Here is a 71,658-nt window from a genome sequence, read left to right as displayed (position 1 = left end):
GGTGACTGCCCAAGAAGGAACACAACTGCTTGTTGTCACCAAAGATAAAAGCTGCAGCTGGGTCCCCCACCCCCATCCTACCCCTAATCCAATGTAGATCCCCACTATAAGGAAGGTGGAGGCTTTGACTCCTCTTGGTCTCATTAATTGCCGATAAATGCAGACCCACAAAACAAGACCGACAAAAGGAAATTGGCAGAGAGCAACACTGTAGTTTCCTTTTGGAGAATGCTCTCCGACCACCCCACCCTCTTAATTTTATCCCATTTGCTTGGTGATGAGTTGTCCTTGCCCTTTACCTCAATGCAAATGAATTTAAGCAGATAGTATTAGTCCTCAAACAGACTCCAGAGTCTCTGCTCCAGTAATTCCCAAAGTGCACCTATCCCCTGGAATCCTCCTAATACCATGGGTGTAAATAGGTATCATGTGGGAAAAAAGCAGAGAGGCTCCTTAATAAAAAGACTGTTGAGAAATGCTACATTTAAACAATGTTGAACAGATTTTCTTTACTGCAAGACTCCCCAGCACTTGTAACATTGCTCAAGAGCAAGTAGGAGATATTGTGTCTATCTCCCATGTTTGGATCACCCAACCTATTTTCATGGGAAGCCCGGGGGGGGGGGGGGGTGGAGATTCCAAGAATTACCCACTGTCAAAACTAAAACCAGGAGCCAAATAACTTGACCTTGCAAACTCTTTTCATTGCAGCTGCATCTCCAATTCTATCCCTAGTCTGGGAAATTCCATATGCTGCACGTATGGCCCTAAAAAGCAAAATTGGGGGGAGGGGGCAGTGAGGAAGAAAAATGTGGCCTTGGGATTATCTTGGTACAAAAATGCTTGGGTGGCCATATTTGAAAATTTATTTCTCCCATCAATAGATGGTGAGGGACAGGGCTTGGTGTAGGGCTGTATTTTAGATTTTCTCAGACTTCTTTGGCCACTGGAAACACAAAAATAGCCAGCCACTCCAAGGGTTGCAAATATAAGCGTCTACAGAGGCCAGGTAGATAATGTACATGCAGTAAGTGTAATATAGGAGAAGTGGGGCCTATGTAGCACTAGGGAGCAAATGCCATGTTCAAAGGACGGCTGCAGCTACTCAGCTCCAGCTGAATGTTAGCAATGGGAGTGCAGGGTTGCTTCTGATTTTTCAAGAGAAGCTAGAAACAAGGGTGCTTTTGCATGTGAAATGATCTAATTTTTAAAAATTTATTTTATTTATTTATTTAGGGCCACAGCTGCAGCATATTATAGAAGTTCCTAGGCTAGGGGTCAAATTGGAGCTGTAGCCACCAGCCTACTCCACAGCCACAGCAACACCAAATCCAAGCCATGTCTGTGACCTCTACCACAGCTCACAGCTTAACCCACTGAGCTGGGCCAGGGATCAAACCCGTATCTTCATGGATACTAGTCAGGTTCATTTCCACCGAGGCCACAACAGGAAATTCTATTCAAATTTTTAATTGTTGGAAATTAAAATTTAAAGCAGCACGTGAGACAATATTGTGCTGCCAAACTGAACACATCCTGAGGCTGGAGGCAACTCATGGGCCACCGCTTTGCACCCCCCCTGCTACTAACGCCGCTGTGAATTTCTTGAGCAAAGGAAATGTGTCTTCTCCATCTCCTCTGGGGAAAGGCCAAGTGTTTGGGATCTGCCTGGAGCAGGGACTGTGAAGGCAATAGGCAGAGAGAGGCTCATGGCAAAGCTGAGGACAACCCCTGGAGAAAAGTGGGAGAGGTGCCAGGGTCTCTGGTATGGACTGGGGAGCTGGAAAGGCTGACTGGCTGTGGGCGGCAGTGTCCAGTAGTTAGAGGTTCCTATGGCCAGGCTGTCTGGTGTCAGAGGCTCATTTAAAGGGCCAGGCATGTACCTAACTTCTAAGACTTAGGGATGTGTGACACTGTGGTGCTCAAGACACATTAAAACAGTTTCTGTCTTCACATTCTGGAATCTCTTTCCCCAAAATGACTCAGGCTCTTTCTTTTTTTTTTTTTTTTTTTTGTCTTTTTGTCTTTTTGCCATTTCTTGGGCGGCTCTTGCAGCACATGGAGGTTCCACGCTAGGGGTCTAATCGGAGCTATAGCCACCGGCCTATGCCAGAGCCACAGCAGTGCAGGATCCGGGCCGAGTCTGCAACCTACACCACAGCTCATGGCAACGCCGGATCCTTAACCCACTGAGCAAGGGCAGGGATTGAACCCGCAACCTCATGGTTCCTAGTTGAATTCGTTAACCACTAGGCCACGATGGGAACTCCTCAGGCTCTTTCTTATGCCCTCAATCTATGGTGTCTTCCTGTTCTAAACAAAGACTAGGAAACAAGGCCTTTTTTTTTTTTTTTTTTAACTCTAGAATTTGTTTATATGAAAAGCATTTCAGTGTATAGACATTGCAATGTATTTCACTCTTTATATTTATCAATCTTTATTCTTTATATAAAAGAACAAAATTAAATATGATAAAACTCATAGAACTGTACAACACAAGAAATGAACCCTAAAGCATAACTTTTAGTTAATAATAATCAATCAACATTGACTCATCAATTATAACAAAGATACTGCACCAGAACAGGGTGTTAATAACAGGGGAAACTATGAACAGGGTAAGGGCCTCTATGGGGACTGTATACTATCTGTTCAATTTTCCGTAAACCTAAAATTATTCTAAAAATAAAGGATAATAAGTTTTAGAAGAAAAAAACTTGACTGCTGTGTTGAAAAAAAAATCCAAAGAGAACTTTTTCTTTCAATGAATCATAATTTGTTTGGAAAGTTAAAACACGTATTTTATAATTTAATGCAATATTTGCTTTCTCAGTTTTATCATTTATCTAGTAATTATGCTAACAGAAAATTATTTTCTTTGCATTTTTAAAAGAACTCAGCTTGTTCAATAATTGTGTGTTTTGCCTAATTTTCTCAAATATCTCTAAGTCTCTGAGTTCTAATTAGAATTATTAAGAGAGAGTCTGCAAGTTTGATGTTCACTGAAGATGTTTCATAATCTCCAAAACTGTTATTTACTGAAATTCGCCCTTCCATCATGGTGTGCCCAGTAAAGGGGATGAATTTGCACTTTTCAAATAAGACTGAAATGCTAATTACACCCAGGACAAAAAAACCCTTCCAGAGTATTCAGTTGTTTCTCATTTGTAGATACTTTCTCTTTGCCCATTAGGCTAGTAAGTTCTCATTAAACCATGATTTAAGGACATGGTGTTCATGAAAAGGACCATCGCATGAAGGAACAGCAATTTGAAAGGGATTTATGGCTCCTCTTGGTTTTATTTATAACTTCCCCCAGCCAAATCTAGCCTTAATGATAGACCATATTTAAACTTCCTTCTCGCAAAGTTTTGTGATTTAAACAGTTTATGTATAACTCATCTGTGAGCAGCAGATCAGATCTAAAGCAGAGCAAAAGTCACTGCTGGTGATATTCTTTCACAATTCTCTCAGTTTGAAATGAAAGTGAAAACTTAGAATTATTTAATGACTTTTGCATATTGCTAGAAAAATCTTCCGTGACGGTATGTTTTGCCCTTCTTTTAGAAAAAAGTCACATAAAATAGTGGAAACAATTTTCTTAAAAACTAGAACCAAGGTTTTGAATTAGAATCTTTAATTTTTATTTATTTATTTATTTTTTGCTGTTCTGAAAGTCATGAACTATTTGGAACACTTTTAGTCTCATATATCTTGGATTTAATACATCACTATTAGCATTGTACTTTGACTAAATCATCAAATTATTGTAGTGACTATCCATATCACATGAATATGTAAAATATTTTTACAAGAACAACTTTCCTTAAAAACTGGAAAATCGTTTGATGTGTTATTATTCATAGAGTTGATATGAATGTACTGCTAGAATCAATCCTCATCAATGTTTTGATGAAGTTAGTCATCAGTTTCTAGAAGAAAAGCCTTTGAACTGGTAGGATTTTCCATCTCTGAAGTTAATATTAATGTTATCATTTGACATGCTAATCATTTGTCAACCAACATCCTACCCTCAGAGCAGAGAAAGTATAATCATTTAATTGGTCACTTGTTGCACCTGGCAGGACCCCAAGTTCAAGAACTTTTACGTTATCTCCAGGAATTTCATTAAAATAACTTACTAATATGGGAACAACTTTTTGATTTTTGTGGTTAGCTGAAGCTGTCATATTGCTGAGACAAAAAGGTTTTACCCAGTTCTTGATGTTAAATCTTTTGAGGTACTGGAGCGATTTTTTTTTTCTTCTACATTATACCTTTGGTTTGTGCTGATGGAAATTTCAGTTCAAATACCATGGAACTCAGCTCAGAGGTGCAGTGTAAAGATCTGAAGCCCTGATTGTGTGCTGTGGCATTATATGGAATTACCACTTCTTTTTCTGAGATATTTCATCATTGAATCATGGAATCTTCAGATCTGACATAATGGCTGTTCCCTTAAATCGAAAGTGCAAAAAGATAGCAGACGTGGCCTCAACATTTATCTCTCTGCCACATAAGAAGATAATTCTACATGTGGATTGACACCTCTTTTTATACAAGAGCACGCCTTTGGCAAACCTCCTTAAATGTTTTCTTTCCTTCCTGACCCCCTCCTTTACAATCATTTTGATACTAAAATAAAACAGATGAAACAATTTTAAGCACACCTTAAATTGCTCTGAACTATAGGCAACAGTAGAAGTAGCCAGTGTCATTTTCATCCCATGTCACAAGAATCTGCTTTGCCTGATAACCACTCCACACTTATAAATATGTCTATAGCTTCAGATTTACATAACATGGACTAAAATCTGCCTTAGTGTTCACAGGAGCCAGCTTCTCCCTCCTGGCTTCTCTTTCTCCCTCAACATCCTAAATGCTGTTTTTGTTTCCTTAGAGGCAGTTGGTCCCTTGCCCCTCCCCTACCCCAGGGTGCCCATGCACCCAACAATAAACCCTTATAAGATGTTCTACCCAAACATTTACAAGTTACTGTAGTACATTATTCAGTGTAGGCTGCTTCAAGTTTTGTAGTTCTTGGACTTAAGTTTCTTCATCCTTTAAAATGAACATCATTGACTAATTTTTTCTCTAAGATCTTGGAAATTCTGGAACATTTTTATATTTCTGCAAAAGAAAGGGAACAAAGTATTTGAAATAAATGTTTTAACCAAAAGGCCTGTGTAGTCTGGCTCAAGTGGGTCCCCCTCTACCCCACCCCCATCCCTGTCATTCTATCCCGTTATCCTGTAATATGTCCTTCATTGCACTATTATAGAAATGTATCTTAAAAATATATATCTTTGTATGTGTGTGTTTGGGGAACATGATTCTTCTCCCTTTGGAAGCTGGGGCTTTATTTTGCTCATAGCTCTTCCCAGATGACTGGAACAGTGCCAGCACAAGCTCAGTACAGATTGGTTGAAAGAGAGAAATAAACCTGACAAGCTGTTGGTAGTTGCAAACTATTACATTTGGAATGAATAAGCAATGAGGTCCTACTGTACAGCATAGGGAACTACGTCGAGGGTCTATTTCTTGGGATAGACCATGATGGAAGATGATATGAGAAAAAAAAGGTGAATATATATGTATATGACTGGGTCACTATGCTGTACAGCAGAAACTGGCACAGCACTGTAAATCACTATACTGTAATAATAATGATAATAATAAAACCTGACAAGATGTGATGGTCATTCCCCATTTTCAGAACTAGGCCATTCACGGAGGACCCTTGCTTTGAAGTTATCAAGATTTCTTAGAATCTCTAAGCGTTCCACTACCTCTGGGTACTAACAGGTTTTGGAAAGACTTGCCTCCTGACTCCCACAGCAAAATAGGAAGCTTTGGCAGGTAAATGACATCTTTTTACAGATGATGAAAAGAAGCTCCACAGCAGTCAGATACGGTAACTGAGGTCATTTAGAGATCAAGGACCAAGCAGAGGATTCACCATAAAGGAGAACTGAATAATTTTTAGTTATCAATGTGTTGCATAAACAGGGCTGCCTAAGATAACATTTTTTAAAACAAAGAAGTGATGAACAGTAATAGTTGGCTTTTCTTAGAAAATTTTTAAGCTTTGAATTATGTTACAAAGGCATGGATTTCTAATTCCTCAAAGTGCTTCAAGAAGTATTTTATAGCAGCTGCTATATCCTGGTTTAGGGAGACTTTCTGCCTCTGGAACTCTAAAATATAAGTATGTGAGTATTATTTAATCTGAAATCACAGCATCATTGAGTGTTATGCAGAGAGGGAACACAGAGGCTGTCTAATAACCAACCCACTTATTTTTACCAATAAAAATTATGAAAATGCAAGGGTAAGGAGACTCATCTAAAGGGACTGAACCAAGTCCTGTGCTTTATTTCTATATATCTTTACTTGCCCCTCAAGAGTCACTGTGCCTCATTTTCCACCTTGCTCTGTGAACTCCCTCTTGCCTGTTGGCTTTCCCTCATGGTCACAGGGGGGAGGCAGGGACAGGAGGTCAGAGGATGAGAGGAGGCAGGGCTATGGCATTTATTCCTCAACAACCTTCCTACCAGGCTGTGTTGGCTGGGGTTGCATTCTTTGACGACAGGCCTTGCAGAAGCTCTTGCTGGCTGCCTTCTGTTCGATTCTAGTAACCATTTCCTTCCCTTGTCACTTCAGACCCAGGGATGATAAGGTTTCCAGTTGTTGGAACCTCAGAGTGCTCTCTCAAACTTCCATGGCTCCCCTAACCCTGCCTATGTCTTTGCCACAAAGACCCTTTTTAAAAAAAATTTTATTTATTTATTTATTTATTTATTTATTTATTTATTTTACCATTTCTAGGGCCGCCCCCGTGGCATATGGAAGTTCCCAGGCTAGGGGTCTAATTGGAGCTGTAGCCACCAGCCTACACCAGAGCCACAGCAATGCCGGATTCGAACTGATTCTGCCACCTACACCACAGCTCACGGCAATGCTGGATCCTTAACCCACTGAGCAAGGCCAGAGATTGAATCCACAACCTCATGGTTCCTAGTTGGATTCGTTAACCACTGAGCCTTGACAGGAACTCCAAATTATTTTATTTTTTTATTAAAGTGTTAATTTATAATGTTGTACAGCAAGGTGACTCAGTTTTATATATATAATATATATATATACACACACACATATTTCTTTATATACATATAAATAAAGAGGAATGAGCGTATATATATGCATACACATACATATACACACACACACACACACATATATATTCTTTCCTTTTCTTTAGTAGTCAGTAAATACATCCTGGGTTTCTTTCTTTCTTTCTTTCTTTCTTTCTTTAACTGATGCACCTGCAGCACATGGAAGTTCCCAGGCTAGGGGTCAAATTGGAGCTGCATCTGCAACCTACGCTGTAGCTTACAGCAACACTAGATCCTTAACCCACTGAGCAAGGCCAGGGATCCATCTGCATCCTCAAGGACACTATGTTTGGTTCCTAACCCACCTAGCCACAACAGGAACACCCATCCTAGGTTTCTCACTTGGACTTTGGCCACACACATTGGAATCCAGGTCTTCTGAGTTCTGTATAGTGTGCTTTCCTTTATACTCCCCAATTCATAAGCTGCTTTGGAAATCCATATGATTCCTATGTGCTCAGACTATATGGAAATATTTTAAAATACTTTGATGAAGAAGTACTAGAAACAGAATCTAAAAGTATGAGTAATGAGGACCACAGAAAGGGGAAAGGCTGACTCTACAGAGGTTCTGCAGGAAATCTTGCAAAGGTGAAATTTGACTGAGGCAAAGAGTGGAACTGCCTAGAGAAGCAGGAGGGCAGCATAGTTCCTGTGTGGTTAGGAGAAGTGGGGTTGCAACTTTCAGTCCTGCAGCAGCTGAAGTCATCCTTGCCTGGTGTGATTTTTATGAGATAGATATTTTTCATCCAGCACAGCCCCTAGATGTAAGGAAAGTAATTTATCTGTGCTCCACTGAAAAAGCATCACATCTTTCCAACATTAGACGGAAAAACTGACTGGGTTGTACGTATTGAGAGGGAGTCTGCTCTTCTGGAGGGTGGGTGTCTCAGTGACATATTTTCATGGGTAAAGTTGACCAAAGTAGTTTTCACCTTACATTCTGACTCCACTGGAATAGCTTCTTTACCTACTGGTATTTTATCTTCATTCACTCCCACTTACTTCTTTTTCCCCATGGAAATGGAGTATGAATAAATTCATGTAAAAGGAAGTTTCCAGAATGGAGCCACTCCTTAGAAGTGAAAATAACTTTGTTCTAGTATTGACTCTGTCATGACTTTTGTGTGACCTCATTCATGACTCTGGGACTCAGGTTCCTCAGAGTAAAATGAAAACACCAGTTAGAGTGATGCTAGAGGTCACTTCTACTTTTCAGATTCTGTGATGCTTTTAAGAACTAGACTCAGCTACAGCAGCTTCCACCTTGAGCTTTCTGCTTGTTTGACAAAAGAGTTCAGGCACTCAAGGCCCCTTCATTCTGGGTCTTGGGGTCTGTTTCACAGAGAAATAAATAAGGTCCCAGTACCTCCAGGTTTCCTGGATATCTACAACTGATGTCAGCTCCAGAGACCACACTTTGCTAGAGTTCATCCGCCTTCTGCCATGTCTCTCTGGAGATGTCTCATATGGAAAATGAAAGGCAGGAGGTGGAATGTTCCCCTATTTGATTGTACCGTTTGTTGGGAGGGCCAAGAGAATCATTCTGAGTTTGAGAATCATTCTGGATAAACATGATTATCCAGATCATGTTTCCATTCTTCTTGGCTCCAAGTGTCAACATGTGTGGAAAAAAAAAAAAATCAGTCTGACCCCTTTCCTTTTCGATCTGCCCAAAGTTAAATAATCATTTTGGCTAACTTCTCCCCTCATTAATCGTTTGTTTTGTTTTGATGCCACATGGATTCAGCCTATGGAAAATTCAATTTCAATAGTCGCTTTCTGCAAAGGCCACTTAAATCCAATGTCTTTCATTTCTTTGCCTGGCAAATTTTGCCTCATAACCTGAAAGCATAGTTCAAATAGCACCTCCAATGGGAAGCATATGTTGCTGACATTCCTTCAGCAGAATTAATTCATGTCCTTTTCCTCCACTGGGCTTTCAGGCGCTGTGCACCCGCCTCTTTCCTGGCACTCATTGTATGGCAGAACAGTTATTTCTGTTAGAGGAAAGAAGGAAAGAAAGAAAGAAAGAAGGAAAGAAAGAAAAAAGGAAAGAAGGAAAGAAAGAAAGAAAGAAAGAAAGAAAGAAAGAAAGAAAGAAAGAAAGAAAGAAAGAAAAGAAAGAAAGAAAGAAAGAAAGAAAGAAAGAAAGAAAGAAAGAAAGAAAGAAAGAAAGAGGGAAGGAAGGAAAAAAGAAAAAAGGAAGGAAGGGAGAAAGGAAGAAAGAAAGGAAGGAGGAAGTGATGGAGGGAAGGTGAGAGGGAAAATCTTTTCTGTTTAGCAAATGTTTGCAATGCTCTCTTCTTACACATATTCAGAGAGTGAATGACATACTGCATAGAAAATGTATGAGCATCTTGGATAATGAAGTAAGAATGAACCAACTGTGGCAAAGTACTACTAAATGGTTTGTTTTCTCTTGCTCCCCCAACCTGGCTCCTCTATGGCTTGTCTTTGGTTGGCCAAAATTACTTATTAAGAGACTTAGAGATTCCGAGGGAAAAAACGCAATGACCTTAACTTTGATACCTAGGAGAAGTGGCTTGTTCTTCTGTTCTGAAAGAACCAATGTTTACAGTTTCCTAGAGAATAAAGACACAAAAGATTTGCTGAATTTAGAATTACCTTTTCCCTGAGATAGCGGAGGTGTCTGGAACTCACCCTAGGTATAATCAATAATCCTTGCCTTGAGGAGATCAATTTAAGTTTCCATGGGATTAACAGGGAGTGGAAAAGCCAGGAAAATTAGGATATTATCTCTGCTGAAAGCCTGTCCCCAATTAGCCTGGCATTCAATAGGTGTCTCAACTTAAGTTTAATAACAGCTTAAATAGTTATTGGCCCATGCAATCTACAAGGATCTCAAAGACTTTCAAAAGTTGTGGTTCTTGGTGGATAAGGCAAAGTTTCCACAGACCATCTACCCTAAGAAGGTGGAAAATGTTGTCAACTCCATATTTGTTTTGACTTTATAAGTAACCTATTTGCTAAACTTTGCACTAGTGTTTGAACTAGTGATTGAATCATTGGTGGTTTTGGCATTGATTAATATTGGGGTCATTGCCAAAAATGTGAATGCGTTTGCACTATCAGTCCACTAGGGGACGTTTACCATGAAGTGTTCTGAAAGAATCTTAGAATCTCAGCAGAGAATCTAGACCTAGAAGTCAGTCATCTCATCTAGATTTCCATACAGCATATGAATAAAGCCATGAGAGAAGTTACTGCGCTTTTGATCACTGATGGAAAAACTTGAGTTTAGTCATTCTAACCTAGTCTTGGAAAATATAAACAACTAGTTTGTGCAAAACAAAATCTATTCAATCAAAAATATATTTGCTAAGCATCAACTGTGTGCCAAGCACTGTTCTAGGTGCTTGCAGTAATCACTGAAGCAAAGACCTCTGCCTTCATGGAGCTTACATCCCATGTGGGAAGAAGCCAGGCAGTAAATGATGCACATAGTAAAAAAGTAAATTATCTAACATATTAGAGGATGACAGGTACTGTGGGAAAAAGGAAAAGTGAGTCATAGTAAGGGGAATTGGGTATTGAAGGGTTAAGAAGTAGAAAGGTGGCAGTGTGTGTCCAGGATGTATCTCACTGGGATAGCGAATCTAAGCAAAGACTAGAAAGATGTTGGGGACTTTAGCCAAGTGAAGGTCTGGGAGAAGAACATTCTGGGAAGAGGGGAAAGCTAGTGCAAAGATCCTAAGGTGGGAACATGCCTATCTTGCTTGAGGAATAACAAGGAGGCCAGTGTGACTAGAGCAGAGTGAGTCCAACAGCAAAGTAGGGGATTTGGAAGGTTTTACTCTGAGTGATAGGGGGAGATGCTGTAGGGTCATGCACCAAGATATGGTACAATTTTGCCTATGTTTTAAAAGGAGTACTTTGATCTCAGTGTTGTGAGCAGATAATGATACAGGCAATCTAGGCTGCATGAGTAAATTTGAACAGGAACCTGATAATGGGACAGTTCTTTGAGAAGAATGACTAGATACCACATTCAAAATAAGCACTTGGATTCTACTTCCAAAATGTCACTGTGGGTGTGCTGCCATGCAGCTTGATTGAAATAGCCATTATATCCACTTGAGTAACATGCATCACCATTCCTCTATACTCTCTTGGAGCTGTTGTTCCCCTTCACCCGCTAGAGTAAAATTAAAAAGGTTATCTCCTTATGCAAAGTCCTATGCTAATCTTCAGAGCATGAAAGTTAAGGATACAAGGGTGAGCAAGATGTGGTCTCCATCCTTTCCTTTAATCCTTCTTTCTAGAATTTTTTTTTTTTTTTTTTTTTTTTAGGGTCACACGTGCAGCATATGGATGTTCCCAGGCTAGGGTCGAATTGGAGCTACAGCTGCTGGCCTAGCCCACAGCAATGCAGGATTCAAGCCACATTTGCAACCTACACCACAGCTCACAGCAACACCAGATCCCTGGCCCACTGAGCAAGCCCAGGGATTGAACCCATATCCTCATGGATAATAGTCGGATTCCTTTCTGCTGCACCACTCCCTCCTCTCTAAAATTTAGATCCTTGATCTCAAGGTGATAAATCTCTTTGGTGCAAGTCAAGTACTCCTTTTCTTGAGATACTCAATTTTTTTTGGGGGGGGATGAAATTTTTGTAAGAACTCAAATTAAGGTATTTTGGAGGTAGTACAACCCCTGCTTAGAGGGGAGTTTGGTTTGTCATGGTCACTGTGTGATAAGCAGATTAACTCTAAATTGTCGCTTCTATAATGTGCTGGGTATCTCTTCCTCCAAGATAGATATATGTAGGGGAGAGGATATAAAATGGTGGTATTTGAATTGAAAATTTAAGGTTTTTGATCCATTATCTCTAGACCCAAAGACCAAGTCAAACTGAGTGTGATCTGTAGTACTCAGAGCATTAGTAGGCATAGCTGGGGATCTGGAGAGCTAAGAATTTCTGTAGGGTTAGTATAACCCACCTTAACAAGAAAGTGGAGCAGATGTATATTAGTTTTCCAGGTTTCCTCATAGTTCTAGAGGCTCTAAGTTCAAAATGAAGGTATTGGCTGGTTTGATTTCTCCTGGGCTTCTCTCTTTGGCTTGCAGATGGTACTTCTTCCATGTATGTGCATCCTGATGTCTGTGTGTCCAAATTCCCTCTTCCCATAAGGACACCAGTCAGATTGGAGAGAACCCACCCTAATGGCCTCTTTTATCTTAATAACTCTTTTCTCCAAATTCAATCATATTCTGAGGCACTGTGGGTAAAGACTTCAACATAAGAATTTTGGGGGTACAGTAGAAATTCAGCCCTAAATAGATAGGATAGTTTCATTGTTCAAGTATGAAACTGGAATCTCAGGAACATTTATGCATTTCCACAAGGGAAGTTTATATGCTTTGGAGCTGATTTTCCGTCCAAAAAATATGAGACCTGCTATAGGCAGGACCTTGGTCTGAGTTAGTTTTCCAAGAGAAGGAATGGCATTATGCACCCTTTTGTTCAAGTCCCTGCAGGCTGTGGCTATAGAACTCACTTATATTGGAGATTGAGCCAACCTTGGCCTTAATGTGTTCTCTGACTCAACAAACAAGCTCAGTGGGAAAACTATGATTGAAGGACGAGTAGTTGTCTGGAAATTTATGGTACATTGTGAAAGGGCCTATCTTGGTAAGCGTTTATTTCTTGTTTTCTAATGATGACTCTGAGATGATCTCAGAAACCAGGCAAGGAAATAATATATTCATCATCAGATGTCCTGTGGTTGCTGGTGTGTAGGAATTTTGATTCAGAGTTCAAGCATGGTCTGACAGACAAGGGCTGCAGGAGGGAAATGGGCTTGTTTCTAGAATTCCACACTCCCATCACTTTTCTGTTAAGCTGGCTGGATATACTCTAATGAATACTAAGCAAACACTCTGTTGTTCTCTGACCTCAACTCACTCTACAATGACAAATATCTCTTAAGTCATAGAATCCTCAGTTTGAAATTACTTTAGGGCTCACATAAATTTGAATGGAACAAAGATGCATGTTATTATGTTGTAGAGAGATGATGAGTAAGTTATCTGGAGAAGGCTGGTTGTCCAGATGGCTCTCCACTGAGGGATGTTATCTTGGTGGATCTGCCAGAGTTCAGGGTCTGGTCTTCAGATCTTAAGGTATCAAGATACCTAAATTGTCATCATATTGAAAGAAAGATTTGCTTTAGAGAAAGAATTATCAATAATTGAATTAATAGGGCTTATTATAAATATAGTGAAAAATGTAACTATCAAAAGAACTAGACACTCCTGTCTTCTGAAAAGTCCATTTAGTTTCTGTAACTTCCATGGGAAACTATGCTATAGTCAGAAGGTTGCTTGGTGAGTCAGAGATATAAACAAAAGGAGTTTCTTATATGATTCAAATGTTTAAATGCAGGGATGAAAGAGATTTCCTATCATTAAACTCTTATTGATTGTTAAGGACTGTCTAGAGTGTTGAGAAGGAGCATAAGGCTACATTTAGACTTGGTGGGAAAGCAATGGTTGATTAGCAATGTCTGTCATGGGCACAGGATCAGGAGAAAACGACATGTGTGCTATATTCGAGCCATCCTTAGTGTAAAAACATTCCTAGTGTTAAAAAAAAAAAACATTGAAAACATCAAAAAAGAGATAGAGATTAGGCTTATGAATTCTTAGATACACAGACATGTGCACACACACACATATACACATGTGCACATATCATTAGCCCTGGGGGCTCAGGCACCCTGGGCAGTGCTTGGTTGGTAACCACCAGCATTCTCTTCCAGTGCTTCCATATGTGGTAGATCTTTCTTCTGACCAGCTCATCCTTTCTGTGGATATGTTCAGTTAGGCCAGAGTTAAGTGCTATAGATCTGAAAGCAAGCTGTATCTTTGACGTGATTGCATCATGCTGTTCTGAACCATTTTAGGCTGGTTTATCTTTTCATTCCAGAGGACAGTCTTATACACCAGATTTACACATATCCCTACAACCCCTGTATAAGGAAAGGAATAATGTATTTTAGTGAGTTTCATACCTTAGGAGAATTCTTTTCTTAAACTAAATCTCACCTGAAACCCTAATGTATTAAACAAATAAAGCCAAGGGGCACATTTCTCTGGAAAGTCTCCATCTTCTTTGTTTGATACTATTTTCTTGTGTGGAGAAGCCCTGAAACACATCTGTAGTGAGTTCTGGGGATGCAGAGTCTTATTTGAAAACCACTTATCTAGTGAATTCTTTCTGTTCAGATCTGAGAAACTCCAGGCATTGGAGAGAAAAATGGTTTACTGAGGATCATACAGGCTAGATGAGCTGTGTGGGGTGAGGAACTCTCATCTCCTAACTCCCCATCTGGTGCTCTTTCCATAAGGTCAACCCTTGTGAGTTGGGGGAAAGTCTCTGTCAGCTACCCAGTGGCCCAGCCTCGTCCAAACTATGGAGCTTCAAGGAGAGGGGCAACCCTGTTCCCCCTGAGAGGACCCCACAGAGAAAGAGGTCTGCTTTGCCTCTCCTCCGTTTCATAAGTGAAACATGACAGCATAAATTAGAAAAATAATAAAAGGCCATCTCATCTGTGTTCCTTATTTATTACACATTATCCAGGTATCTGGTTGCAAAACCTGCACTCCTACTCCTCTCTCATTGTTAACAGCATTTGAAACAGAACACACTGACCTGCTTCATCAGATAACATCGGCATTTCAGCCCGTGCTCCCTTCCCCGGTGACTTCCGCCCTCTCTCTCTCTTGGCTACACCTCTCCTCTGTCCCCTCAAAAATTCAGCATGGGGGAAAAACTTTAATTAGCAGCAAATCACCCTCCTTTTCTTGAGAGGACTGCTTCTATGTCTAGTCAAGGTAAAAAATGAAGGAAAATAAAATGTATCCTTTTAAAAGAAAATAGGCAGACAATCCAGGTTGTAGGGCTGGAGAATGGAATCTGGAGGAATGTGATGCAGTTAACCAAGGAGAGGGGAAGACATCTCAGTCTTCCTCCTGTGGTCTTGCCCAAGGCCCCCTCCCAACCTACGAAGGACACACAACTTGTATGAGAAAGCAATTCTTCTTCATCCTTTGTCACAGGGAGAGAGAGAGAGAGAGAGAGAGAGAGAGGAAGGAATTGGAAGGGAAGGGGTGAGAAGACTGAGGTAGAAAGAACAGGATGAGAGATAGAGATAAGAGAGAGAGAAAAGTCTGGATGAGCCAGAAAAAGGGACAAGGAGAGAAGGAGAAAGAAGAAGAGGAGGAAGAGGAGAAGGAACTTTGTTTTCAAAGGTATAAAGTAAAAAAAAAAAAAAAATGACTCAAGTATCCCAGCCTGAGCTCCCAAAGAGAGACTCATGGGTTTAAAAGACTGGGCACCACATAAGGAGATTGGGTTCCAGTCTCACCTCCACCACTGACTCTGTGTCACCTTGAGGAAGTCTCCTTGCCACTCTGGAGCCTCAGTTTCCTCTATGTGCAGTGAAAAGTGTATGTAGAGGTTAGGGCATCCTCACCCCTGACCCCCCAGCCCTTCCCCTGGGGCTGTCTTGAGTCTGTGCTGAGGAGACACCAGGAGCAGAACAGAGCCCTTTGTGGCCAACTAACTGGGGACCGACAACTTGAAAGGCGATGGGGGCAGAAGAATTGAAGCATTTTTGTTGTGGAGGAAAGCGTGGGCTGCAGGCAGGGAGCCAGACACTACTGACATCACTGTAGCACTTGGAATAAGCCCCTGAGCTGTGAGTGGGAGCCTCAGGGAAAGGGCAGAGTTACCTGGTGAAGGGACAGGGCCTGAGTTTGGCCCAGGAACAACAGGGACATTTGAAAGAGGCCTATGGGCCCTCGCAGGATCAGGGGACAAGGCAGCCATAGACCTGAAGGCTGGAAGAAAACGTGTAGAATTTGGGAAGTCATTTCTCCACTCTGTTCCTTGGTTTGGGCCTTGGGGCAGAAGATGGAAGGGAAAGATGAGCATGGTCACCTCTGGGGAAAAGTCCATTTGCCTTTACTGCCCCCCGCCCCCTGCCAAACCTTACATTGGAAACATCTGATACAGCAGGTGTTGTGGCCCACCTTCTCTATCTGGCCCCCAGAGCCTGCCCAACTAGTGAAGGGAACTGGAGGCCACCTCCGTGATAGGCTGGTAAGGGTACCACGAGTACCTCTGCACTCAGATGTGGCCTCCACTAAAATGCCACAGTGCTTGTAATCTCCCCTGCTATAAGCACCCCCTTTTTTTGTATTAAACATTGCCCTCTTCCCACAGATCTTTTGTAAAAATTGTATCTCATTCCTTCCCAGGGATTTGTAACTGCTAACATCTTTGTGCATCTTGGTTCAAGCTTATCAACTCTATGGCATGTACTCCATTTCTCAGCCCACTGAGTTCAGAGCAGACATTGCTAATCTATTGCTATGCTCTTTCCTGTTGAATCCAGATGCATCACCAGAATATCTCTCAATTCAAGGTTTTAGGCAGGCTCTACCAATTGATTGGAATTAGCTTTTGAGCTCCAACACTGTCACCTCTAGCTTAGGGTGAATTATCAAACACTTTCCTTTTGGAGAGAAAGGTCCTGGAAGAGAGTGGGAGAGGGGATTATGGGGGGCCATGAAAGCTCAGAAGAGCAGAGAAGAGGGATTTAAGAGACCCTGACAAAGCCAAATCCTGTTATTAGTTATTATTTGTTTTATCTTCTTTGTAACTCTCCCTTCAGCTTCTCAGAGATTCCTTCATCCTTGAATTCTGACATTCTGCATCTTTTCTTACTAGGAATCAGAATGTTAGGAGAGAAGTCCTCAGAGTACTACACACTGAGGAGCTGGAATAATTGGAAAGCAGACCAAGAGCTCATTCCTTTGCCCTGAGGAAGCTGGTTTCTGTCCCTGCTTACAGGATACCTGGAGATGCCTTACTCTTCAGGATAATCTTTGTAAGATCCTAAAAAGTCCACACCCCTCTCCTGCAACCTCTTCAGTGATGGGAACCTTATTACCTCATGAGACAACTCATTTCATTTTTGAATGACTTAAGTGGTTAGAAAGTGGTCAGCTCACACTGAGTTGAAATCTCTCTGCTTGACAAGTCCACCCATTAGTGCTGGTTCACAGAGCATGTCTGCTTCCTCTTCCCTCATGTCAGCCTTTCAAGTTGTCTAAGATGGCTATCATGGGCCTACCAGGTTCTCTCTTCTCTAGGCTAAATATCTAAGTTTTTTGACTCTGCCTCATGTAATTGGCACTGAAGGTTTTATGATCCTGAGTAACCCCAAGGTTGCCAGTGACTGCCTTATGACCAGTGCTCCAAATTCAAATACATGTAATCTGACTTATAGAAGTCCATGGGATAGATATTTGTTGAATTAAGTTGAACATTTGATCTGTGATCTGGAATTACCCTTCTGGTGATATAACCAGAATTGTTGTAGTTTTCAAGATGCTCCTTCATCTTGCCTTATGTTAATCTTGTAATCAGTTAAGACCCTTAGATTGCTTTCACGTAAGCTATTACCCATCCTGAATTCAACTGATAGGAATTCGTGACACTGGTTACCACTGTTGCTATACAGGAATGTATGGTGAGTATTTATTTGTGTGTGGTCCTGTGTTAGGCACTGGGCCAGAGAGATGGTGCATTTAGAGGATTATAATTTGAAACTTATTTAACACATGCTTATTGTTACCACTGGGTTTATTTTATTTTATTTTATTGTTTTTTTTAGGGCCGTACCCAAGGCATGTGGAGGTTCCCAGGCTAGGGTTGAGTTGGAGCTGTAGGTGCTGACCTACACCACAGCTCGCAGCAACGCCTGATCCTTAAAACCTACTGAGAAAAGCCAGGGATTGAACCTGCATCCTCATGGATGCTAATCAGATTCATTTCTGCTGAGCCACGACAAGAACTCCCCAGTATTGGCTTTTTATTTTTTATTTATTTATTTATTTTTATTACTCAATGAATTTATCACATCTGTAGTTGTGATAATGATCATAACAATCTTATTTCACAGGATTTCCATCCCACAGCCCAAGAACATCCCCCCACCCTCCAAACTGTCTCCTCCAGAGACCATAAGTTTTTCAATGTCTGTGAGTCAGCATCTGTTCTGCAAAGAAGTTCCGTCTGTCCTTTTTTCAGATTCCACATGTCACTGAAAGCATTTGATATTGGTGTCTCATTGTATGGCTGACTTCACTTAGCATGATAGTTTCTAGGTCTATCCATGTTGCAAAAAATGCTGGTATTTCGTTCTTTTAATGGCTGAGTAATATTCCATTGTGTATATGTACCACTTCTTCTGGATCCACTCCTCTGTTGATGGACATTTAGGTTGTTTCCATGTTTTGGCTGTTGTAAATAGTGCTGCAATGAACATCGGAGTACATGAGTCTTTGTGAGTCGTGGTTTTCTCTGGATAGATGCCCAAGAGTGGGATTGCTGGATCAAATGGTAGTTCTATGTTTAGTTTTCTGAGGCATCTCCATACTTCTTTCCACAGTGGTTGCACCACTTTACAATCCCACCAACAGTGTACTAGTGTTCCTTTTTCTCCACACCCTCTCCAGCACTTATTGTTTATAGACTTTTTGATGATGGCCACTCTGGCTGGTATAAGGTGGTACCTCAGAGTGGTTTTGATTTGCATCTCTCTAATAATGAGTGATGTTGAATATCCTTTCATGTGTTTCTTGGCCATCTGTATGTCTTCTTTGGAGAACTGTCTGTTTAGATCTTCTGGCCATTTTTTGATGGGGTTGTTTGTTTTTTTGGTATGGAGCTGCAGAAGTTGTTCATAAATTTTGAAGATTAATCCCTTGTCAGTCGATTCACCTGCAGAGATTTTCTCCCATTCTGTGGGTTGTCTTTTGTGTTGTTTAGGGTTTCCTTTGCTGTGCAGAAACTTTGAAGTTTGATTAGGTCCCATTTGTTTATTTTTGTTTTTGTTGTCAATATCTGAGAGGTGGATCTGAGAAGATGTTGCTGTCATTTATGTCAGAGAGTGTTTGGCCTGTTTTCCTCTAAGAGTTTTATAGTGTCTGGTCTTATATCTAGGTCTTTAATCCATTTGGAGTTTGTTTTTGTGTATGGTGTTAGGGAGTGTTCTAATTTCATTCTTTTCTATGTGGCTATCCAGTTTTCCCAGCATCGCTTATTGAACAAGCTGTCTTTTCTCCATTGTATATTCTTGCCTCCTTTGTCATAGATTAGTTGGCTGTAGGTTTGTGGGTTTAATTCTGGGCTTTCTATCCTATTCCCCTGATCTATATTTCTGTCTTTGTGCCAGTACCATGCGGTTTTGATGATTGTTGCTTTGCAGTATAATCTGAAGTCCAGGCACCTGATTCCTCCAGCTCCATTTTTCTTTTTCAGGATGTCTTTGGCTATTCTGGGTCTTTTGTGCTTCCAAACAAACTTTAAAATATTTTGTTTGAGTTCTGTGAAAAATGTCCTGGGTAATTTGATAGGGATTGCATTGAATCTGTAGATTGCCTTGGGTAGTACAGTCATTTTGATAATATTAACTCTTCCAATCCATGTGCATGTTATATCTTTGTGTCATCTTTGATTTCTTTCATCAGTGGCTTATAGTTTTCAGAGTATAGGTCTTTTGTTTCTTTAGGTAGGTTTACTCCTAGGTATTTTATTCTTTTGGATGAGATGGTAAACGGGATTGCTTCCCTAATTTCTTTTTCTGCTCTTTCATTGTTAGTGTATAGAAATGCATTGATTTCTGTGTATTAATTTTGTATCCTGCGACTTTGCCAAATTCATGGATGAGCTCTTAACAGTTTTCTGGTAGAGTCTTTAGGATTCTCTAAGTATAGTATCATTGCATCTGCAAATAGGGATAGTTTTACTTCTTCCTTTCCAATTTGGATTCCTTTTATTTCTTTTACTTCTCTGATTGCTGTGGCTAGGATTTCCAGAACTATGTTGAAGAGTAGTGGTGAGAGCAGATATCCTTGTCTTGTTCCTGATCTCAGCGGGAAATCTTTCAGCTTTTCACCATTGAGAATGATGTTTGCTGTGGGTTTGTCGTATATGGCCTTTATCATGTTGAGGTAGGTTCCTGTTATGCCCACTTTCTGAAGGGTTTTTTTTTTATCAGAAATGGGTGTTGGATTTTGTCAAAGGCTTTTTCCGTGTCTATTGAGAGGATCATATGGTTTTTCTTCTTCAGTTTGTTAATGTGGTGTATAACACTGATGGATCTGCCCCAGTGCTGGCTTTTTAGTGGACAATTTGTCAGCATCAAATTTTATATGTTCTTAAGAATTTCCCAACATTTTACTCTTATTTTACAGATCAGATGACTCATATAATAAACATAGATATATGCACAAGGATGTTGACTGCAGCATTATTTTTTAAAATTTATTTTATTATTATTATTATTTGGCTATGCCTATGGCATGTGGAAGTTCCCAGGCCAGGGACTGAACCCATACCACAGCAGTGATAACACTGGATCCTTAACTGCTAGGCCACCAGGGCCTGCAATATCAATTTTTTTTTTCTTTTAGGACCACAAATGAAGCATACGGACGTTCCCAGGCTAGGGGTTAATTGGAGCTACGCTGCCAGCCTACACCACAGCCACAGCAATGTGGAATCTGAGCTGCATCTGTGACCTATACCACGGCTCATGGCAATGCCGGATCCTTAAACCACTGAGTGAGGCCAGAGATTGAACCCGCATCCTCATGGATACTAGTCGAGTTCATAACCCACTGAGCCACAATGGGAATTCCCTACTGCAACATCAATTTTATTTATGAAAAATAAGCAAATTAAATTTCCAAAAAGGAATGGTTAAATAGAGTACATACCTCCATAAATGGAAAGTTGTGAAGCCATTAAAACCTATGAGTTAGGTCCATAATGAAACAAGATCTCCTAGAGCTATTGTAAAGCAAAAGTGTAAGTCATAGCAGAGTAGGTATACTATAATCTCATTTGTGTTTTAACATACAAAATTATACTCAAACCAATATTTGTATTTAAATATATATTTAAATGTAAATATGGGTTTGAAAGATACACAGTCAACTATTAATGGAAATTTCCTGTTAGAAGAATTAGAAAGAGAGAGTAGGAGTGGGGGAGGGATTTTGTTTTTTTCTTCTGCATGTATTTGGTGGTATTTGAAGTTTTACAAGCACGTATTCTTTTACTTATGTGATTTTGCAAAGTTTTCCCGAAGACAGAGGAAATAAACCTAAGCAAATACTAGGAAAGTCAGGAGTTCCTGTTGTGCTCAGCAGGTCAAGAACCTGATGTTGTCTTTGTGAGGATGTCGGTTTGATCCCTAGCCTCACTCAGTGGGTTAAGGATCCCTCATTGCTGTAAGCAATGAATCGCAGGTGCGGCTCAGATCCACTGTTGCTGTGGCTGTGGCATAGGCTGGCAGCTGCAGCTCCGATTCAACCCCTAGTCTGAGAAATTCCGTATGCCACAAGTGCGGCCTTAAAAGAAAAAAAAAAAAAGGAAATAAAAAGAATTCAAAGACAGAGAAGGCACACTTCCTTTAAAACAAGATAAAATCCAGTAGGAGAGATAATGCAATGTAGAGATAATGATGGTATTGAAACTGACAGTAATAATGGCCTCAACCTAGCCACAACACAGATTGCACTTGAACCCTGTGCTGGGACTTAAACCCATGGTTTTAAATTCGAGTTACTCACCCTGTGTCCGGACTCACCAAGGCTCAAATTCTTTATGCCTCCATGCAGAAGGTATTCAGAGAGAGACAAAGTGATAGGCAAGAAACATATATTAGGATAGGACGCTTGTAAGAGATGCAAGCGGGCAGGCAAGGAAGTACTCCCCCAAGTATCAGGTGGGCCACGGTTTTATCATCCAAGGGGAGTAGGGGTTGGAAAGGCCGGCCTCTTCCTTTCTGGGAGTAGCAGCTTCTGCCCTGGTATCCAGTAAGGTGTGTATTCAAGTCAGCTGAAGGGCAGTCCTCAAACTCTTGCCTTTGGCCTGAATGCAGGCCTCATCCCATCCCCCACCCAATGACTTGAGGCAATTCTCACACCTTCACTAACTGATCAAGCCTGCCTTGTTCTGATGTCTTTCTTGAACTTACAGTGGTCTCCCAACATTTCCCAGGTTTCCCTCTTTATCTGTGATCCCCTATTGGGACTTCTACAACCACCTGTGCCTCCTCTATCCCTGTTCAGTATGATGCCAAGGAAAGCATTGTGGAATTTGCATGAAACACAGACTCCTTCTGCCTAGAGACAGAAGAAGAGATCAGAGAGTGGACCCCCAGTGGATGGCAGGATTTGACAGAGGTAGCATGAGGGGGTTTTATAGAAAGGTGGGAAAGGCTGTCTCTACTCTGGGTAAAACAATTCAGTCTAGTTTGTTGAAAGTATATGGTTTGAGTGAGGCACAATCAGCCCAAAATCTAGAAAGGTGAGTTGGGCCTAGAGCTCTGATGTCCTTCTTTTGGTAGCCTATAGGAAATATTCCTCATAATCACCTTAGGTTGATAAATTCAACTGTGATGGGATCAGAAGGTAGAGAGACAATGAGAATGGAGGCAGAGAGACCATTTAGGAAGCTATTACCAAATATTAGTATTTTTCTAGGTCTTATTCAAAGCTCGTAGTGCTTCCCCCACCCACCTCCCTAAAGATATTTAGCAGCTAAATAACCTTGGAGTACCTGCACACTAAATATCTTTTTGAAAAATTGCAATATTCTTTGTATAGTATATGCTCTGAGAAGTCCTGCCATAAAAACATGTTTAAATTATACTAACACAACATTTCTCAAATTTGTTTGAACATGGAACATTTAGTTTGCAGCCTGTAATTTCCACAATGGCATTCTAAACAATAGCAAGCAAATCTACAGCAGAATCACTGAAGTCTGAATATGGGTGGCAGTAGAACAATGGAAAGGAAGGATGGATGCAACCATATTGGAGAAGGAAGCATTGGGAGGGGTTGGTATGCCATTTAAATGTGAAGTCCAGAGAGAGATGAGCCAAAGACTAGTCTGAGATTGACTTACTTCTGTTTTATTTCTTCATAAGCACCAGATCTAGCCCTCTGAATTGTTGGTCACACACACTGAGGCCATCCCTGTCTCACTGGGCCCAAGGTAAATTTCTGGCCTGGAAAAAAAAAAAAAAATCTCAGTTCCCTTCATACCTTCACCCCTCATGAAAATGTTTAATTAAAAATGGATGTAACACAATCAACAGAATGAAAAGACAACCCACCAAATGGGAGAAAATATAGGCAAATAATATATATCTGATAACAGGCTCATGACCAGAATATGTAAAGAACTACACATACATAAAATAATGGGTAAAGAACTTGAACACATATTTCTCCAAAAAGGTACAAAAATGGCCAATAAGCACATGAAGAGATATTCAACATCACTAATCATCAGGGAAATGCCAATCAAAACCACAAGGAGATACTGTCTCACACCCACTATGGTGCTTATTACAAAAAAAACAAAAAATAAATAACACGTTTTGGTAAGGCTGTGGAAAATGGTATGGCAATTTCACACACACACACAAAAAAATCCCCACAAAATTATTATATGATCCAGAAATTCCACTTCTGGGTATATATCCAAAAGACCTGAAAGCAGAAACTCAAAGAGGTATTTGTACATCCATGTTCATAGAGGCATTATTCACACTAGACAAAAGGTAGAAACAACCCAAGTGTTCACTGAAGGATAAATAAAATGTGATATATGCATACAATGGAATATTATTCAGCTTTAAAAAGGAAGGAAATTCTGACACATACTACAATGTGGATAAACATTAAAGGTATTACGCTAAATGAAATAAGCCAGTCACAAAAGGATGAATACAATATGAAGTACCATTGACATGAGGTATATAGATTAGTAAAATTCAGAGAAAGAAAATAGAATGATGGGTGCCAGGAACTAGAGGAAGGGGAATAGGGAGTAAATGAGTACAGAGTTTCAGTTTGGAGAGATGGAAACTGCTCTGGAGGTGGAAAGTGGTTACAGTTGCACGGCAATGTGAATATGTATATATAATGCCCCTGATCTGTATATTTAAAGATGGTTAAGATGGTAAATTTTATATTACATGTATTTACCACAAAAAAAGTGGGACATAGTATTTTGGTTCCTGTAGTTAGAAAGATAACTACAGGAACCAAAATACTATGGTTCGTTTATCTTTTCTACAAATTGCTGTAATTATACACGTGGTCTTGAATTTTGAAAACTGCATATGCAAAACATTATCTACTAGAAGAAAAAACTGTAAAATGCAAATGCAACACACTGTCCACTGAAGAAAATGTGGAAAGTATAAAAATACAAAAAGAAAAAATAATCACCTAATTCCTTCTATCTGGATTTAACCAATCAAGTTAACTGGAGATGGCATTTTGATGGATTTCCTTTAAGTCTTTTTTTTTCCTTTAGGATCCTACCTGAGTTCTCAGCCCCCTCTCCCTCCCTTTCTCTCTCTCAGGGAACCAGGGGCATGACAACCACTGAATAAGAAAGCTACTTTTGGCAGGTCCTAGGGCAATCTATAGACAAGGTAGCTGGTCATGACAACCATTAAATAAGAAACAACTATAGACTGCTTTTATCACAAGGTGGATGTGGAATGCTCATTGATCTCTCAGTCTAACATACAAACATAATAGGATTTATGATGTGTTTTAGGGAGAAGGTCAGCATCATGTCTTACTCCTCTGCCATCTTGATCCTGCTGTAAATATAATAGGATTTAGAAGGGATTTGTCATATCAGGAATTAATTAGACAATTGGTTCCCAAAGTACCCTGGAACCTCCCTTGTTTTAGTGCTCATTGAACTTTCTTATAGTGAGTGATCCAACATCTATTTCCCATTGGAAAATGACATAGGAATTTTATTTATTTATTTATTTATCTTTTTAGGGCCACAGCTGAAGCATATGGAGGCTCCCAGGCTAGGGGTTGAATCAGAGCTACAGCTGCTGGCCTACGCCACAGCAATGCAAGATCTGAGCCACATCTGCAACCTATACCACAGCTCATGGCAACACCGGATCCTTAACCCACTGAGTAAGGCCAGGGATTGAACCTGTGTCCTCATGGATACTAGTCAGATTCATTTCCACTGAGCCACAATGGGAACACCACATAGGAATTTTTGCCTGTTCATGGTTGTAGCCAGTTTTGAAGAAGTATTTGTCTGGATCATATGAGATGCTCGATAAACATTGGTTGAATGGATAAATGAATAGCTGCTCATCATTACATTCAATTTTATAGGAGAATAGAGAGGAAGTTGTACAGATTTAAGAGTATCTCTCCTGAATTCAGACTACTCGCATTTGAATCTGAGGTTGTGTTACATCAAGCAAATGATTTAATTTCTGGAAGTTTTTCCTTGTCTGTAAAACAGAGATAAAAATAGCATCACCACTTAAAATTGGTGTGATAATTAATTGAGATAATACATTATAAATCATTCAAAAAATAAATAAATAAAAGGAGTCCCCTTTGTAGCACAGTGGAAACAAATCTGACGAGGAACCATGAGGTTGTGGTTAGATCCCTGGCCTCGCTCAGTGGGTTAAGGATCTGGTGTTGCTGTGAGCTGTGGTGCAGGTCACAGACGCAGATTGGATCTGGCATCGTTGTGGCTGTGGCATAGGCTGGAAGCTGTAGCTCTGATTCGATCCCTAGCCTGGGAAACTCCATATGCCGCAGGTGCAGTCCTAAAAAGAAAAAAAGAAAAAAAGAAAAGAAAAAAATCATTCGATCAGCCTAGATCATTGTAATCACTTAAATGTCACCTATCATATTACCTTTTTTTTTGGTATTTCAGCTTTATCTCTAATTTTTTTTCTGAGAAAAACATGTTTTTAGTGGGTTTGCACTATTATATATTGGAAGCTTACCGTAATTTATGGACATTAACATTTAGATCCCCTCCATTTTAAATAATTTTTGGATGGGCATTTTCGTAATGGAGCAGTTGGGAATATAGGCTCTGTTACCAGTCTCCCTAGGTTCATACACCGGATCTTTCCTTACGATCTTATTGTTTCTATTCATCTTTAACTTTGCTAATTTTTTGGTAACTAAATCTCCATTAAATTTGAGAGGGAATTTAAATCTCCATTTAAATTCAATGGGATGAATATTTACTATAGTCTGGATAGGAACCCCTAATCTAAATAGACGGAGTGGTGTTGGGAAAGCCTAGGCATCATTAATTATTAGAACTTGTGTTAATTATGAACCTTCAATTATTAACTGCATCAAATTAATTTAATATCTTAAAAATGCTTTCATAGCCTTGATTGTTTATAATTTGAAAAGAATAACTAAACATTAATTCCTAAATGTGATCCTTTGTTACTATTTATAATCTTATATCTTATATAACAATTATCTTGTGTTCCTAAACAAAGATTGTTTGACATATGAATTTATGTTTAATTTAATAAGAATGCCATCCTAAACCTATATTTGTACCTACACTAATTTCACAGCAGCTACCAAATTGTGCTGCAGGTCTTTTTTCTGTCTTCCTCATCAGCTTGCGATCTTTGTTGTATTCTCTTTGCTCTTTTTCTCACCAGAGCCTGGTAAAATATCTGCCTCATTTTAGGCTCTCAATAAATGTTTTCTATATTTATTTATTTTTGCTTTTTTTTTATGATTGCACCTGTGGCACATGGATATTCCCAGGCCAGGGACTGAATCCCCTGCAGCAATGCCATATCCTTTAACCCACTGCACTGGGACAGGGATCTAACCCACACCTCTGCAGGTACCCGAGCCATTATAGATTCTTAACACACTGCACCACAGTAGGAACTCCTTATTTTTTTTTATTTTTGTCTCTGACTAAAGTTGGTAAGACTAACACTCATAGTAGGACTCAGGTATGAGTAAGTAAACTTGAACTCCTCCCCAGTGTTTTTTACAAACTCACTATTGCCTTCAGCATTTAGACCAAGGTCATAAATGCAAAGGTCAAAGTGACTAATGAGTGAAGTAGACCAGATAGATAGGACACAATAGGACATGGTAAGGTCTGTGGCAAAATGGAAAGCACTTAAACTTGTCTCGTTTAAGAGGGCACCTGCTTGTCAACTCTAAGCTACTGTTGCTGTGTGGGTATGTGGGCCTTTTGCTGGTGGATCCATTGGTACTTTAGGAGCAGCTAGAGAGCAGAATGTTTTACGGGTGTTTTGAGTTGGTGTTTAACAACTCATCCAAAAAAACCTCTTTGATTCTGTGCAAGACAAGCCATACACACCTGGGAGTTGCACTGGGCCATGGACTACCTTGGCCAGTCCTGGGTAAGTAAGTCCTCCTATGGAAACATCAGGTTCACGTCTAGGTTTTTGCAGACTTAGCCTTTCCCAATTTTTGTTCCATGTAATACCAGTTTCAGATATACAGTATTAGGTGAGCCTTAAAAAAGGGGTTGCATGGTTGAAAAAATGTGGGACCTATTGCATTTAACAGAGTTAAGCAGGATTTCTTCCTCCTGTTTCTTCTGTAGTCATTAAATCTGATGTTACTTGCATTTTGATGTGGCCCAGGTGGGCAGGAGACATAGAGATGAGTATTTCCTTTTAGCCATTTTAGGTAGATACTCCTTCAGTTCAAAGTGAATGAATACCTCTCTCTCTTCCCCTCCACTTATAATGTAAAGTTATACTTTAACCTTGTTCAGCATGGTAGAGACAGGCCTGGCTTCACGTTTGGACTCAGTCATTTCCTATCGCTGTGGCAATCCATAACCCAAAGACTCATCTAAGCTTTGCTTTTCTCACCTGCAAAAAGGGAAGGATAAATCCCATCCCATAGAATTGTTGTGAGGACTGAGAATTAGCATGACAAGCAACAAGTGAGAACTCAATAAATGTTAGTTATTTCCTCTCCTTCAGAGTTGAAAATGATAGTAATACTAACAGCAATAACAATAATAGCTAATACCTACACCATGCAAACCACTGTGCTAGGTTAACTCATATTACATGTTTCCCCATTTAATCTTTACTACATACAACCATAAGAAGTAAAAGTCATTATTAACTTCATTTTACAGATGAGGAAAACAGGCATGGGGAGCAATTTACTAAGTGGCCAATCTAGGATTCCGGCTTCATTTTTGAGGGCTGGTTGGGGTTACTGGGATGTGTACTGGAAACACTACAACACACATGACATGGGCCCTTGTAAATATTATGTTGGAAATGGCTTAATTTTGCTTTTTCTCTGATAATAGTTGATCTGGATGTAAAATTGTAAGTTGATTGTTATTTTGTTTTCCATCAGCAGTTTTTTAAGATTTGTCTCCATAGCTGTGTGACTTATCTTACTGCTGATTAAATGTTTCACTGTAACCAGTTACAGGTGTAGGTAATCTCTGTTTTTATTGTGGTTGCTCATTATTCTTTATGTTCTGCAGTTGTATTCTGGTGAATATTTATCCTTGCACTTGGTCACTAGCACTCAAAACCATAACTTTAAATTTTAGAACAATTTTCTATTTACAGAATTATTGAGAAGATAATATAGAGTTCCCATAAATGCCACACCCAGTTTACCCTATGAGTAGCTTATATTTTTACTGTTCATTTGTCCACAGTAATGAACCGATATTGATACATTATCAGCATTAGCTAAAGGCCATACTTTATTCAGATCTTCTCAAATTTTCTTCTAATGTCCCTTTTTCTCCATCCCAGGATATAATATTACATTTAGTCAAATGTCTCCTTAGATTTCTTTTGGTTGTGGCAGTCTCCCAGACTCATCTCTCTTTTTTTTTTTTTTTTTTTTTCAGCCATGCACACAGCATGTGGAAGTCCCTGGGCCAGGGATTGAACCTGGGCCACAACAGTGACCCAAGCCACTGCAGTGACAATGCTGGATTCTTAACCAATTGCACACAAGGGAACTCCCATTTCCAAGATTTCTAATCAGTTATTTTTTTCTCTTCCTGTTGCTATTTCATTCATGAGTCAGATCCACTAGCCAGCTGGTAGCTTGGTTAAAGTCCTAGTCTTTAGGCTGTGTCTGTCTTTACATATTTCCTTAACCTCCGAAAGTGGGTCAGCAATTTTTTTAAAAGTACACATTACATAAAATGGTAGTGAAGAGCTTGTCTCAGCCCTGGGTTTTAAGCAGTGACCCAGTGTTCCCCAGACTTAATCATTTTTACACCCAGAAACTGAATTTCAACAATCATTTCACTGTGTTGGTTGGAAACCCCAATATATTTATTCTTACGGTTTTTTTAAAAAAATCACACCAAAAGCTACAAATTTCTTTTCTGCAGTAGTAATATAAAGCTTTGTTTTGTTTTGTTTTTCTTTCTTGGCCACCCCTTGGCATATAGATCCTTGGCCATGGATCAGATCCACAGTTGTGACTTATGCCACAGCTTAGGTTAATCCACTGTGCCAGCTCTGGGATCAAATCTACATCCCAGAGCTGCAGAGATGCCACTGATACCATTGCACCACAGTAGGAATGCCTATAAAGGTTTCTTTTAAAATATATTCATTTATTAAAATAAATCATTTAGAGAAAAGTACAAAGTAAATAATAGTGCAGAATAAAATAAAAATGACTGAAGTTTAAGTGACCTAGCACTGAGTTGTACTGAGAGTCTGCAGTTCAAAGGCTTTTGGCAGAATAGGTTCTAAAAGCTAGATCTCCTTTTGGGGTGGGGGACGTGCATAACCTGCAGCATGTGGAAGTTCCCAGACTGAGGATTCGATCCCTGCCACAGCAGCGACAATGCCAGATAATTAACTGCTAGGCCACCAGGGAACTCCTAGAAACTGGATCTCCTAATAATCCAAGTCCTTACACTGGGCATTATCTACACAGTAATCTGGGCAGATTTTCCAGTGTAGCTGATGAATGTCTGTCACCATTTCGCAGTAGGACATAAGTTTGGAGGGGTCACATGTCGAGTGACGCTGAGGTAATGAATATGGAAGCTACTGGTTGGTGGGACATGAAAATTAGAGCTTTCTCAGAGGCCTGCTTGAAGGGACCCAGCAATTCACGTGGACTAGTCAAGGACAGCCATGCCACATGGTGAGGAGGTCATGGTACTGATGCTTGGTGTTAAGGATGGGGAATCCTGGATCCCCTTCCTGGCACAACGTCTGAATCTGAGGTTTGGGGATAAATGACTTGTCTGCTCCAGAGGTGACTCACTGCATTTTGGAAATTCTCAGTTACAGCCTGCACTTTAAGAAAAATTATTATTATCATCTCTGACTAATAACTAGCAAACTCAAAGTGAGAAATAACTCAGTGGAGATGAAGAGAAAGTTCCTTTTTAAATCTTCATATTGAACTACAATGTACAATAAGGTAAAAGCAGAAAAATGTAGATAACATATCTTAGAATATTAACTAGGTAATTATGCCAATTAACATTTAATTTTATCTATGCCCATCACATTTTTCTATAATAGCATCATAGGTAACAGTTATTGCTATAGACTTCTGAAAGTTAATTAAAATCACTGAGACAGAACCAACAAAAGTCTATTCTTTAAGAAAAAAAAATGAAGTTTAAATAATCAATTTTCCACTCTGAAAATTTACTCCAAATGGAAACTTTGAGAGCCAGAGACAGCTTTTTTCTTTCCTGTCAACTGCCTTATCATGAGACTCTCCTTGCTAAACTTCCCCTGGTGCTCACTGAGGCAGAGTCTACGTACAAGGCCATGATAGGGTGGGTGCTGTCACCGTGTCCCCCACACTTCTGATTCCTGGTTCCTCACTTAATGCAAAGGACCACCTGCCATGAAATGGACTTCCTCCTGGCTCTCCAAACTCAGCAATGGCAGCTCAGGTGAGTTCTGGGTTTCCATTCCATCTGGAGTCCTGGATGGAGGGTCAAGCAGAGGTGAAAAACTAAAATGCGCAGGTTGAAATTTCCTCATGGTTCGCTTCTAAAGGGGGCTATGGATCCCAGGGAGCAGTCTGCACTATGCCTGCACACCAAAGCTGCTCTGATGATGGGGCGGCCCTATCAAGAGTCTGGGAACCAGGGCTTGGGATGGATGGGAAACCTTGTCTGTAGGGGCCTGGCATATCCTGGGGTGTCTTCTAGACTGCCAGCTCTGCGCTTGAGGCTAAACTTTTGTTTCTATCTCCTTTATAAAAACCAAGCCAGTATAATTCAGGGCCCATCTTCTCGCCTTCCAGAGTCACATAACCACTTTTTGTTCAGGTTATCTGTGAAGTAATTCTCAGAGCATTTTGATGGAAAAGAAAGTTTAGCCACTGCTAAACGCAGACTCCGTCATTTCTTTCTTTCTTTTTTCTTTTTCAGCCACCCCGTGGCATATGGAGTTCCTGGGCCAGGGATCAGATCCAAGCCACAGCTGGAGCAACACCAGATCCTCAACACCAGATCCACTGTGCTGGGCCAGGGATCCAACCTGTGTCTGTCCCATTGCTCCAGAGATGCCACCGATCCTGTTGCACTGCAGCAGGAACTCCAGCCTCCTTTATTTCTGAGTAGGCTGCAGAAAGGCATATTTCTCCTTTCTTGATTGGGCTCAATAATCTTTGCTCAGAAAACTAAAGTGACAAATCTATACAGAACTTGTGTTTACAGGTCTGCAACTACATTAGCTAAACTTCTTATCCATCTTTAAGTAAGTGCCCAGGATCCACTAATTCTACCAATTGGCTGTGATAGCAGATGTTTGGAATATGTTTCCTTTGTCTTCTATTGAATATCAATCAGTCAATTGATTGATCTGTCAGTATTTATTGGCCATCTCTCACAGCCATGCCACTGTATTAGAGAGGTGTACTGAGCTATGAAGAACATGGCTAAGTCTGGAAAACCTTTGAGTGTTTTGCCTTATCTGATCCCCACTGCCATACCTGTGACTGCTTCCCCTTCCTGGGACCCAAGAGCGAACATTTTTGAACATTTTGAATGTCTGATAATACTTACCTTGATCTTCTTGCATTCTTTTTCTTTGTGCACTTGCCCTGCCTCTTTCCAGGACCACTGGTTCCAAGAGACAGAGATAATGTCTAATTCATTTTTCATTCCCTGTAATCTCTGGCACAGGACCTAGCATCCACTAGGTCTCAAAAATATTTAGTGTATTATTTTATCAGCCCTAGCCCCTAATTACAACATGCGATATTTGTAAAACCATCAGGTATAATTCACACCTGGCATTTCTGATTATTTTGGAACGACGACTAAAAAATTGACTTCTTTCTTTGCACATCCATTTTTTGATTCATGTGAGTGTTTTAAAACAACCCAAATAAGCCAACCTACTTTCGATCAACTTATGTTTGATTTTTTAAAAATTATATAAACTAGTTTCATTTTTATAGCCCAAACTAAAATACATCATTAAAATTAAAGTAATTCTACAGGAGTCCCATTAGTGTATTTAAAGCCAAATGTTGATAATAATGGTATTTACTTACTGAAATTTAGCAGTATTCATTCAGAACCAACATGTAGCCTTAACTGCCTTAGACCAAAGAATACAAGTTGCCTTAAGTTTCTGTACTCTAATTAGGTAGAAAAATAATTTCTTTTCCTCTTATTAACTGTCTCCTTTCCATTATATTCCATATCATTTTAAGCAGAACATCCTTTTGAAAGAGTTAATGGAATCCTAAGGTCTTACCTGAAGGTCAAAAAAGGATAAATCACTGTTACTTATAAAAGAAAAAAAAAAAGAGAGAGCCCAGTAGTTGCAACACTGTGAAGTCTATCTTGTAAGCATAACTCCTATATATATCTGAAAATTGATTTCTTTCATCCATTTGCCAATGCCTTGGCATGAGCAAGGCAACAGGATTCAATCAGAAAGATTTCATGGAGAATGGTTCCAAAAAAAAAAAAAAAAAGGGAATTCCCATCATGGTGCAGTGGTTAAAGAATACAACTAGGAGCCATGAGGTTGCGGATTTGATCCCTACCCTTGCTCAGTGGGTTAAAGATCAGGCATTGCTGTGAGCTGTGGTGTAGGTCGAAGACGTGGCTTGGACCCCAAGTTGCTGTGGTTCTGGTGTAGGCTGGTGGCTACAGCTCCAATTAGACCCCTAGCCTGGGAACCTCCATATGCCGCGGGGGTGGCCCTAGAAAAAGTCAAAAAGACAAAAACAAAAAAACAAACAAACAGAAACATACAAACAAAGAAAAAAACCAGTTCCTATCAGAATTATCTGACCTCTTCATAGGTAAAATCAGAGCCTAAATTTTTTCTTTGTAGAAAGAGAGAGTTCTCTGAAGTTCCCATCGTGGCTCAGTGGTTAACGAATCTGACTATAAACCATAAGATTGTGGGTTCGATCCCTGGCCTCACTCAGTGGGTGGAGGATCCAGCGTTGCCGTGAGCTGTGGTGTAGGTCGCAGACGCGGCTCGTATCTGGTGTTGCTGTGGCTGTGGTGTAGGCCAGCAGCTACAGCTCCGATTAGACCCCTAGCCTGGGAACCTCCATATGCCACAGATGCGGCCCTAGAAAAGACAAAAAAAAAAAAAAAAAAGAAAGAAAGAAAGAAAGAAACAAAGAAACAAAGAAAGAAAGAAAGAGGGCGTTCTCTTCTATGGGTCTAACCTGATTTGCTTTATCATAACTCGAGATTCTGCCTACCCAGAAAGGCACAGTCCATTTTGGGGTAATGTTGAGGCTACTGCCCGTGGGCTCCACATGGGTCCTCAGGGTCAGTTAGTAATAGATGACAAAGCCACATGGACCCTTAAATGTCACATAGGCTAATACCTTCTGTTGACAAATGAGGCAACTGGCATGCTGGGAGGGAAAGGGATCATACTAAGGCAGTGAATCCCCAAACTTGCTGATTATTGCTCATCCCTTCCTTTCATTCAGCAAGCACTTGCTTCACATTCCTCTGTGCTAGCACTGTTCTTGGTTCTGGACATACAGTGAGGGTCAAGACAGCTGTGATCCTTTCCCTTGTGTATGCTCAGAACCAAGAACAGTGCACGGTCATGGACAAGGTGATTGGGGAAGAGCGGGCAAGGCCAGGAAGGGAAGGCTTGTGCAGAGGTGGGAGTAAGATGTCCTTTGGGGCAGCCTTAACAGAATGCCATGGTAGTTGATAAACAATAGACATTTTTTTTCCTCACAGTACTACTAGAGGCTAGGAAGCCCCCCATCAAGGTGCCAATAGATCGGGATCTAGTGAGAGCCCTCTGATCTCAACAGATGAGTGTCTCTTGAGAGCCCACCTAGACCACTTCTGGTCTAGTTCACAGATGGCTGTCTTTTCACTGTGTCCTCACATGGTAGAAGGGGAAGGGAGCTCTCTAGGGTTTCTCTTATAACAGAACGAATTCCATTTGTGAGGGTTTGACCTCATGACCTAAGCCCTGCCCAAAGGCCACACCTCCTAATATGATCGCATTGAGAGTTGGGTTTCAAACACATGAACTTGAGTGGGTGGTGGTCGGGGGGAGGCACAAACACTTGGTCTACAGCTAAAGGACTAGACCTGGGATGATCAAAGGGTGGGGGCAAGAACCATTCTGGACAAAGGGAGGAGTGAGCGCATGGACTGAGATGGGAAGGAGCCTGAGATGTTGAAGCAAGGTGAGCATGGTGAGTGTTTGGGAAAGAGGAAGATGTGATTATAAAGGTAGAACAAGGCCAGGTCATGTAAGGACTTAAAGGGGGTGGTATGGAGTATGAATTTTTTAAAAATTGTAATAGAGAGTCAGCTCATCATCAAACTTCGCTTTGTAAAAGGACATTATCTTTGTTGTTGTTATTGTTTTGCTATAGATTCTAGGACTAGGATTCTGATTAGCCAGATCCAAAGATGAACAAGCACAGTCACTGGCCAGTTCCTGGGTCTGCAAGTCAGCTCTTTCTGGTTTTTGTTTGTCTTGTCTTTTTAGGGCCAAACTAGCGGCATATGGATTGTTCCCAGGCTAGGGGTCAAATCAGAGCTGCAGCTGTTGGCCTACGCCACAGTGACCGCAATGCCAGATCTGAGCCATGTCTGTGACCTACACCACAGCTCATGGCAGTGCCGGAACCTTAACCCATTGAGCAAGGTTGGGGATCAAACCTACTTCCTCATGGATGCTAGTCAGATTCATTTCCGCTGAGCCACAATGGGAACTCCTCTTTCAGTTGTTTTTATGACCCTCTTACAACCACCTGGGCAAGACTGAAAGAGGAGGGCAGGGTTACCCATTGGAAAAACAAGTTAAAATGGCCCAAATATTAGCCACAAACACAAAAGATGTTAACTAAAAATACTATTGTGATCATCTTTGAGCAGACTATGACACAGGTTAGCTAAGTTTGGGGTGGGGGTCGGGGGAATGAAACCATCAAGGGCTTCTGTTGATAAAGTTGGTGAATCTGTCTCCTCCCCTGGTCAGGCTGGTCACCCCAGTAGGATATACCCAACCACACTGAAGCCACCGCACACAGATGAGAATCTCTTCCGATTGCACCACAGGCTGATAAGCCAGAGGGTGGTAATCAGCGAGTCAGTTGCCAACCTCACAGAAATGGGACAAATGAGGACTACAGGGGCTGGACCCAAGGCTGGTGGCCCCAAATTGCCCTCCATTACCTAGAAGACTAGGATCAGGCTGTTGTCATTGCTTAGCTCCCAGTCTTTACCCATTAGGGAGACAATGACATGGAGGTACAGAATAGGGTTAGCACACACCAGGAAACAGGCACATGACCTAAATGTTAATTGGCCACCAGCCATCAGAGTGTCTCAGGGATTTCACAAGCATTCACATGCTTGGGCCTTCCCAACCAGTCGTTCAGTCTTTGCATTAGAGCTCTCAACATCAGCACCAGGAGACTCGGTGAGGAAAGCCAACTCTGCCTCCTTACTCCCTGGGTGAACTCAGGTCAGTCACTTGGCCCTGCTGGGTCTCACAGGGCTTCTGTGGGCAGTAGGAAAGGTCAACATGACCTTGTCATTGTCACAGGCTTATATTTCTATGCCCAAAGGAAGTAATGTGCATGAAAGGGATTGGAAAGGGTGAATGCCCATAAAATGTCTTCTGAGGCTTTACAGGCACTGGGAAATGTGAGAAATTTGGAAGTTTATCAAGGAGTTGAGGTGGATGGTGACAGGATCAAAAGATAAACATTTTAAGGAAAGGCTACAGAAACAGATTTTTTTTTCCATGTGAGACAGAAAAGATTGAGGGCTATATTCCAGCTTGCACCTGGTTCTTGCTCACACTATCATGATTAACTTTTTTCATGTCTCCTGAGGAGACAACAAAATAAAATGCATAATAAAAGAGAGTGTTGGAGTTCCCGTCGTGGCACAGCAGAAACAAATCTGACTTGCATCCATGAGGATGCAGGTTTGAGCCCTGGCCTTGCTCAGTGGGTTAAGGATCCGGTGTTGCTGTGAGCTGTGGTATAGGTTACAGATGCAGCTTGGAGCTGGCATTGCTGTGGTTGTGGTATAGGCCAGCGGCTACAGCTCCAATTTGACCCCTTGCCTGGAAACCTCCATATGCTGTAGGTACGGCCCTAAAAAAGACAAAATAATAATAATAATAATAATAATAATGAATAAAAAGAGTATTTTCGGAGTTCCCATTGTGGCTAAGTGGGTTAAGAACCTGACTAGTATCCGTGAGGATGCCGGTTCTATCCCTAGCCCCACTCAGTGGGTTAAGGATCTGGCATTGCCATGAGCTATGGTGTAGGGTGAAGTCACAGCTTGGACCTGGTGTTGCTATGGCTATGGTGTAGGCCAGCAGCTGCAGCTCCCTTTTGATCTCTGGGGACTTTATATACTGCAGGTGCAGCCCTAAAAAGACAAAAAAATAAAACGAGGGGTTTTCTATCTCTGAAGAATGTCTTGCTAGATATTAAACACCAGAATGTGTTCCTAAAGCAAATTTGGTATTTTTTCTCTAATGAACTTAGGAGAGATTTGTACCTGAGTGTTCGTGGCTTAAACATGATTCTGGCTAAAGAGATTTCCTTTTTTTTTTTTTTTTTTTTTTAGTTCTTGGAATTCACAAAAATTTTGTGGCTGTAAGCTATAAATACAAAGAGTGTTGTTCACTGATATACATTCCAAGCATACAGCATAGTACTTAGTATATACTAGGTACTCAATAAATATTCACTAAATGGATTAACTCAATACCATGTGCTTGTCCTGATCTTTGAAAGCAAGTCAGGCTCATCCTTACACATTCACTTGCTCTCTAGTTCACCTAAGCCAGCCCCAGCCCCAGCCTCAGTGCCAGCTAGGGCAGTTGTGGGCTGGCTCCAACATCACAGCAGTGGCTTCCAGACCCCAAGGAACTTGCATAGAGCAGAGGGAGTCAAGCCCACTCTGGCTCAATTGCAACTACACAGTTTTAACCTAAAATATCTTATATTGGGATTCCAGATACCATTTTCCCAAGTTGCCATTATATGAGAGAGTTTTTATGACAAGCCTGAAATACAGGAAAATCAAGGGAAAAAATGGTCTCCTGTTAAAGTGTCTTTTGTCCCTAGGATTTCTGAGTAACAGAAGAAGGGGCTAAAACGGTTACTCTGGTCATGTCTTTGGTGTCTCTTGTTTCATAAAATCCAAACAGAGAGAAGAAAGGATCTAAATTGTTCTCATTTTCCTCTTTTTGACATTTCCATGGGCTGTTGACTAAATAATCATATTTTTAAAAGGAATCTAATTCTAAAAGGCTGGGAGTTGCCAGGTGTCTAGGTGGGGTGGGGGGACTCTGATTGTGTGCTTACAAGCCCATTGATTGAAATTGTTCTGCTACCCAGTGGTGATTGCATTGTAACCACAATATTCTCTCAGGTACAACAATCCTTGAGCAGAAACATGCATTCTAGTTAATTATTAGGATCCAACAGGAGTATGACCATGTGTCTAGGCCTGTTATTAGCATCAGGACAAGCAGACCTGCCAAGGATTCTTTCCAAAGGCCCCAAGGTATGGTAGACACGTACTTCAACCCCACCTCCAGATGAAAAGGACCACAGATCTGGACCACCCTCCACTATGAGGGCGGATAAAGAGGCCTCTTTGAAGGGCTTTAGGACTGATCAGCAAGCAAACAGGTTAGAAGTTCATTGTGATGGCTTATCCCTGACCTGGAATCATAAATGTCACCTCCTATCCCATCCCAATCTACATTCACCTCTGTTATTGAAGGTCCCCCATTCCAAACAATTGTTGTCACTTCAGGATACAACAGTGAGATGTGTCGCGGATGTCCTGCTTTTCAGGACATTTTTTTTTTTTTTTTAGTTCTTTTCATCTGAGTCACCACTAGTTTCTGGCCAAAGGCAGTTGAGGCAGGCATGCCCAGCCCCAGTGTGAAGAGGTTCAGAGAGCTTAAGTGGCTTGTCTAGGTCACAGGCTAGGGTAGGTCCTAGGAGCACAAGCGATGGGGTCAGACTGCTTGGGTTCACCTTTTGGCTCCTCCACACAATCAGCATGTGCTTTGGTGATTCAGTGGCATGAGCTTTGGTGATTCAGTTTCTTCATCTACAAAGTGAAAAGAGAAATGATATCTGTTTCATGGAGTGGTGGGTAGACTAATAGATAAGGGACCATAGTCAGTAGAGTGCTTAGTATGCTTAAATGCTCAAAAAATATTAGCCATTATTATTACCATTGAGAATGTTATTATGGAGAACCACCATTGAGCCTAATTCCTAATCTAGTGCTTTTCCCACTACACAGTGCTGCACTGAGCACCAGCTGCTGGCATTCCCCTTTCAACAAGCCTTCCCCTCTGCCCCTACCGCCTTTCTCACTCAAAACACCTGGTGGCCTATTTGGCGGCTATTTAAAATTCTGGGTGGGCATAAGGTGACTTGATGTTCCCACATCTTTGTGGCATAGAGTTAAGAAATATCATCGGATATGGGGAAAGAAATCCCATCTCCCAAGGCTGCCACCAAAGGTTTGAGTGGTGTGAGTGTGGCAAGCATAGCTGGCTACACTCCCAGCATCAACCACCAGCCCAAGCATAGCTCCCACCATCAACCACCAAACCAAAAACAATACCATCAGTCAGGGGAGAGGGGCACAAGGGCTAAGGGGGTCTTGGAGTACCTTGCCCTGAGTCCTTTCCATTCACCAGTTCTCTGCAACACCTTGCATCTGTGTCTAGCAGTATGAGGAAGGGAAGAGTCAGGAAGAAAGGGATGGCTTGGACAGGGGTCTGGGTAGATGTCTCTGAAGTAGTCCTCACTGCTGGAGTCCCGTCAGTGGCATTCCTTAGGCTGATATCAGAGAGTGGCGCTCAAAACTTCATGATGTAACCTCCAATAAAGGGCATATCCGAGGACAGACTCTTCAGAGGATGTTTTCTGGAGTCCATGACCTTGCCCCAAAATCCAACAGCTCCTGCAAAAACTCTTAGATATAACATGCTGTGGGCTGGGTAGAATTAGTTAAGTAGGAGTTCTCTGACAAGACAGCATATGACAATCCCAGATGTCAGGGCCTCATTCCCTCTTACTGATCAGAAGTGTCTATTGGGTTCCTATCCAGAACCCTACTTGCTGGAGGACAGACAGGGAGGCACCGTTCCATGTCCCTGTCTTCAGAGAATTTACAACACAGCTGAAAAAGGAACAGCATAGAGACTACATGAGACACCAGCACAAGGCAAGTGCTCTATGTGGGTTACATCAAGGCTAAGAATGCTCTTTTTGAGCAATGTCTCCAGAATTGCAAGTCACTCACTAACCTACTCTTCCTAAATCTAAAATTTTTATTCTGCATTTCCAAACTTCCTTGGAAAAGCAACAGTATTATCATTAGGCATTTTGATCATTGGGGGTGGAAGGGAGATGTTACGTCAATTTGATGACTACTAATGTGGAATTTGACCTTTTTTTTTTTTTTTTTTTTTTTTTTTGCCTTTTTAGGGCTGCACCCATGGCATGTGGAAGTTCCCAGGCTAGGGGGCAAACTGGAGCTGGAGCTGCAGGCCTACACCAGAGCCACAGCAATAGCAGATCCGAGCCGCATCTGTGACCTACACCACAGCTCATGGCAATGCCAGATCCTTAACCCACTGAGTGGGTCCAGGGATTGAACCCATGTCCTCATGGATACTAGTTGTGTTCATTACCACTTAGCCACAACAGGAACTCTGGAACTTGGCTTTCTAAGTTTCGACGACTTTTTCCACAAAGGTAGAGCTTGTTATAAGTTACCTGCAAATAAATGCTGCTTTCTGGGTTAGTTCTTCTGCTGACAACCTAAACCTGGACTTTCTCTCAGGAAACTAGCATCATTATTCTGGAAGCGGAAACTCAGAGAATAAATATCACAAATACCTCATATGTCAATATTTGAGGTATACCTACTCTTAGGTTTACCTGCTTTTATTTACCTGCTGTAGGTTCCTCTGCCTCACATGACATCCTTGAAAGATGTGGGCTTTGGCAACTGAGGGAACAGAGTTCCTGTTCTGGCTCTGCCACTTCCTATGAGTATGAATTTGGATATCTTCTCTGAGCCTTATTTCCCTCGGCTATAAAACAGGAATAAACAGCCTCAGATTTAAGGTGGTTGTGAGGAATACAGCAATGAACCTAGAAAAAACATAGTACAATGTCTATCTGGCAAGTGGGTGTCCTATAACAGTAATAGTTGAATACCTAACTATTAGTGAATATGTACTATGTACCAAACAGTATGCTGTGTACTTTACAACTGTCACTGAGTTTAATCCTCACACACCCCATGAAATATGTATAATCATTCTGTACACTTTATAGGTGAGGAAACTGAGTCACAGAGAAATGATCTAACTTGATTAAGAATACACAGCCAGGCACTGTGAGAGTTAGAATTTGAACCCAGAACCTAGGATTCGAACCCATGCCATATAGGCCTCCAGAGCTCCTAATATTAACCACAAGATATGGTGATGACTCTTATAAAGATTATTCAGTTGAAATATGAGATTTTTTTTTTTTCTGGTTTAAATGCAGAAAAACAACTGCTCTGGGAGTTCCTGTTGTGGTTCAGTGGGTTAAGAACCGTTCTAGTATCCAGGAGGATGTGGGTTCGATCTCTGGCCTCCTCAGCGGGTTAAGGAACTGGCATTGCTGTGAGCTGTGGTGTAGGTTTCAGATGCAGCTCGAGGCGGATCCCGCGTTGCTGTGGCTGTGGCATAGGCTGGCAGCTGCAGCTCTGATTTGACCCCTAGCCTGGAAACTTTAATACACCGCAGGTGCAGCCCTAAACAACAACAACAACAACAGCAACAAATCCCGAAACTGCTCCAACAACTGGATGCACTGATCTGCCCTGTCCTCTTCTCAATGTAAAAACAAAGCTTCTATAGGATATCTGGCATTATTCGGGAAAAGAAAAGTGTTTCTTCCCATAATCTAATAATGTAAATAGGCTAGTGACATGTGCTTAAAAAAAAATCCTGGAATTTCTTAGTTATAGCGAACTTAATTTTTTGTACAATTAAATATATAAGCTGAAAGATGTTAAATTTAAAGGCATTAAAAAGGTATGATTTGGAATGGAGATTTTGCTTTGAGCCTTAATGACCAGACTGATTGACTATCACTTATTAACCCAGACCCCAGGTTGTCATGTACCCTGTCTTACTGGTAACAAATAATGCATTGATTTACCTTTTATTCTTTGCCAGCAATGGTAAAGTGATCTGTAGATTTGACATGATGTGTTTCTACTAAAAAGACTGTACTTCTCCGTTGTACTCATTTCCAATGGGACAAGATTCACATTGTCTGTCATTTCTGTATTGAGAAATAGACAACTAAGAAATGTTATTTCATTAAGACTGTCACTGAAACAGAATACTGATGCCAATAAGCATTTCTGTATATGATCTCTCTTCTTGCTGCAATCTTGTTGGCATGTTCTCATTCGTTTGCAGAAGCTGAGCGGTTAAAAAAAAAAGAAAAAAAGCTCTATGTAAAAACTATAATGCCATTGTCATTAGCTAGAAAAAATAACGGCTGAGAAAAAGGGAGAGTCGTGGGGTTAAAATCTCTTGAGGGGTGGGAGGCGGGGAGGGGCTTCCAAGGAAGCTGACTGTACTGGCTATACCCTCCAGTGCACCAAGCAAGGAAGGCAGGCTGGAGGTTTCCACCCACAGGGAACTTTCTTTCTTTCTTTGGCCACACCCCCAGCATGCAGAATTTCCCTGGCCAGGGAGCGAACCCTCACCACAGGAGTGACAATGCTGGATCCTTAACCCACTAGGTCACCAGGGAACTCCCACAGTAAACCTTCTTTATTCCACAAGTTCACTTTGCTTTTCCTAGCTTCTGGGCCTTTTCACACTGGCTTTTTCTCTCTGGAATGCTCTATCCACTGACCTTCCCCCCATCCTGGCATACCCTTCAGAATTTTGCTTAGTTAAGAAGTTCTTGAAGGCTTCTTCAACCCCCTAGATTCAACTGGATTCTCTGTCCTTTTTCTTCATTGGGGTCAAATATTGTCATTGTTTACAACAGAATGAGGCCAGGTTTTAAGCACCACTGTAATCCCAGGTTTGGCAAAGATCTCGACCCATAGCAGATGCTCAAGAAATATCTGTTGACTTAGCAATAGTTCATCCCAAAGGCAACCTGAGACCCTCCGCTCAGGCTAGTGCTGTCACTGCTACAAAATAAGATCATAGGGTCTGACTTCCTCCTGTCCAGATTATTTGTGCACAGAAACATGACTTCAGTTACACATTGAACTGATCAATGCTTCTCCCAGGCTTCACAACAACTTTGTCATAATCTGGGTTTTGTTTATACCCTCTGGGATTACCAGATTTGTGGGGAGATGCTGAATGTAGGGAGGCATTTATTAGTTTTCTCAGCGCACAGGGGCACCTTTAAGAAAGGCTTGGCTGGATGTCAGAGTTGGCAATCAATCTGTTTATCACTGAGGTTCACATGTCCTATGCCATTTGAGCTCCGGATCCACACCCTCATGTGTGTCCACAGTTAAGGGCAATCCTGACTTTTCTTTGTTTCTCACTCCAGTGGCAGTGAGAATGGAAGTGAGTGAAAATGACATTACAATAGGAATACTCTATGATGATGTTCAAAAATATTTCTTAATAAATCAAAACGCAAATATTAACAAATTATCTGTGACATGCCTCATGGCTGATTGCGATTCTTAAGTCCACATTGTGAGGAAAAACCCTGAAAACCTCTCAGAGAGGGGACCCTGAACCCTCTCCCCTCCCCCCACCACAGGGCAAATCTACTAAGGAGCTCCTCTGCTTCCTTCCTCTTTTACTTTCTGAGTTTGGAATCAGGACAAAGCAGATCAGGATATGGCATCAATTTGCGACTCTTTTAATAACCCTGCTACATCTTAGAGCACTCCATTTACTTGAGCATTTTCACAACTCTGTTTTAAAGAAAGGCATTTATTTGTTCAGTTTTTGATCAGAATTAAGCTCAAGTGCCTAAAAGGAGAGACCATGTACATCTCTGTATTTAACCACCACAGTCCCCCTTCCTCCCTTCCTCCCCTCTCCAGTGCAGTATCTTACTCTGTAAACATCTTTGGGGTTTTTATTTGTCTCTACCGTTTTTTTGTTTGTTTGTTCGTTTGTTTTTTTCCCCTTACTTATTTTTCACTCCAGGAAGAATACTGTGGGCTTGGCTTCTCTTATTTTAGGGCCTATAATATACTGGCTTTGTACCAAACGTATGTCCACTCCATCCTTAACACAGGCTGAGAAGGTCTAAGAATTCAAATTCTCCCTTCATCTGGAGAGGAGGTTATGTCCATGACAGTCCTGGTCCCTTCCTTTTGAAAGGCCTGACCTCAGCTTTCCTCTTTTCAGAAATGCCGAAGAAGAGAAATGAACTTGGTGAAGGATAACCTGTTTCTTCCCTAGTAGGTTGAGCCAGGCTCCCAGTCCTCAAAAATCCCTTCCCTTTCTGGAACTAGACTTCCCTGTAGGACTGACGTAGCATCCGGATTACTGTGCTTGGAGTCAGAAGACATGGTTGCAAGTTCGAATGCCACCACTTAGCAGCTGCATGCATGCCTTAGCCAAGTTACTTTAGCTTTGTGAACTTATTACTCATCCTCAGGATGGATGGCTGGAAATGAGTATGCCCAGACTTTGTTCTATTATCACTATTAAAAGGGAAGGAGGGAAGGAGGGAAGGAGAGAAGGAGGGAAAGAGGAAGAAAGGGGAGAGAGAGGGAGAGACAAAGAGGAGGGGGGAGAGAGAGATTATGGGAAGTATCTAGGGGAAAAGAGGGAGAAACAAAGAGAAGGGGGGGAGAGAAGGAGAGGGAGAGGGAGAGGGAGAGGGGGAGGGGGAGAGAGAGAGAGAGAGAGAGAGAGAGAAAGAGAGAGGGAGAGAGAGAGAGATTATGGGAAGTATCTACTGACCCGTTTCTAGCGGAGGTTCAAGGAAGGCCTCCCAAGACTGGCCCCAGGCACCTTCCAGAGAGCCCGCATAGCCTCCTTGCGGCTGTTGCTCGCCCCTGCCCCCAACCTATCCCCAGCGCAGGGCTGGCTCGACGTGGCGCAGCTCTTAAGGGAGGTGTGAGTTGTTGGAAAGCTGCGAATAATTCCAGTGTCAGTCGCTCCCATTTACTCGAACGTGCTTCTGAGACTGGGCGATTAAGCCCGCCTCTCCTCTTTGGGGTCCCATCCCCCACCTGACCCCCAATGGGCCGCCTCCTTCGGGAAGTGTAGCAGCCAAAGACCTCAAGGCTTATTCTCTCCAGGGCCGCCCCCAGCCTGCGTCCTGCCCTCAGCGCCCAGCTCGCCCAGCACTCCAGGAGCTCCCCCTCGGGGTGGCGCGCTGTGGCCGCCAGCCGGGTTGGCAGCAGCGCCCACCACGGGGCGGCCCCTGCGACTCACCCGCCCGCCAGTTCGTCCGCCCACGTGCGTGGAGAGGAGCGAAGCGCAACCAGTTGCCGCGCCCGCCCTTGCTGCCGGTGGGTACCTAACCTCGGAGGCCGGCGGGGGCCAAGCCCGGGGGCCGTAACCCGAGCCCCGCTGACACAACCCATATTTGCATAATTCGGTACCCCCCTTCTTTCGGACTCAGGGCTGGAGATGCGAGTCGGGCTACCCTCCGAGGCGTCGTCTTGCCGGTGGTCATCACGGGGGCCGCGGGACCTGCCGGAGCGCAGGCGGAGCGGGCTGGCGCACGTGGTAAGAGCGCAGCTTTCTTTTCTTTTTTTAGTAACGGGACTTTTCAAGTTTTTGCCGAGGGTGGGGTACCAACAAGGGTGCTAATCTTCCTGCGATTTTCTTCCTTTCCCCTTTTATTTTTATTTCCAATTGGAAAAGAGCCCGCAGTGCAAGCGAGAAACTTTCCTAAATTTTCTCTGTGCGTTTGAAGTCAGGAAGATGGCCGGCCCCGGGAGAACCAATTTCGCTGTGGGCAAGGGGGAGAAGCGACACTCGGGAGGAGGAGCAGATGCCGCTCACCGCCGCCCCGGTCCTGACTTCGGCGCACAGGACCGGGAGGGAGTGGGCTCGCAGCGGCGGCGGCCGCGGCAGGTGAGCGGCTGGAGGAGCCGCCTGCAGCGCCTCGCTTCTTCCACGGCGTGGCGCCGTGGTTCTCGGCCTCCCAGGCCCCCACGAGGCTAGGACCATCCTGGCTGGCGGTGGGGAAGGGCAGGGCCGGGACCTAGAGGTTGCCTGGCGCTCTATCCCAGGCCTTGGCTGCTTTGAGGCGGGAAAGGGTCTGGCAGGCGGCTGCTCACCAGGCTTGAGCAACTGGGACTAACCTCCTTTGGGACCCTGGCCAGACCTGGAGCGCTCCCGGCGTGGGTCGGGATGCGCCTGGGGGTGGGAGTGGTGTGTGCAGCCAGCCAGAACCCGTCGCTATCTGGACCCCTGAAAAGTTTTTAAAAATTGCTTTGGGTGCTTTGGAAACTAAGCAGAAAGGTTCCCATCGAAGTCAGTTTATTTTACAGGGGAAAGCGTGTAGGGTGATGGCGACTCGAAACTGGCGTTAGAGTCACCATTTGCTGCTACTCTGGACCTCGCTGGGCTCCCTAAAATAACTGTTGAACAGGGAAAGGAAGAATATTCCTCACGTGTGTGTTTTGGAGTAGGGCTCAGGTGCAGGTAGAGCACACCTCCGGAGCGTAGGCTTTCGGGGGGGGGGGGGGTAGGGAGACTGCGGTGACAGCCGGTACAGGCACTGAAGGTGAGGCTGGGTGTCTCCGCAGGGCATCTTGTCCAGCAAACCCGGGTGCCTACTCTGCCGACTGGACACTCCATTGGCGAGGCGGGTGCACGGGCGCGCTGTCAGTAGGGAGGTGTGTAGCGTAAGGTGTGCGAGTGGATGTGTGAAGAAGGCGGCGGGGGCAGGACTGTGTGTGGCGGAAGTGGAGCGTGTGTGAGTGTACGAGTGTGTGTGTTTGTGTGTGTGTGTCGGGGCAGGGTGAGTGTCCAAGCCTCCATCTGGACGCCCCCACACAGCAGACCGCCCAGACAAGCCGGGAAGGGCGCCCGGTCCGCGTAGCAGCTGAAGGGGGGCGGGGAGCGCGCGGGCAGAAAAAAAGGGAGGGGGGGTGTCGCCGGTTGAGGATTTCTTTCGAAGCTCCCCGCAGTTATTTGCTTCTCCTAGGGTCTACCCTCCCCCCGCCTCAAGGTGCCCAAAATACTTAAACAAACAAACAACCCCAAACCTGTTCCGTTTTCGCTCCTGTATAAATAGAACAGACTTTCCAAAAAAGCAATACCGCATTCACTCTTATCACCAGCCACTTCTTTCCACCAAGTAATTCAGAAAAAAGCAGTCAGCTTCCGTGAATGCATGCAGCCTTTTTTTTTTTTTTTTTTTTTTTCTTCGCTGCCTCCTTTTGCTTGCGGTTTTGAGCTGCCAAGAAAGTGAGTAGGGGTTTGACTGTAGTGTCTCGGCTCCGCTCGGTTTCTTTCCGAAGTTTAATTTTCCGGAATGGCTCCCAAACAAGGGCTGGGGAGGCGGAGCTGCCGGCACCGGATCTTCGCCTTTTTTGGAAAGTCCCGGAGAACCGGAATTCCTCCCCGCCCGGGAGGCTGCGCCACAGCCCGGACCCGCTCGTTCTCGCACAATGACCTGAGCCCGACCGGTGGTGCACCCCATCCCTGCCTTGCCCAGCGCTCTGGACCCGGGCTTCGGCTTGGGCCGTGTTCCCCAGACCCCTGCGGATCCTCCCGGGCTGCGAGCCGGGAGTCGCGAGCCCGCAGGAGCCCGCGCAGCCGAGCCCCTATGCAAATTGGCCATGTGACGGCAAAAGCTGCCTGGCCCAGCCCTGTTCCTCAGTCCATATATGGGCAGTGACGTCACGGGCATTGAGGGCCTGCCCATAAATACTTAGAGCAACACTTTCCGTCTAACCCAGAGAGCAGCAATTGATTAATAGCTCGGCGAGGGGGACACACTGACTGTTATAATAACACTACACCAGCAACTCCTGGCTTCCCAGCCGGAACACAGGAGAGAGTCAGTGGCAAATAGCCATTTTTCTTCTTTAAAAAAACCCAGCAACTTGTTTGCTAGTTTTATTTTTGTTGATTTTTTTTTTTTTTTGAGGGGGGATAGTTGCTTTAAGTGTGGAGGGCAAAAGGAGATACCAGCCTAGGCTCAGTCCAATCCCTCTCCAAAACGGCTTCTCTGACACTCCAGGTAGCCAGGGAGTTGGGTCTCCAGGTTGTGCGAGGAGCAAATGATGACCGCCAAGGCCGTAGACAAAATCCCAGTAACTCTCAGTGGTTTTGTGCACCAGCTGTCTGACAACATCTATCCGGTGGAGGACCTCGCCGCCACGTCGGTGACCATCTTTCCCAATGCCGAACTGGGAAGCCCCTTTGACCAGATGAACGGAGTGGCCGGAGGTAAGCGCGTGCCCCCTCCTCGGGCCTGGACCCAAGCAGCTCGAAGTTGGTGGGTTTTGGTGCGTGTGTTGAACTTGGAGGAGAGGGTTGGGGCACGAGGTGGACGGTGTTGACTGAACTGACTTTGAGGAATTGGACGGGGGTGCAGGAGGAGCCCGCGGGAGCGGGGAAGGGCGTTAAAACTGGGCGCGCGGGCAGATGCACCAGGTTGCCAGCGAGCGGGCGGGCGTGAGCCGTGGTGCTCCCAGCTCCCGGGGGACGCAGGGATGAAAGTAGGAGAGGTGCCCCGCCAGGCTTCGGCGCCTGTGTGGGCCTTTCTGCCGGCTGCACGCCGTCCTCCCCTCTCCCGGGGTAGGGGCAAAGTGACGAGAAAGTTTGGGGCTCTGGAGGAAAGCTGAGCGTCTGGAGAGCCAAGCGGCGGCGAAGCGCCAGAGAAAAGCATCTGCCGCTCCCTCCTGGGCAAAGGGGACCCCGCGACTCACTCCCCCTGCAGCCTGAAGGAGCGCCCCCACCTGCGCGCCGCCAGTGAAGTTGAGACGGGATTGGCGAGGCGGGAAGGAGGAGGTGGAGGGAGGGCATCCGCGGGAAGCGGCCTCCCTGGCTGCGGAGGGAGGCCCGCAGGGCATCGGCGCCCCAAGTTTCCTTGGCAGTGCGGTGGAAAGTGGTCTCCCGCAACCCTCGCAGACCCCACGCCTTCCTCAAAGCCTGCCACTGTCTTTGGGCTGAGGCGAGGACGCGCGGATGTCGGGCAAGACCGAAAAGGTTGGGAGGGAAGAGAAACCTAGAGACTTCCACCACAGAGCCAGATTCCCTCCAGCAGCCTTCAGCTGAAGCGCAGCGGGAGAGGGAGGGAAGGAAGGCAGGCATCTGGAACTGGGAGCAGCCGGGAAATCATTGACCCCCTTCTTTGCTTCACCTCTCCGGCTGACACCTTTGCAGCACTGGCTGGGATCAGTCTCCAGGGTGATGTCTGCCGTGGACCCCCAGGCAAAGGAGAGGGAGAGAAGTTCCAGGCAGATGGGGAAATTTTAATATTGTTGTTGCTATTATTGGGTGTTTTTACTGGGGAGTAGAGCCACAGATGGCTGTATGTGGGGGTTGGGTGTAGCTCATTTTGCTTTTCTGGGGGAAGTTTGAGTCCCAAACTGTCACTGGCTGCCACAGTAGGATCTTGGGCTAGCCTCTGTCTTTTGGTCACCATGTCCTCACCTGTTGGACACTGTCCCAGCTCTAAAGGGCTAGGATCCTGGGCCTTAGGGTTGGACTCACGAGAGGAGGGTGAGAAGGGATTCTTGGCTGAATTCTTATTGCTCCACCTCCCTTCTTCCTTTCCCCTCCCCAGATGGCATGATCAACATTGACATGACTGGAGAGAAGAGGTCCTTGGATCTCCCATATCCCAGCAGCTTTGCTCCTGTCTCTGCACCCCGAAACCAGACCTTCACTTACATGGGCAAGTTCTCCATTGACCCCCAGTACCCTGGTGCCAGCTGCTACCCAGAAGGCATCATCAACATTGTGAGTGCAGGTATCCTGCAAGGGGTCACCTCCCCAGCATCCACCACGGCCTCATCCAACGTGACCTCAGCTTCTCCCAACCCACTGGCCACTGGACCCTTGGGTGTGTGCACCATGTCCCAGACCCAGCCTGACTTGGACCACCTCTACTCTCCACCGCCGCCTCCTCCTTATTCTGGCTGTGCAGGAGACCTCTACCAGGACCCCTCGGCGTTCCTTTCAGCAGCCACCACCTCCACCTCCTCCTCTCTGGCCTACCCACCACCTCCATCCTACCCGTCCCCCAAGCCAGCCACGGACCCAGGTCTCTTCCCCATGATCCCAGACTATCCTGGATTTTTCCCATCGCAGTGCCAGAGAGACCTACATGGTACAGCTGGCCCAGACCGCAAGCCCTTCCCCTGCCCCCTGGACTCCCTGCGAGTCCCCCCTCCACTCACTCCACTCTCCACCATCCGAAACTTTACCCTGGGGGGGCCCAGTGCTGGGACCACAGGGCCAGGGGCCAGTGGAGGCAGCGAGGGACCACGGCTACCTGGCAGCTCGGCAGCGGCTGCTGCTGCCGCCTATAACCCACATCATCTGCCACTTCGGCCCATTCTGAGGCCTCGAAAGTACCCCAACAGACCTAGCAAGACCCCAGTGCATGAAAGGCCCTACCCTTGCCCAGCAGAAGGCTGTGACCGTCGCTTCTCCCGCTCAGATGAGCTCACAAGGCACATCCGAATCCACACAGGGCATAAGCCCTTCCAGTGTCGGATCTGCATGCGCAACTTCAGCCGCAGCGATCACCTTACTACCCACATCCGCACCCACACTGGTGAGAAGCCCTTCGCTTGTGATTACTGTGGCCGCAAGTTTGCCCGGAGTGATGAGAGGAAGCGCCACACCAAGATCCACCTGAGACAGAAGGAACGCAAGAGCAGTGCCCCATCCTCATCAGTGCCGGCTGCCTCTACCGCCTCCTGCACTGGTGGCGCACAACCTGGGGGGCCCCTGTGCAGCAGCAACAGCAGCACTATTGGTGGAGGGTCCCTCGGCCCTTGCTCATCTCGGACCCGGACACCTTGAAATGAGACTCAGGCTGACACAGGAGCTCCTTGAGGCCCCAGAGGCCCTTTGTCCACTCGAGCTGCACGACAAACACTACCACCCATTCCTGCCCTTCCTTCGTTTTGTTGGGCAAAGGGCCTTGGTGGAGCCTAGCACTGCCCCAACCCCCATTTCCACTTAGAAGCAGGACCTTCCTAAAACTTAGCCCACCTTAGTCTCTCTTAGGTGAGTTGACTGTCACCCCAAGGTAATGGGGAGGCTCAAAAGGAGGTTGGGTGGAGGGCCTTGGCCTAGAGGGCTGAGGCCTGACCCTACTTTAAAGGGTTGTTTGACAAAGTTTTGCTCCCCCCCTCCCTTATTTTGACTGGTTATAGGTTTTTGACTCTGGATGACAGCATTGATGAGACTTTTTCTACAGTAGGTTGGGAGATGCTGATCCCTTCAGGTGGGGACAGCAAAGAGACAGAAGCAAAACTGATATGCACTTTATGGCTTGGGACTGATTTGAGGGATGCTGTACAGTGGGTGAAGCATGGCCTTTATGCTGCATTCTGTGGCCCTAGAACAGTGAATTAAAGCTTATCTAGTCATCTCAACCCTTTAAGCAATATGTATTATAAACTCAGAGAACAGAAGTGCAATGTGAGGGGAGGGACATAGCAATATCTGCTCCTTTTTGAGTTGTTTGAGAAACGTAAAAGACTATTTTTTCAGTGTATATCCATTTAGATTTCGTGTATTTTTGATGTGCACTGTTCTCCAAGTTCTGAACCTTTGGGAAAAAAAGTAAAGCATTTATGATCTCTTGAATTGAGTCAGAGCTTAACTTATTTAAAGAGGGATGTACATATATTCTCTGAAACTAGGATGCATGCAATTGTGTTGGAAGTGTCCTTGGTGCCTTGTGTGATGTAGACAATGTTACAGGTCTGCATGTAAATGGGTTGCCTTACTATGAAAAAAATCACTCCCTGGGTTTAGTATGGCTGTACATTTCTGCCTATTAATATTTGGATTTTTTTTTTTTAGAAAATATATTTTTGTATGCTCTGTTTTGTGACTTAAAAGTGTTACCTTTGTAGTTGAATTGCAGATAGGAATGTAAATACTTACTGGAGCTGACTTGTTTGGTTATTAGCTTTTAATAGTTGTGGAAATCTAAATGATTTATTCTAACACAAAACCACTAACTAAAGTTCAGATAAAGAATGGTTTATGACTATAGTGTAAATAAATACTTTTCAACAATATTCTTGCTGCAGAAATTATTTATGAAAGATTTACTGGGTGGGACTTCAACAGTACCCAGTGGATTTTAGTTCTTTGACCAAGCCAGGATCTCCCAAGTTTTCTTTGCTAGCCTTTCAACACCAGTCCTCTTGCCCCAAAGCAATCTCCATTCATAATCAAACACTAGCGTTCTGGGGATTTCCCCAATGCATTAGTGTAAAAGTGGGGAGGCGTTGTTTTGACTCATTGTTCCGTCCTTTGTAACAGCCTATAGCTTCTCTCAACTCCTGAGTGGGCTCTGGAAAATAAATACTTACAAACAAGTGCCCACTCGGAGACTATACATTTGCGGCTGCTTTCAGAACCCTGACCAGGGCCAGGAACTCAAGACGAGATGTGGCTTTGTGGAAAGTGTGGTGGCGTGGTCAAGCTGGAAATGACTTTCAGGTTCCAGGATTAGTCTCATGACCACAGAAAACTTTTTGAAAAGTGTTATCGCCTCTTCAGATCAAAAATGCCCTCAGACACTGCCAATGACAGCATTAATGGGGTGCCAAAGGAATTACCCCCAGACTCATTTCTCTCCAGCCTTGTCTCTCCAATTACGCCTTTTGGGAAGGATCATTATTCTGCCATATATTTGGTGGGTCTATCAAAATACCCAGCTTTCTAGCTTAGATGTATACTAGCCTTAAGAAAAAATCTCAAAGACAGTCTGAATCAAACAGGCAATTATGGTCCTCCATGGCACTAGATAATGGTTTGCAAAAAAATACTCTATCGGCGTTATTTTACTGCAAGCCTTTTGTAGTGATTTTAAAATATAAATCCATGCCCCCTCAAAATAGTTATCTACTTACCGTACAAGGCAGACTGTCCTTGAGAAGTTACTTTTACTATAAAATTGGGCCTAAGAATTACTTGCATTCACTGCTTCTGGATCCTTACACAAGTGTAACATGTTGAAGCACCCACTGTTGAGCTACACCATCTGAAAATCCTGTCACCTGTTTGTCCTTTGCCACTGTTACGTGGCCAGTGATAGATGACCTGTATCTTCGAACAGCAGACAGTGACAGTCACTTCTGGCAACTACTTTTTGCCCTTAACAGCACTAGAATTTGAAATCTAGCTTAAGACAGTAACTAAGCCTCTTATTACTCTCCATCCTTTTCAAGAATGCACAATACCTCTTTCTTTAACTACTTAATAGAAGTTTCTAAACTCCGGTGTCAGATTGTTCGAGTGATGGGTATTATTCTATTAGATTCATATTCCCTAGCTTGTCAGCATATTATCATCCTTAATTGGCCAATTTTGTTAAAGGAACATGCATAAAACAATGCCACATTTCGATAATTATGTTTTAATGATACTACCCTACCAAAATGTCATTAAAATACAGTGCACCTAAGTTTTATGTGCTCTATAATTGCCTCACCAAATTTCAATTTCAGAGCATCTTCAATCAAGATAACTATTTACAAAGCAACAGACTAAAAAGTCTCTCTTTTTAAAAAAGGATAAGATGAGGAGTTCCATGTGGGACAGTGGGATAAGGATCCAGCATCGTCACTACAGCAGCTCAGGTAGCTGCAGGTTCAATTCCTGGCCCACAAACTTCCACATGCTACAGATAAGGGAAAAAAAAATCTTAAAAAGGATAATATGAAATACATTTTGATGATAGTCAAATCAGTTACATAATCACTCTCACCTTGATGTGGGCTTGGTGAAGTGGTAGAACACACAAACCATAAGAATACACTGGTGTTTTTTGCAGAGCCAACCTTGTGGGTTTTCTCCTTGATTGCAACATGTTAGGTCAGATTTTATTTTCTGCTTGAAATATTCGGGGTGCTTATCACAAGTGTCTCATTTTTTTACTTTGTTCAAGACATAAAGCATATAAAGCTAAGTCTGCTTTCTTTTAGCCAATCTGCTTTATTACATATTATTGATGTTTCAGCTGTTACTGGGAATTCTTATTTTAATAAAATTCTGGAGAGTAATTCCTTAAAGGTCACAATACGTTTGAGATGGTTCAGTGCATATTAAAAAATGGTTTATCAATTCTAAATAAGTTTTCCAATTATTCATAAACCAGGCTATTTAATTTCAATATCCTAAAATTTGGGCAAACTGTTTGGTATTTATTGAAAATGGCTGCAGTGATTTTTAACAGTCCAATACAATTTTTTTTTTGGGGGGGGGAAGAATGGTATCATCACAAACTACAATTAAACACATTTTATAGAAAAAGGAAAGACAAGAAAATATTGAAGTCCAGATTCTATCCTACATGGATGAAAGTATTTTTGTTTTCTTGCATTAGCTTTATTTCCCTAGGATAAATTTAAAGGAACTTGTTTTGTTGTTGCAGCAAAATAATATGATTACATGTGAAATAATTTCAGATGTGTTTTCAATGAGGCTGTTCTGAAGATCACTCTCAAGGAAATAAACTATTAATTTTAAGTTTATATTATTACTTGGACTTTAGAATCTCCAGAAGGCCCCCAGTTTTTAGCACAACATAATCTTATCATATAGATTGCGAATCTTTAACAGTAATTAAATATATCTTAATATTTTCCTTTTCCATTTTCCAATAATCAAATAAGATTACCTCTACACAATTTCAAACATTCCTTTATTTTCCATAAGTACACTGATTTTAATCCAGAAATGTAAATATCCCTGGATCAGAAGATTCAGCAACTATATGGAACTCAACAAATGATTTCCTTCTTTGACACACATTGCAGGGTTATGATCAATGGTCAGTTTCTGTTTGAAACCTGAAGTCCTGAATTCAGAACACTGGAGTTACAGGAGTGGCACTGCTCTCAGGTTAGAGTTGAATAGCAATGGGCAGAGCCCTGAATTAAAGATATATTGCTTCTTCCTTGAGCAGTAGAGCTAGAGCACAAGATTCCAAGTCATTTGTAATAGATGAGTGATGAGAGTCCTCCTGAGATGCCTACAGAAAGGCACCTACAAGGCGACAATGCAGAAGAAGTAATAAAAGGTGTGCATTTGGGAAGAAGTTAAGGGCTGTTAGGGTTAAGAGGCCAGAAAACCCATTCCTGCTGACAAACGCACATTACTTTCACCGTTTTTCATTGATAAACAGCAGTGGTATAAACTCAATCCATGTAAATCAGGCTTAATAAAAAATCAATTCCCATTAAAATAGTAGGTAGATACACAATACTCTCCAGTGATATAACCCAGAGAATTAAAAAACTTTAGGAGTATTAGACAACTTTTCACCATGAGAGGCAATTATTGCATTTGTTACTCAACAGCAAAGTTAAGTGGTTAGTATCATTGTGCTCACTAGTCTCCGTAGGAGAAGACAATCTTTTCCCACAGTTGTCACCCATATTGCAGGAATATCTGGAAACACAACAGCAGCAAAGTCATGTCTAACAGTTTATGCAGAAAGGTGCAAAGATTTTCTGCACCACGTTTTGTCTTTGTAATAACAGTGGCTCACTAAAACAAGTTAATTTTGTTTTTACCACTAATTGACTCAGAACTCGTTAGTGAACAAAAAGATTCACTGTTCTTATTGAACTAAATTAAACAGATATTGCTGTTTTGGCCTGTGATGATTTCAGTTAGTCTTTTGAAAAGCACCTTAGTCTTTTTCATTCAATTTGCTTGTACGTGAGGACTTCAAAATTTTTCACAATAAAGTTTGGAAAAACAATTCCTCCTTTATTACTGTCCTACTGCCAGAATGAATTTTTGTAGGTAATTTACTCCAGGTTGTATTATTATACATCACTATCAACAATCGTGACAAGTTAGTCAACTTTTTGCTACAATGCAATTCCAAACAGGTAGATATGTGATTGATAATCACACACATTCATCACTGTGGTTTGAAAAAAACCCATTTTGTGAAAAATTTTAAATTTTTTAAAAATAAAACCATTATTCGCATATTGAAAATTTAATTTCAAACTGAATGGCATGAGGAACTGCCTCAAACTGCCCCTAAGGTATATATTAAACCACACCAAAATATGACACTACCATAAAACAATTTTAGCAAACCTGGAAGAAATGTATTATGCCTATGTCAAATTTTAAAACAGAATGGATAGCATGTTTCATTTTGTTTTTTTTTATAAAATTTTTAAGAATTTGCCTTTTCATTCTATTTTTAAATTTGGGAACAAATATTCCTTCACTCTAGGCCTCTGTAACCCCGTATGCAAAAAGAGGCAAAGGCACATACACTTCCTTACAGGGTCAACACTTTCCACCAATAGCAAATCTCCCTTTATTAGAGATATTAGAACTCAATTGCCACATGGGCAAGTCAATCAAGAGGGCTTAGACGACAGCTGGGAAAATTTTAATGTTTATTTCTACAGTTTGTTTTTATTAAAAGTTTTGTGAAAAAAGGAATCCTATAAATAGTAAAAAGGGAGAAACAAGAGTGCTCCATGGCCTGAAGCAAATGGTGTCAATACACTGTAAACAAGGTAAAGCTGCTCAGCCTATTAAAAGGACAAAAATAAAACTAGTCACAAATAGCACAACAGTTCAAGAAATTGGGAGTGGGAACTGTTTCGTCTCAAGTTCTGGTACTTGAAAATGGCCAGCAGTAGAGCTAATTCTCTAGTTTTAATCATCTGTGCCTTTTCTCTTTCTGCAGAAAATCCACCATAGATGAAGCAAGCACTGGCTCTGCTATTTGAGGGAAAGGATTCTGAGAACACTGCCACCAACAACACAGTCAGAACCACCAGCCCTCTGTCGAGCTCCTGAGAGAATCTCAGTCATCAACATTTTCCCCTACTTTTGCAGGAAAATACTGGAAGTAAATAAGGGCACAGAATTCAACAGCTGGCTACGGGTGTTTTACATTCAGTTGTTTGGAAGCATACAGATTCAGCTCCTCTGAATCTTCTGTTTAGAAAATAGAGAATTACCCTAATACTTCTTAAAGTACATTAAGACAAAAAAAAAAAAAGTCACTTGAGGATAATATAGTTTTTGCATTAAAAGTGAATCTGCAACAAGGAATCTGCTCAACTCAGAGACCTGGAGACTGATGGGGAAGATAAGCTCTAAGTGATCATTTGTCACTGAGATATGAAGGTGCTGAATTTCTTAGTAGATGCTGCCGGAGTAAACCGGGTGTGGTTACTGGACAAGGGGAGGAAGAAAATAAATCTTGACCTCTATATGCATAGTTATTTTTGGAGGTTAATCCCCCAACTCCAGTAAAACGGATTTAATTTTCACAATGAATTAATTACGCCGGACAGCTCACTTTAAATAGTAGCTCATCTCTTTAAACCTAGTTTTTACCCATGACTTGAACTAAAAACAATTCAAACCACTGGGTCATGCAGTCATTACGTTAGAACTGTAACAGTAAGGAGTAAAAGGGTGTAAGGACGTAAGTGGAACACAAACCCTATTTACCCAAAGAGGGGGCGGAGAAAACTATTTAGTGTATTTTGTATACGATGGGGTAAAGAAAATTTTCATTATGGCTTTAGGATGGAAGCGCTGCAGATAAGTCCCCTGCCCCCCGCCCCCCTTCAAAACCCGGGTGGCAGTGACAGAGCCGGGAAACCAGGAAACAACCTAGCTTCCCCGCCTATCCCGCCCCCATAACCGTGCCGGGTGGCTGCAGTCCAGTCGCCTGCGCTTCCCCAGGCTCCTGAGGAAGCGGCTACAGCCAGTTCCAGTAGATCCAACGCTCATGCCTGGGGGTAGGAAGAGAGCCCTTATGGTGGTCGCAGCCAGCCAGGCCCAGATCTGAGTAGGGCGTGTCTTCGGCCCACCATTCCCGGGCGCCGGCGGCTTCAAGGGAAGACCCTGGGACCTGGATAGGGCTCCCCCTCGCACCAAAAGTCATCGGCCTGCGGGGTCTCCAGAAGCCACACCTCTCGGGGCAGGTCACAGGCCGAGTCGGAGGCCTCTTTGGCCCTGACAGGCTCCAGCACCCGGTAATAGTGACAGTCCCGGCCGTCGTCCGGGTCGTAGGGCGGGGCCAGGATATCCAAGAAGGCGGCAGGCCCATCCACAGCGTCGATCTGGTGCAGGTTGTCCCGGTGCGGCGTGAGGACGCAGGGACCGCTGGCCTCAGTGTACTCGGCCCGCGAGCGCAGCACTCCCGGCCGCACCGCGTCCCGCTCCCGGGCCAGCAGCGGCGGTTCGAACTGCTGCTCTGGTGGCGGGGCCCGCGGCCGTTGCCCGCTGCCTGCCTCCAGCTTGTCCATGCAGCTGATGCGCACGGTGCCATAGAGCACCTTGAGCATGCCATGCATGCCAGGGTGGTCGTGGAGCGGGATGGATGTGCCGCTCTTAAGCAAGAACACGCCGAGGCTGAAGCCGTCAGTCTCGTAGATGTGCATATAGGTGACGGGCGGCAGGTTGGGTGGCAACGGCTGCAGCGTGGCCTTGCGCGGGGAGATGTTCAGGTCCTCTGCGCGGACCTGTGTCAGCAGGCTCTTCAGCTTGCTCAGGTTCTCCGGGAAGCCCTGCGGCACAGGCGCCTCAGGGCCTGGCGCCGCGCCGCGATCGGAAGAGCTGCGGCCGCCCCCGCTGCCCCGGAAGGTGAGGCATGCCTGGCGGGCGATCCGTTGGATCAGGGAGGCCATGTTGTCTCGGGGCATGCTCTGCTGTTCCTCCGCATGCCGAGGCCGGCCCCCTCCGCCCCCAGCTTTCCTTCGCCCCTTGCGGTCCCCGGCGGCCGCCACGGCTGCCCGCAGCTCCGCGCGAGGCAGAAGGCCCCGCAACTCCCGGCCAGTCGGGCGCGCGGCACTACAGCCGCCTACCCCAGCAGCCACACGCCCGCAACGGCCGGACGCGCCCGCCTTGCGCCCCCTTTGAGCGCGCACGCGCACGGCCCACACCCAGCACTCACGCTCCGGGAGCAGGTACCGGCCGCGCAGACGGTCTTGGGCTTTGCCTTACGCCCGAAGCTCCATTCATGCGGCCCGCACCTACGGCGGTAGCCAGGCGGACCTGGTGCCTTGCAGAGCATCCTGGGACTTGTAGTCTGATATTCCGCATGCGCTCTGAGAGAGTTCTCTTTGTCAGCTGGAAAAAGGACGGATTAGATTTGTTGGTGTTAAGAGCTACCTTCATTACGGTTCCATGGTGTTTGCTGTTTGAAGAAAAAGTTGGGGTATAAGAGAAGTAGCCAGTTCACTACATCTCCCAGCATTCCCCAGCAGGTTGGGGTGACGCACTTCCGGCAGCTGGCCTGTTGTGTGGTGAAGGCTCTTGGCCGCCTCAAGGAACAGGGCAAGAGGGTCGTTAACCTTCTGGCGCCGCCCGGGCCTGGTCAATCAACCAAGGTCGCTTTCCTGTGGCCTTAGCCCTGGGAAGGAGGCTGTTGGGTTAACTTTAGCTCCTTGTGGCCGCTCAGGCAGCTCTGTCTGCCACGGGATTACGGAACCGCACTTTTGCGATTTTCCAAGTTTCTTAGGAGATCAGAGTGTCGAGCTGTTCCTGGTAATCAGCACAGTTATTTTACACAGCCGTCCCCAGCTGTTGTTTGCATTGGGGTCTGATGACGCTGCTTTTCTGATTACAGAGCACGGCAGTTTTTTTGCTAGAACTTGAGAGGCCATTTGCTGCGGTCACTGAGTCCCTGTACTAATGGTTCTCAAACGTTAGTTTGCCTAAGAAGCACCTGGTTAGAGGAGGAGGGAGCGTTTTAAAAATGCAGATTCCTGGTCTTCATCCAGAGATTATTTTGAGGCATCCTGTGAGAAACAAGTGTTGTGCGAGAATCAGGCAAGCTCTTGAACTTAACCTTACCCTGAGTTTAAAGTCCTTTTGGATTTCCAAAGCTAAACATTGGTTTCTTGTTCATTTTGTAATTAGAGTGGTTCAGTAAAGTCTCTCTAGTTAAAAAAGGAATGCTTTTTATTTATAATTTTTTTTTTTTTAAAGTGGGCTTCCTAACGTATCTAATGAGTGTTCACTCTAAGGCAGGCATTGTGTTCCCATCCGTTATCTAATGAATATTATACTAATCCTCACAGCAATCTCAAGAGGTAAACATTATTATTCCCAGTTTTCAGATGAATAAGTAAGTTTCTAGGGGGTAGTAAATAACCGATATAGATAGCCTAATCAACGTTTTACCAAAACTAGCAGCTCAAATTGGTGTTAAAAGCATTAAATAAGGAGTTAGAATATTGTTTTTTCAGCCCACGGTCCTACTTTACAAGTTGTCCGTCTTTAGGAGACCCTTTCCTTTTAGGTCCTCAGTTTATTCACTTGTATAATGGAGTAGAGTAGCAGTCATTCTGGACTTGCTTACTCATCAGAAGCCCCTGGGAGCTTTATAAAAATAAAGATTTGGAAGTGAAACCCAAGAGATTCTGATTCATACGAACTGGTGTGAAGCCCAGAACTTTTATTTTTAAGATGCTCTTTAAGTTATTCTTAATTGTCAGCCAGGTTAGAGAACCACTGCTAGATCTGTGAACAGTGAACCAGTTCTTAATATTTGGTAATTTTTTTTTTTTTGTCTTTTTAGTGCCACATCCGCGACATATGGAAGTTCCCAGGCTAGGGGTCTAATTGGAGCTGTAGCCTCCTGCTGCTACAGGCACAGCCACAGCAATGCCAGATCCCAGCTGTGTCTGCAGCCTACACCAGAGCTCAGGGCAATGCCAGATCCTTAACCCACTGAGCGAGGCCAGAGATTGAACCTGCATCCTCATGGAGTCTAGTCAAATTTGCTAACCACTGAGACACTACGGGAAAATCCAATATTTGATAATTTTGATTGAGAGGGTGATTATTTGTTTTAGAAAAGGACTCTTAAGATTTATATATTTTCAGAGGTTCCCAGGCTGTTGGTAAGGTACGTAAATGTACTGTCAAAGTTCACCACATAGTGAAATCCCATGCGATCTTTTTCTAAAGTGAGGAATATTTAAATTAAGAGGAAAATGCATCATTTAAAAATCTGGATTTTTATTTATTGACTTTATTAAGTATAATTAGTGGTGGTATAGACTCAATAGATCAGACTTTAGTAACATACAGTTGTGTTTGATTTCCAGATCTCTTATTGCCTAGTAGTTGTCTGTACTTATTTAACTGAAGGTCATCTATAAAATGGGATATTATGAGGCGTTTCTACCCAGGTGCAGTGGGTTAAGAATCCGACTACAGACATTTGGATTGCTGCAGATGTGCAGGTTCGATCCCCAGTCCCCTGTGCAGTGTTAAAAGATCTGGCATTGCTGCAGCGGCCACATAGGTTGCAGCTGTGGTTCAGATTCAATCCCTGGCCCACAGATCTTCCATATGCTGTGCGTGCGGCCAATAAATTTAAAAATGCAAATAAAGGGATATTATGAGACATATGTAAAATGCTGATGATAGTATCTAGGACGTAGTAGCTGTTGCATAATAATAGCTATTATAATTTGAAAATTGTTAAAAGCTGTAAAGACCAATGAATTTAAATAATATTTAGCAAATATTGAAATGGGATTTGACTTGTCCTGAGAATTAGCTTCAAGGTAGAGATTTTTTTGAAAGATTATTTTTACTGGTTAACCTGATAATACCTTCCCTCAGTCCTTGCTATTCATTGTTTGGCCAAAGAGTTCAGAGTTTCCTAGACTGCCTTTATCACAATCGCCTGGGGATATTTGTTGAACATGCCTATTCTCAGATCATCTCAAGATCTGCATCTGAATTTTTTTGCACAGTAAAGTTTTTAGGAACTGCTGAGTGTCTACAGGGGCATGTGGTACTTTTTTTAGGTCACAGTCAGGCTACCTCTGATTTCTTTTTGAAATATCTTTAAGAGCATTCTATTAGATGAGATGGATCCTAAGGGCTTTTGCCCTTAAGAAGTGTTATAACTTGGCCTTCTGCCCCATTGCCAGTAGGGCTGAGTGGGTTTCTATTACCGTTAATGTCATTCCTTTTAAGTTCCTTGTGCTGTTTGCCTTTTGTGTTGCAGTAAGCAGAATGAAGACCAAAAAACATTCAGAAAACAGAACAGAAATAGAGAAGCGCTAGAAATACCAGACAGAATCAAGATTTGGGAAAAGTTTGGGATAGATGGAATCTATCATTCGATAAATAGTGAGTATTTGTTGAATACCAAGCATTGTTCTAGGCTTTGGGGATTCGGTTAGGAATATCAGAATTCCCAAGGAATTTACCTGCAAGTGTGTGTGTGTGTGCGCGTGTGTGTGTATTTTGGTGGTGGAGGTTACACAGTACAAATAAGTGAGCAACATAATTTCACACAGAGATTAGTTTAAAAAGACAAAATAAGATGATATTTGTGTATGTGTGTGGGAGGTGTTACAGAGTTGTCAGGGGTGACCAGAAGATAACATTTGAACTTCTACTTATTGTTAAGGAGTCAGCCATGGGAAAATCTGGGATCAGAGCATTCTAAAACCAGGAAAATAGCCCTAACAATATTAAACAGAACATTGGATGCTATGACTTTGACCAGGTGGAAAAGAGCTTGGTATAACTGGGAACAAGAATGAAGGCTGGTGGGTTTAGACTACATAGTGACCTTCAGAGTGCTGGAGGGAGATGAAGTTGGGGAGGTAGGCAAGGGCCTTTTAAGTAGGCCTTATAGACCTTGGTTTGGAGGTTTTAGGGAGTTGAGGGCCATGGTAGGGAGTTGGATTTTATTTTAAGGGTAGTGAGAAGCTTTCAGAGGGCACTGGGCAGGAGAATGACTTGATCTGTTTTACATTTTTCAGACATTGGTGGTGGTGGGAATATAACAACATAGAAACCCCAGTTGAAAGCAGTAATCTAGAGAAAAGAAAACTAAAGTGTCAGGATTAGGAATCTACTTTGTAGCTGACAGGGCTTACTGATGAGCTATTGCTCTGGCAATCTATTTCTTAAAGTGTATTCTCTCCATATATTCTTGTTCATGATCTGACAGCTGTGTGGTGATAGGTAAGTCTGATAAAGCTTAAATCTCAGCTCCTTCCCACATGGAACTATTAAATTTAGGAACTAAGGAAGCACACAGAAGTATGAGTAAAATTGAGGTTTTTTTCTTTTCTTTTTTTAACAGTTCCCTAATTAATCAGGAAGCAAGAATTGGAAGAGCCCCCAGTGCGTGTGCGTGCATGCACGCGCGCGCACACACACACACACACACACACACCACACACACACCTCTTCTTAATTCTACCTGTCATTTAGATGATCTCTTTATTCTTTGGGAACTCAGCTTGTATTTTGTCTTTTATCCTTCTTCCTCTGGCCCTTTTCTTTATGAGGACTTATTTTCTTTAATTCACAGGATAGATCATCTTCTGACTTTTTCTCAAATCATTTTTCAGAATTAACTTTGTCCATCTTTTTTTGTCACACTTGGACCCAGTCACAAGAGCAGAAAAGTACTGACATTCTCAAATGCTCAGAGGTCCTAGCCCACAGTTGTTTGTTTTTTTAAAGTGGGTAGGACGATGTCTTTTTTTCCCAGTAGCTCTTGCCACTATACTCCTTTATCTGTCTTTTAATTTAGTATAGAACATGGTGAATAAATTGATAATTTTTTTCTACTTTTAGACTAAGTTATAATTAATTATATTTGAAATATTTGAGGTTTATATTGTAGCTTTCCTTTCAGTTTTTAAGAAATTATAGCATATATTTCTTTGTTCATTGTCATAAGTGGATGCTGAGTGGTAAGAAAAAAATAAATAGTCCTGAAGGCATGAAAAACTGGTTCTAGGCATGGCAAACATGTATTTTCTTCTCATTTATCTAAAATTATTACACCATAACTCTTAGCTCTGTCCATCTCCACTAAGATCTTATAAACTCTGCTCTACTCTGATTTAACTTCATGTGGTTATATGAAATCAAATCACTTTGGTACATGGGGTGTTCAGTTAAATATGCTAAGCTCAGGAATTTGTAGTGTTCAGCTTAGACTTTTAAGTGTTCACATTGTGCCGATAAATTGCAGAGGTCATGTTGTATTGTGTGATACAGCTTTGTTTTCTAAATGTGTGGTTCTACTGATGTATGTAGGGTAGGGATGGAGGAGTTAAACTGATTTCTTTTTGTCTTCCTTGCCAGTGTCTTTTTTCACACAATGGGAGGCAATGGAGAAAGAAATTAAAAATTAGGAGCATGTGGGGGGAGGTGGAGGGGGAAGGAAAAAAGCTGTGACTTTCTTTCATAAGTCAGTAGTGAAGAGCAGTTTTTGCTCTGCTCGGTCTGAAGCACTGACAGAGGCCAGATATCACCATTTTTGGAGGTGATTTAAAATTATAACACACCCCCTTACCCATTTGATATTGCATAGATTTTCCTCTTCTCCTTTAAGCAGTGCAATTACTATGAGACCCAAAATAGTTTTGAACTGTAAATTAAATCTAAACAGCCTTTACCTCTCTTAATTAACTACCCCCCTTTCATGCTTCTTGTTTTTTTCCCCCCTTTTTTTCCCCTCTAAGAAGACATGAGCTATCTCCACCTCCTCCGCTTCCCCATCTGTCCTTTTCCTCTTGGCTGAAAGAGATTTTTCTTTATATTTATTTTAATTAATGGATTTGAATCACAAGTGGTGAAACAGTTGATGTTCATCTTCAAGAGGCAGAGAAAGGGAAAATCATCCTCTTTAACTTGGCAGAAAAGAACTGGATGTTCATTGTTGGTGCCTGCCTGAAAAATGACTGCCAAAGGGACAGGGAATAGTTCAAAGTTCATTGTCCTTGCACGGAACAGATGCCATAGCCTAGAATCGAGGGAAGTGAAGATGGGAAAACTTTTCATAATGAAATTGTACTTTCTTAGGGGATGCTTAATAAATATTGCTTGATGGTTTATGGTCTGTTTATTTAGGATCAGATTCTCTAGGACAAAATAGTGGGATGCAATTTAATTTCTTGAACATTCTGATTAATAAAATCCACCATGAGTTTATCATCTTTTCCTTTTCAGTTAGGCAAGGCAAACAATAACTTGTTTTTTTAACCTGGTCCCTTGAGTTTTCACCTTAGAATATACCCTGGGACATTTGACTGACTTGAAATAAATAAGGACACTATTCCATGTGTTTCTTTGGAGGAGTAAAATGCTATTTATCAAAGCCTTCTTTTGAAAATAAGCAAACAAACCAAAAACCTTGTCCAACTTGATGCTCTGTTACAGCATTTAGAGAAAGCCTGAGAAATGACAGAATAATTTGAAAGTGCAAAGCAGGAATCAAGGAAGAAAGAACAATAGTTTGGCAGAATACCAGTTCTACTCCTGGTTCTAACAACCCAATGTGTAACTTTGGGTAAGTCATTTCTCTTCTTGGAACCTTAGTTCCCCTATTTGTAAAATGAATAATTTAGATCATTTACTGCTTTCCTTCTAGCTTAAAAAAAAAATAAAGAAAAAACTGGAGTTCCCATTGTGACTCAGGGGGTTAAGAACCTGACATAGTGTTCGTGAAGATTCAGGTTTGATTCCTGACTTTGCTCAGTGGGTTAAGGATATGGCGTTGCCGCAAATTTTGTCATAGGTCAGAGATGCTGCTTCAATCCACTGTTGCTGTGGCTGTGATATAGGGCAGCAGCTGCAGCTCTGATTTGACCCCTAGCCTGGGAACTGGGTACTTCCATATGCTGCAGGTGTGGCTTTAAAAAACAAAATGAAACAAAAAAACCCCCAAAACTTATAAATTTTAAAAATTACATGAAATTGGAGTTCCCGTTGTGGCGCAGTGGTTAACGAATCTGACTAGGAACTGTGAGGTTGCGGGTTTGATCCCTGGCCTTGCTCAGTGGGTTAAGGATCCGGTGTTGCCATGAGCTGTGGTGTAGGTGGCAGAATCGGTTTGAATCCTGCATTGCTGTGGCTCTGGCGTAGGCTGGCAGCTACAGCTCCAATTTGACCTCTAGCCTGGGAACCTCCATATGCCGCAGGAGCGGTCCAAGAAAATGGCAAAAAGACAAAAAAAAAAAAAATTATATGAAATTAAGTAATATAATTTTGTCCTGTGAAATGCTACAGAGCATCACAAATGGCACTTTTAAAATGTATTTTAAAAAATAACATCTGAAAGGAACGCTCAGTGACATGCATACAAGTGATATTTGATTTCCCCTTTGTGCCTGTGTTGTCTACATAATGCAGATTATATTGACAGTTCCTGAATATAAATCATTGAATAAAATGAGCAAGAGCTCTTGTTTAAAATAAGGTTAACTCTTGTTATTAAGTTTCCATAGTATTTTTAAAGGAAAACATTTTTTTTTTTCATTCTAAGGATAAATGATGCAACAAGGGGGCCAAGTATTGCTATTGGGAAAAGCAAAACATGGCTTGTGGGTTAACTACACATTTCAACTGGACCTGCTGAGGTAATTGACAACCAGCATCACAGCTCTAGAAATTCCTCTAAGGCAGCAGAGCTTTAGTTTAATTAGGTAATTAGTCCTGGTCAGCCTATAATGAATGCACAAGCAATTAGCAATGAATTTGGGCTGCTAAAACCTATTTTTCCTCTTTTGTGTTCCTTTGCTTTCATTAACAACTAACTACGGAACAATTTATATCTTCACACTAACAATCAACTTGTTATCATCAAACTCTTTGCAAGCGATAAAGCAATGAAACCTGAAGTTGGTTGCACAACATTAAGTGATTATGTTAAGTAATGCCATTTATTTGCCTAGCCATCCTGTGGTTCTATTATGTCAAACAATTAGGGCTTTTAAAAGAAGTGGGCACTCCTTGAATTTGATGATTGCTTTATTTGTCAAACCCAAGCAACTGGCAAGAGATGTACCTCAGTTTGGAGTTCTTTCTCAGTGGCTTTCAGCAAACTTGGGTAAGAGGGAACAGTTCTATAAATCTACCAAAAGACCCTCAAAAAAGAGTTTTTTTGTTTTTGTTTTTGTTTTTTTTTTTTGTTTTTTTTTTTTTGCGGCTTGAAGATTTGTATATTTGGAAGGGCTTGAGATAGAATTCAGTAAATGAAAGCCCTCATTTGACCATCTTTTCCTGTTTGGGAACAGCCTGTCAGTCTCATGGTTGACAGAAGGAATCATTATGGTTTTCCTCACATTCCTCCACTCTAAGTCTTTCCCATCCAAAATGGCAGAAAAGAAAAGGAAGAAGGGAGGGGAGTGACAAAGGGAGGAGAGGGAGCCTTCAGATGGGGGAGAGCAGAAGTTGCCAAAGATGTGGAGGTCATGTTCGAACATAAGACTTATTGTTACCAAGTGTTAATGTCAAGAAGACATTTGTGTTGTTCTGATTCTGTAAACTGAAACGTTTCATTACATTTCAATCAGATGTGGAATTTGAAAAATGGTCATGTTAAATTTTTATGGGCATGTTGTACATCTACGAAGAGATATGAATTGCCATGTCAGGAACCAGTCTGATTCCATGGAATTTATAGACTCCTAGTATACAGAATATTCTTATAAAAATGCTGTTCTATTTATTAATAATCTGATAAGATTCGGGGGAATTAAATCCAATGTTAGTAAATTAGTAAGCCAGTTAATAGCAGTTTAGGAATTAATTGAAAAGTATATTGCTTACTATTTAAGCAGAATTAAAAATGTATAAACAGACTTTTTCTTCTGATTGGAACGTGAGCATTGGCTTTTAATTTCTTATCTTGAGGCTTCCCATCTGGCTGGTCTTGGAAATATTTTTTCCCCCAGCAATAACTAGCAATTAGAGTTTCAGAAATGCCAATTTTAATCAAAACTCTTATTTCCAAAATAGAAAAACTTTCGTGAACTATATAAAGCCTCTTCGTTTTATTCAATTGACTGTTTTGAAAAAGTAATTTAAATAATTCATAACCAGAATTAAGATGTTCCAGAAATGCTGAGAAAATTGTGCAGATCCTTCCAAATTATGGTCATTTTCACTCTTACCATGGGCATAGTAGTTTCACTGGCATTAATGTTTTTATCATTCAGATACCAATTTTATAGCAGTTAGCTCATGTAATGCTTTGGGTTTGCTCATGTAAGTTGGGTTTCTCAACTTTAGCATCACTGACATTTTGAATTGAGTAATTCTTTGTTGTGGGGGCTGTCCTGTGCATTGTGGGATGCTTAGCAGCATCCCTTGTCTCTACCCACTAAAAGACAGTAGCACCAGTTGCCCTCCACCTAACTCCATTGTGATAACCATAAATATCTCCAGATATTGACAAGAGTCCCCATGGTGGGGAATAAAATTACCCCTGGTTGATAATGAATAATATAGAATAAGACCTTGACAATGTTTTCCTTTAAAAGATTTCAACATTTAAAAAATTAAGTGTATTGAATTTGGATGTCTAGATAGTGTTTTGTAGGTGAAATCTTAAATGGAGATAGAACACATGAGTCAGAGCCTTGCTGATCTCCAGTTTGGAGTGGTTTTGCTGGGGGAAACTGGCAGAACACTTCTGCTCCCCAAATTTCATTTGACTTTTCCTTAAATGGCCGTAGGGTTGGAAGTTTGCATTCTTAGAAATTTGTTTTTTTCCGTCACAATGCAAATATTCCTGAGAGGAGCATCCCTTTACACTAAAACTGAAAGTTTAGTTTTCAGCTAAATACTAGCATGTTATTAAAATACACCTACTTTTTTATTTATGACAAAGTCCTTCAAAAAGAGGATCTGGAAGAAGATACCTTGGCCTTTGAGAGTTGATGGGTGAATGCAAAGCAAGCCGTACCTGTGGGAAAAGGAATGATTAAAGGGAGATGGAAAACAGTAAGAAAAAGATCCTTTAGACTACATTTTTTTTCCTTTTACAGCCACACTTGTGCATATGGACGTTTCTGGGCCAAATTGGAGCTGCAGCTGCAGGCCTGCACAACACCCACAGCAACACTGGATCTGAGCTGCATCTGCAACCTGCCCTTTAACTTGGGGCAATACCACTGAGCCACAATGGAAACTCCTAGAGCACATTTTTTGATGGGTCAGCCTGAGTTGCTCTTGCCATGTTTCAGTAAGTGAAATCTTAAAGTCTGTAGAAGTATTGACTAGATTACCTGATATTTAAACCTATCATCCACACCGGTAGATGAGGTCTGAATAATATTGAGCCTGCTTTTCCTCCACTGTTGTCTGGCATTGTTGCCAGTCAGGGACTGGCAATTTCAAGCCTACAAGATGACTGCCTGGACCTTCCAGTATCACTCAGTGGGTGCCATAAGGGATGGCCCTGCTTGTGAAACTCACAACCTCTCCTAACAAGATGTTCAGGCTGATTTCACTTTTAAAAACTTTTTGAAGATTAAAATCATGCTCCATTAAAAGGAACTTTCAAAAACATAGGAGAGACATGGAGCTCTGATGGCTATCATGCCAAAGCTGGTTCCAGGATATTTTCATAAATGCCTTAGTAGCTTCCACCCTGAGCTTCCATGTAGCTATAGGATTTCAGTTATTCAGGCTGGGCTTTTGTCTGGTTGATTTTTTTTTTTTTAATGGAATTATTGTATCACAGCACTTGGACCAAGACCAAACCTCTGTTTATTTTTCTTTTTTCCATCCATGTCACTTGCCTTTTCATTTCCTTGCATCAAGCTGGACTAAATGGTTCCTCTTTTTTAGTTTTGACTAACAAATATTATATAAGCAGTTGTCTTAATATTATACCTGACTGACAAATTTCATACTTGTCCCTTTCAGCACAATTTTTTCATTTACCTTTGTTCTCTCAACTCAGGTTTTCCAAGAAGCTTTCACATAAAGATAGCATTTTATTATTGATAATAGTAACACAGTACACTAATATTAATGGTCATCTGTGTTCACCTTTTAATAATTTGCTTTAGTCTTTTTTTCTCCTTAAAATATAGTAATCTATGAAAATGACACCAATCCTGCTTTCAAATTTGAGTTTCCTTGTCCCCCTTAAAGTTGTTGTTTTAACAATACAAGACAGACATATGCTTTTCTAATTCTATCAGATATGCATGACTTCACAGAGTGATAATTAAAGATAAGGTAAAAACAGTGAAGTTTAAATTGTTCCAAAGAAATAGTAATTAGGAAAAAATCTTTAATGATTCTGAATTCAAGCCTGGAAAGGGTCCTAGGAGGAGACTGCCTCTGCTGCACATTTTCTGCTGGTCCTTCAGGCTCCATAGAGAAGCCAGGCATTTTCCTAGGTCCCTTTACTGGTTAAGTCAGGTGGTCTTGGAAGGCTGCTCTGGAATGGCCAGCAGTGGGTACTGGGGGAGCTGAGCCCAGTCATGACAGCTTTGATTTCCTGAGAGACTTTGAACTGGAGGGAATTATCACCTACCTTTAAAAGTGAGTTAGGTGAAGTGACGACAAGCATCACCATGGAAATGAGCACGTTAATCACGGTGGAGACCTTGGAAACTCAGTTTTTGGTTATCACACATCTTCAGAGCTGGGTGTGGTTTGGGAAGCTAATACCCTGGGACCACATTTAGCACAGGGAAGCAGTTTGTGCCTAACAATTCTCCTTTAGTGTCCTGCAAATGACACTGGTTGTGCTGTAACTATGGTCTGTCACCCTCTTTTCCCTTCCCTGTACTCTGTGCTCTCTGTATACACACCCAGAAGTGCTCACTGTATCTCAGTCTTGGCTCAATATTTGGCACATTTATTCTGGAAACTCCCCTCTTGTTTTGGTTGTGGTGCCACCATTCTCTCCTGACCTTGAGTCTTTGCTCCTTCTGGATCCCCTTTGTGTTTCCTCCCTTCTGCTCAGCCCTTAATGGTGCCCTTAGGTCCAGAGGTCCTTCCTTGCCCTCTCCTGGGGCAATGTTAGCTGTTCTCTACCTCTTTCTTCTTAGCCTAATGTGTTTAATCTGTTTTCCTCCTGATCTCATTTCAGTGTTCCCTGGAGGCCAACTCTTATGCATGGACCCCCTTGATTTTTGAAATGAATACCTATGAGAATATACTTTGTGAAGTCATTCAGCTTTTATTACATAACTGTTTTACGAAAGTACTGTACTAAACTCTGTGGGGAAAGAGTGGGGGACATACACCTCTTCTGGTGGAGATTATAATCTATCTTGAAACAGGACACATGGGAGTTAGAAAGAGAACAGAATGAGGTTATGGGGGTTTGTATATAGCATCATTACATATTAATAATGACATTACATATTAACAAAGAAAATAAGGAGCATGCAAAACACATGGAAGTCAACCCTAGGCAAGATGTGTTAGAAAAAGCTTTTCTGAGGCTGTGCAGCTTGACTTCCACCAAAGAACTTGGAGCTACTTGATAAAAAGGAGAGAGCAGAGGGCTCCAGTGCAAAAACGTGGTGCAGAGAGTCAGTCCATTTTCTCCCACTTATTCTTCTACAGGAGAGTCACACATTTTTCCTTTTGGCCTTGTGTGCATTGTGTAGCCCTTGGATGCATAGAGTCTGGCTTACTAATGGAATTCTTTCCAATTCCTAGTAATCCTGCCTGAACTTTTTCACCAGAGCGTCTCCTGTTTTATGGCCTCTTCCCTGATACAGTCAGTAGTGTGTGTTCTCTCCCACATAGACATTTGTTCTCCTGCTCAGTGAAGCCCACAGCTAGGTGCTATAGCTGAAAGCCAGGGACATTCTGCAAATCCTAGCTGACACATTTTATTTTTAAACATGCAAATTTAGGTAATAGTGAGTTTTTTTGCTCTAAAGCTAAACCAAAGAGAATTCAATGCCTAAATGAACAGGATTAGTAAAAATGAATTTTCTCTTAATCATAGTCCCACTGCACAGTTTTGTCTGTTGTAAAGAATGTAGGAACCTTGGTGGATGCAACTATTTTTATCTTGGCCCTTTGGTATCCAGCTTCTAATTAATTCACAAAGTACATTTCATACT

General features: G+C 42.5%; 2 protein-coding genes and 1 long non-coding RNA gene across 8 annotated transcripts; 1 reads left to right on the top strand and 2 right to left on the bottom strand.

Annotated features, from left to right (window-relative positions):
- Window positions 29,734–45,008, bottom strand: LOC106506022. Of its 5 annotated transcripts, XR_001300985.2 has the most exons (6): window positions 44,579–45,008; window positions 41,829–41,954; window positions 40,565–40,705; window positions 39,274–39,786; window positions 38,351–38,700; window positions 29,734–31,067 (listed from the first exon to the last, which is right to left on the bottom strand). It is a non-coding gene; the product is annotated as an uncharacterized LOC106506022 (long non-coding RNA). The 5 variants fall into 5 exon arrangements; XR_001300980.2 differs by lacking the exon at window positions 29,734–31,067 and having other exon boundaries at window positions 37,134–38,700; XR_001300984.2 differs by lacking the exon at window positions 29,734–31,067 and having other exon boundaries at window positions 37,134–38,700; window positions 39,274–39,567.
- Window positions 45,121–55,764, top strand: EGR2 (early growth response 2). 2 transcript variants are annotated; one of them, XM_013983286.2, is made up of 3 exons: window positions 45,121–45,352; window positions 47,923–48,031; window positions 49,374–55,764. In XM_013983286.2, exons 1-3 carry the CDS (start codon window positions 45,254–45,256, stop codon window positions 50,618–50,620), a joined length of 1,455 nt encoding a protein of 484 aa, XP_013838740.1. In that variant the 5' UTR covers window positions 45,121–45,253; the 3' UTR covers window positions 50,621–55,764. The 2 variants fall into 2 exon arrangements, with proteins under 2 accessions (XP_013838740.1, NP_001090957.1); NM_001097488.1 differs by lacking the exon at window positions 45,121–45,352 and having other exon boundaries at window positions 47,779–48,031; window positions 49,374–50,620.
- Window positions 54,465–59,205, bottom strand: ADO (2-aminoethanethiol dioxygenase). The gene has a single exon (XM_005671024.3). It carries the CDS (start codon window positions 58,480–58,482, stop codon window positions 57,670–57,672), a length of 813 nt encoding a protein of 270 aa, XP_005671081.1. The 5' UTR covers window positions 58,483–59,205; the 3' UTR covers window positions 54,465–57,669.

This window comes from Sus scrofa, chromosome 14 (genome assembly GCF_000003025.6).
Source record: "Sus scrofa isolate TJ Tabasco breed Duroc chromosome 14, Sscrofa11.1, whole genome shotgun sequence".
Lineage (NCBI taxonomy): Eukaryota > Metazoa > Chordata > Mammalia > Artiodactyla > Suidae > Sus > Sus scrofa.
Note: the sequence above shows the minus strand (reverse complement) of the source record. Positions and strands in the feature narration are given on the sequence as shown.

Coding starts and splice junctions, on each gene's coding strand:
- EGR2 (XM_013983286.2), top strand. CDS start 45,254: ATGCGAGTCGGGCTACCCTCCGAGGCGTCGTCTTGCCGGTGGTCATCA. Junction 45,353..47,922: donor GGAGCGGGCTGGCGCACGTG/GTAAGAGCGCAG, acceptor TTTGTGCACCAG/CTGTCTGACAACATCTATCC. Junction 48,032..49,373: donor GATGAACGGAGTGGCCGGAG/GTAAGCGCGTGC, acceptor TCCCCTCCCCAG/ATGGCATGATCAACATTGAC.
- ADO (XM_005671024.3), bottom strand. CDS start 58,482: ATGCCCCGAGACAACATGGCCTCCCTGATCCAACGGATCGCCCGCCAG.